The sequence below is a fragment of the Pecten maximus genome, chromosome 18 (genome assembly GCF_902652985.1).
Source record: "Pecten maximus chromosome 18, xPecMax1.1, whole genome shotgun sequence".
In the NCBI taxonomy this organism is placed as follows: Eukaryota; Metazoa; Mollusca; class Bivalvia; order Pectinida; family Pectinidae; genus Pecten; species Pecten maximus.
The window spans coordinates 24,786,185-24,849,259 of NC_047032.1; the positions used below are offsets into that span (position 1 = coordinate 24,786,185).

The 63,075-nt window shown below is 37.7% G+C and overlaps 2 protein-coding genes across 3 annotated transcripts; both read right to left on the minus strand.

Annotated features, from left to right (window-relative positions):
* Window positions 1–20,007: 20,007 nt before the first annotated feature.
* Window positions 20,008–60,653, minus strand: LOC117316861. Of its 2 annotated transcripts, none has more exons than XM_033871644.1 (5): window positions 60,553–60,653; window positions 36,353–36,490; window positions 24,245–24,442; window positions 23,575–23,811; window positions 20,008–21,125 (listed from the first exon to the last, which is right to left on the minus strand). In XM_033871644.1, the coding sequence occupies exons 2-5, from the start codon at window positions 36,402–36,404 to the stop codon at window positions 20,551–20,553; spliced, it is 1,062 nt and encodes a 353-aa protein (XP_033727535.1). In that variant the 5' UTR covers window positions 36,405–36,490; window positions 60,553–60,653; the 3' UTR covers window positions 20,008–20,550. The 2 variants fall into 2 exon arrangements, with proteins under 2 accessions (XP_033727535.1, XP_033727534.1); XM_033871643.1 differs by lacking the exon at window positions 60,553–60,653 and adding an exon at window positions 51,408–51,484.
* Window positions 36,795–37,193, minus strand: LOC117316322 (insoluble matrix shell protein 4-like). The gene has a single exon (XM_033870863.1). The coding sequence runs from the start codon at window positions 37,191–37,193 to the stop codon at window positions 36,795–36,797; it is 399 nt and encodes a 132-aa protein (XP_033726754.1).
* Window positions 60,654–63,075: the final 2,422 nt, after the last annotated feature.

The window sequence follows — 63,075 nt, forward strand, 5'->3', positions numbered from 1 at the left end:
TTTTACCGACATTATCTCGGACTGTCTGACTGACCACACTACAGTTAGTCCTTTTATCGACATTATCTCGGACTGTCTGACTGACCACACTACAGTCAGTCCTTTTATCGAGATTATCTCGGACTGTCTGACTGACCACACTACAGTCAGTCCTTTTATCGGGATTATCTCGGACTGTCTGACGGACCACACTACAGTCAGTCCTTTTATCGGGATTATCTCGGACTGTCGGACGGACCACACTACAGTCAGTCCTTTTATCGGGATTATCTCGGACTGTCTGACGGACCACACTACAGTCAGTCCTTTTATCGGGATTATCTCGGACTGTCTGACGGACCACACTACAGTCAGTCCTTTTATCGGGATTATCTCGGACTGTCTGACGGACCACACTACAGTCAGTCCTTTTATCGGGATTATGTCGGACTGTCTGACTGACCACACTACAGTCAGTCCTTTTATCGGGATTATGTCGGACTGTCTGACTGACCACACTACAGTCAGTCCTTTTATCGGGATTATCTCGGACTGTCTGACTGACCACACTACAGTCAGTCCTTTTATCGGGATTATCTCGGACTGTCTGACTGACCACACTACAGTCAGTCCTTTTATCGGGATTATCTCGGACTGTCTGACTGACCACACTACAGTCAGTCCTTTTATCGGGATTATCTCGGACTGTCTGACTGACCACACTACAGTCAGTCCTTTTATCGACATTATCTCGGACTGTCTGACTGACCACACTACAGTCAGTCCTTTTATCGGGATTATCTCGGACTGTCTGACGGACCACACTACAGTCAGTCCTTTTATCGAGATTATCTCGGACTGTCTGACTGACCACACTACAGTCAGTCCTTTTATCGATATTATCTCGGACTGTCTGACGGACCACACTACAGTCAGTCCTTTTACCGACATTATCTCGGACTGTCTGACTGACCACACTACAGTTAGTCCTTTTATCGACATTATCTCGGACTGTCTGACTGACCACACTACAGTCAGTCCTTTTATCGAGATTATCTCGGACTGTCTGACTGACCACACTACAGTCAGTCCTTTTATCTGGATTATCTCGGACTGTCGGACGGACCACACTACAGTCAGTCCTTTTATCGGGATTATCTCGGACTGTCTGACTGACCACACTACAGTCAGTCCTTTTATCGGGATTATCTCGGACTGTCTGACTGACCACACTACAGTCAGTCCTTTTATCGGGATTATCTCGGACTGTCTGACTGACCACACTACAGTCAGTCCTTTTATCGGGATTATCTCGGACTGTCTGACGGACCACACTACAGTCAGTCCTTTTATCGGGATTATCTCGGACTGTCTGACGGACCACACTACAGTCAGTCCTTTTATCGACATTATCTCGGACTGTCTGACTGACCACACTACAGTCAGTCCTTTTATCGGGATTATCTCGGACTGTCTGACTGACCACACTACAGTCAGTCCTTTTATCGGGATTATCTCGGGCTGTCTGACTGACCACATTACAGAAGATAAATCTCTATCAATGTGTCGTTACTGTAAAGATAAATCTCTGCCAATGTGTTGTTACTTTAAAGACACTTTTCTGTGAACGTGTTATAATTTTAAAGACAAATCCTTGTCAATGTGTTGCTACTTTAAAGGCACATCTCTGTAAATGTTTTGTTACTTTGATAGGCACATCAAAATATTAAGGTAAAAAGGGTATTTCATATATAAAATTCCAGAACAAAACTTTTTTTTTTTTTTTTTTGAGGGGGGGTTATTGGCAGTTTTACTTAATACTCAATCATGATGTATATGACCAAAAAGATTTACAACCATGCATCACCTCTTCGAGCTGGTCAACGATAGAAAGATACCCCCATTCCATATTATATGGCCATAGTATAGAATTATACAGTATTACGTATCTCTGCCGGTAACGCCCTTCCTCTATAACATCAATACATCCAAACCGCACACTGGGTCACATAAAATGTTCGTTGTATGTTGACCATAATTTGTTTTCATGTGTCATATGCTGGGTAAAGTATAGTGACAATCTATCCTATTTCTTTTCCTGTCATAATGGATTATTCCAAGGTAAAATTCTGTCTCCTCTCATGTTTTCTATGTATGTTAATGATTGCGAAAATAATTTCTTAACAGATGATTGCCCTTCCGTCGATCTGTAGAATTACATGCTATTAATATTGATGTACGCAGACGATATGGTGATATAGACAGAAACTGGTGATGTTTACAGACAATGTTAGATTCACTACCAAGATAAACTGATGATGTTTACAGACAATGTTAGATTCACCATCAACATAAACTGGTGATGTTTACAGACAATGCTAGATTCTCTATCAACATAAACTGGTGATGTTTACAGACAATGCTAGATTCACTATCAACATAAACTGATGATGTTTACAGACAATGTTAGATTCTCTATCAACATAAACTGGTGATGTTTACAGACAATGTTAGATTCACCATCAACATTAACTGATGATGTTTACAGACAATGTTAGATTCTCTATCAACATAAACTGGTGATGTTTACAGACAATGTTAGATTGACCATCAACATAAACTGGTGATGTTTACAGACAATGTTATATTCACTATCAACATAAACTAGTGATGTTTACAGACAATGTTAGATTCACCATCAACATAAACTGGTGATGTTTACAGACAATGTTAGATTCACTATCAACATAAACTGATGATGTTTACAGACAATGTTAGATTCACTATCAACATAAACTGGTGATGTTTACAGACAATGTTAGATTCACTATCAACATAAACTGGTGATGTTTACAGACAATGTTAGATTCTCTATCAACATAAACTGGTGATGTTTACAGACAATGTTAGATTCACTATCAACATAAACTGATGATGTTTACAGACAATGTTAGATTCACTATCAACATAAACTGATGATGTTTACAGACAATGTTAGATTCACTACCAACATAAACTGGTGATGTTTACAGACAATGTTAGATTCACTACCAATATAAACTGGTGATGTTTACAGACAATGTTAGATTCACTACCAATATAAACTGGTGATGTTTACAGACAATGTTAGATTCACCATCAACATAAACTGGTGATGTTTACAGACAATGTTAGATTAACTATCAACATAAACTGGTGATGTTTACAGACAATGTTAGATTCACTACCAACATAAACTGATAATGTTTACAGACAATGTTAGATTCACTACCAACATAAACTGATAATGTTTACAGACAATGTTAGATTCACCATCAACATAAACTGGTGATGTTTACAGACAATGTTAGATTAACTATCAACATAAACTGGTGATGTTTACAGACAATGTTAGATTGACTACCAACATTACTGATGATGTTTACAGACAATGTTAGATTCACTACCAACATAAACTGATGATGTTTACAGACAATGTTAGATTCTCTATCAACTATAAACTGGTGATGTTTACAGACAATGTTAGATTCTCTATCAACTATAAACTGATGATGTTTACAGACAATGTTAGATTCACCATCAACATAAACTGATGATGTTTACAGACAATGTTAGATTAACTACCAACATAAACTGGTGATGTTTACAGACAATGTTAGATTCTCTATCAACATAAACTGGTGATGTTTACAGACAATGTTAGATTGACTACCAACATTTACTGATGATGTTTACAGACAATGTTAGATTCACTACCAACATAAACTGATAATGTTTACAGACAATGTTAGATTCACTATCAACATAAACTGGTGATGTTTACAGACAATGTTAGATTCTCTATCAACATAAACTGGTGATGTTTACAGACAATGCTAGATTCACTATCAACATAAACTGGTGATGTTTACAGACAATGTTAGATTCACTATCAACATAAACTGATGATGTTTACAGACAATGTTAGATTAACTATCAACATAAACTGATGATGTTTACAGACAATGTTAGATTCACTACCAACATTAACTGATGATGTTTACAGACAATGTTAGATTCACCATCAACATAAACTGGTGATGTTTACAGACAATGTTAGATTCACCATCAACATAAACTGATGATGTTTACAGACAATGTTAGATTCACTACCAATATAAACTGATGATGTTTACAGACAATGTTAGATTAACTACCAACATAAACTGGTTATGTTTACAGACAATGATAGATTCACTATCAACATAAACTGATGATGTTTACAGACAATGTTAGATTCACTACCAACATAAACTGGTGATGTTTACAGACAATGTTAGATTCACTATCAACATAAACTGGTGATGTTTACAGACAATGTTAGATTCTCTATCAACATAAACTGATGATGTTTACAGACAATGTTAGATTCACCATCAACATAAACTGATGATGTTTACAGACAATGTTAGATTCTCTATCAACATAAACTGGTGATGTTTACAGACAATGTTAGATTCTCTATCAACATAAACTGATGATGTTTACAGACAATGTTAGATTAACTACCAACATAAACTGGTGATGTTTACAGACAATGTTAGATTCTCTATCAACATAAACTGATGATGTTTACAGACAATGTTAGATTCACTACCAATATAAACTGATGATGTTTACAGACAATGTTAGATTCTCTATCAACATAAACTGGTGATGTTTACAGACAATGTTAGATTCACCATCAACATAAACTGGTGATGTTTACAGACAATGTTAGATTCTCTATCAACATAAACTGATGATAGTTTACAGACAATGTTAGATTCTCTATCAACATAAACTGGTGATAGTTTACAGACAATGTTAGATTCACTATCAACATAAACTGATGATGTTTACAGACAATGTTAGATTCTCTATCAACATAAACTGATAACAGAATCGTACTGTAAACACATTTGAACAAAACTATTAGTAACCGAACTGACGATAAGTTACGTTATTAAGAGATGTTGTGTTTTATTGAGCGTTTATTGGAGGATGTTGATGAATTTACTAACTTGGAAGCATTGCTTAATGTTAACGGTTAATGGTTAATTCAATAAACTACAACAGAAACTAGCTACGCATTGGAGAAAAGCGTTGTTTTCGATATCAATCGTTTGTAAGTGTTTCCATAGAGCACCCGATACAGAGAGGTTACATTTGAGTTATTGTAGAAGATTGTCAGGCGTAATGCATATGGTGTGCCAGGAACTAGGAAGATACCACGGGTATATAACCAGCAATTTATTATATTTAGATTATATTTATATATTATATATATTATATTTTGACAAAACTGAAGCAATCAGATAAATGTTTATTACAGACTTGTTATCAAAATATATTGGGAAGTGGAAGTGAATGGTTAAATGGCGTAAGAAATGAACTTTTCAGAAAAGGTGTAGGTTACATACGACAAAAGGTGTAGGGTACACAACAGGTGTAGGGTACATACGACAAAAGGTGTAGGGTACACAATAGGTGTGGGGTACATACGACAAAAGGTGTAGGGTACACAATAGGTGTGGGGTACATACGACAAAAGGTGTAGGGTACACAATAGGTGTAGGGTACATACGACAAAAGGTGTAGGGTACACAACAGGTGTAGGGTACATACGACAAAAGGTGTAGGGTACACAATAGGTACAGGGTACATACGACAAAAGGTGTAGGGTACACAACAGGTGTAGGGTACATACGACAAAAGGTGTAGGGTACACAATAGGTGTAGGGTACATACGACAAAAGGTGTAGGGTACACAACAGGTGTAGGGTGCATACGACAAAAGGTGTAGGGTACACAACAGGTGTAGGGTACATACGACAAAAGGTGTAGGGTACACAATAGGTGTAGGGTACATACGACAAAAGGTGTAGGGTACACAACAGGTGTAGGGTACATACGACAAAAGGTGTAGGGTACACAACAGGTGTAGGGTACATACGACAAAAGGTGTAGGGTACACAATAGGTGTGGGGTACATACGACAAAAGGTGTAGGGTACACAATAGGTGTAGGGTACATACGACAAAAGGTGTAGGGTACACAATAGGTGTAGGGCACATACGACAAAAGGTGTAGGGTACACAATAGGTGTAGGGTACATACGACAAAAGGTGTAGGGTACACAATAGGTGTAGGGTACATACGACAAAAGGTGTAGGGTACACAATAGGTGTAGGGTACATACGACAAAAGGTGTAGGGTACACAATAGGTGTAGGGTACATATAACAATAGGTTTAGGGTACACAATAGGTGTAGGGTACATATAACAATAGGTGTAGGGTACATATAACAATAGGTGTAGGGTACATAAGACAATAGGTGTAGGGTACATATAACAATAGGTGTAGGGTACATAAGACAATAGGTGTAGGGTACATATAACAATATGTGTAGGGTACATATAACAATAGGTGTAGGGTACATAAGACAATAGGTGTAGGGTACATATAACAATATGTGTAGGGTACATATAACAATAGGTGTAGGGTACATATAACAATAGGTGTAGGGTACATATAACAATAGGTGTAGGGTACATATGACAATAGGTGGAGGGTACATATAACAATAGGTGTAGGGTACATATAACAATAGGTGTAGGGTACATATGACAATAAGGGTAGGGTACATATGACAATAGGTGTAGGGTACATATGACAATAGGTGTAGGGTACATATGACAATAGGTGTAGGGTACATATAACAATAGGTGTATGGTACATATAACAATAGGTGTAGGGTACATATAACAATAGGTGTATGGTACATATAACAATAGGTGTAGGGTACATATAACAATAGGTGTAAGGTACATATAACAATAGGTGTAGGGTACATATAACAATAGGTGAAGGGTACATATAACAATAGGTGTAGGGTACATACGACAAAAGGTGTAGGGTACACAACAGGTGTAGGGTACATACGACAAAAGGTGTAGGGTACACAATAGGTGTGGGGTACATACGACAAAAGGTGTAGGGTACACAATAGGTGTAGGGTACATACGACAAAAGGTGTAGGGTACACAATAGGTGTAGGGCACATACGACAAAAGGTGTAGGGTACACAATAGGTGTAGGGTACATACGACAAAAGGTGTAGGGTACACAATAGGTGTAGGGTACATATAACAATAGGTGTAGGGTACATATAACAATACGACAAAAGGTGTAGGGTACACAATAGGTGTAGGGTACATAAGACAATAGGTGTAGGGTACATATAACAATAGGTGTAGGGTACATAAGACAATAGGTGTAGGGTACATATAACAATATGTGTAGGGTACATATAACAATAGGTGTAGGGTACATAAGACAATAGGTGTAGGGTACATATAACAATATGTGTAGGGTACATATAACAATAGGTGTAGGGTACATATAACAATAGGTGTAGGGTACATATAACAATAGGTGTAGGGTACATATGACAATAGGTGGAGGGTACATATAACAATAGGTGTAGGGTACATATAACAATAGGTGTAGGGTACATATGACAATAAGGGTAGGGTACATATGACAATAGGTGTAGGGTACATATGACAATAGGTGTAGGGTACATATGACAATAGGTGTAGGGTACATATAACAATAGGTGTATGGTACATATAACAATAGGTGTAGGGTACATATAACAATAGGTGTAGGGTACATATAACAATAGGTGTAAGGTACATATAACAATAGGTGTAGGGTACATATAACAATAGGTGTAGGGTACATATAACAATAGGTGTAGGGTACATATAACAATAGGTGTAGGGTACATATGACAATAGGTGTAGGGTACATATAACAATAGGTGTATGGTACATAAGACAATAGGTGTAGGGTACATATCACAATAGGAAGATACATCTTATTGTGTTATGAATGTTATAAAAAAAAAGAAGGTGTGATTTTATGTTCACATGTTTATTTTGAACTCAATGTAATAAAGGACTAAAGCGATTCCCCGAAATGACATGAAAAGGTATGGGGTCACCTGCCCGACCACGTGGGTACTCCGGTTTCCTCCCACAGTAAGACCCCTCGGGCGCTTCCATCCGGGCCAACAATAGTGGTTTGTATACGTTATTATAACTTATTTCGCAATTGTTGCAAAAAATAACCTTAAAAGTTACGTCACTATGAATTCATATTTCTTACATGTACGTGGGGAACTGTTTCACACACTGTTTTACAAACACTGTTTAAAGGAAGCTTTTCAACATGTCAATCAATAATCTATTTCCTTATGTACCGAAAAACGTGTTACATACATGTACAATGTAAATATATACTGTAGGATTGCTTTCTTGAGCGTTAGAGAAATAACTTCAATACTAATAATTCCACTGCAATCATAATACTTTTATTTTTTCAACATTTAAAAATGATGGCTGGGTTAGGGTTTTTCTTTGTTAAATGATTACTCTGGTAGCTTATATCTACGTCGGATTACGTTTTTCGACGTTACACCTGAAACTAAAACAATGATTTTTTTATTTCATTGCTCATTATTTACCTTGCCTTTATTATTTCGCATGTTTAGAAAACATTCTATACATCAGACATATTTACCGCCCCGTATTCGCCCGTATTAACAAGACCGAACGCAAGCATCTGAAGCAAGATCTCTAATCAACAGTACAACCAGCATATTATCTATTGTAGTAGCTAAGCCAGTCATCAGGGTAGGACGTTAGAGTAGGTTGGTCAAGTGATTGATTGATTCACTGATGATGTTTAACAGCTCATTAACAGCAATGTTCATTTTGGGGCAAACTATATTGAGCTAAGGTATATGAAACTTCAAAACGGCTGTGATGTACGGAATTAAAATGTTGGTTAAAATAGTGTAGATAAGATATCAAAAAAACAGATGTTCAATTGGAAGTTGTTGAAGGATGATTAATGTGTGTGAAAAATCAGATACAGAGTTATATTTTCGTAAATAGATAGTCGGATAGTCGATCCAATGTCGTAGTATTTACTGTTTTCACAGCTGTAACTTGGAAGTTTTTGTTACAAATATATTTGAAACCGGAGCAATCCATCAAATGAGAAAACAGTGCTTCATATTTTAAATATCTTGCCAAAATACTTTTTTCAATATAATGTAAACGTTTTTATTTGTTTCTACATATTGGTGTTAGAATGGACATTAAAGTAAAAATATTACTTATTTTAACTAATGTAAAGAGAAAACGCTTACCTGTTACTGGTGAGGCACGTCGGTTGATGGAGGTAGTTAGGAGACACTAGTGGGGATAACAGAGAGGATGAGACTCATTCGACGGCGTGCTTGGTTTTATGTGACAGTCACTTGGAGCACTTGACTGCGGTACTGAAAACATGTGTAAGGGGACGAACTGTTAAACAGTGATAACTCGCGCATGCGTGGTTAAGATGATCAATATGTTCCACCTACACGACATTTTCGCCAAACAATGTAGAGTTTGGAAGCGTGGTTGTACAAGAGTTAGTTTCTAAAATTCCAAATGAAAACTAATGATATGATTTTATCGCTATTTATACGTACAATGACGGCGTCAGTCAACCTATTACAGTATCTAACCATCAATACCGATATCAAATGGCCAGGGGAATTTTGTTTCATCGCGTATTTTTAGACCTTGGCAGTGGCTGCCTATTGGCACCATAAGGGAATGTTCTACCTTGCAGGAAGGTGTCTTCTGTTGTCTTTTACTGGGCAATAAAGTAGAAATTCCTTAATTATTGGTTTAGTTTAAACTGTGTTTCATTTGTCAATTTCTATTTAACAATATGTAAATGATACAAAAAGGAATCAGAAACAAGTATCAAGACACTAATATAAATCTAACACCTATATATATATATAGATTGACGTTACATAACAGCATAGACATGATAAAAGACAACCTCGTATTATACTGACAATAGTCTAATGTGAAAGCATTAGTTGGCATTTCATCAAATAATAAAATATATTGTAGTAAATTAAACGGGAGAAATACGTGAAAATAGTTTGTTGTGTCGTGTAGTACTGGTATAGTCAGTAGACTGTCGTTATTTATTGATCTACCTGGTAGTCTGTTGTGTCAGGTGGTAGTCAGTAGACTGTCGTTATTTATTAATCTACGTGGGAGTTTGTTGTGTCACGTGGTATAGTCAGTAGACTGTCGTTATTTATTGATCTACGTGGTAGTTTGTTGTGTCACGTGGTATAGTAAGTAGACTGTCGTTATTTATTGATCTACGTGGTAGTTTGTTGTGTCACGTGGTATAGTCAGTAGACTGTCGTTATTTATTGATCTACGTGGTAGTTTGTTGTGTCACGTGGTCTAGTCAGTAGACTGTCGTTATTTATTGATCTATGTGGTAGTGTGTTGTGTCCTGTTGTACTGGTATAGTCAGTAGACTGTCGTTATTTATTGATCTACGTGGTAGTTTGTTGTGTCACGTGGTATAGTCAGTAGACTGTCGTTATTGATTGATCTACGTGGTAGTTTGTTATGTCACGTGGTATAGTCAGTAGACTGTCGTTATTTATTGATCTACGTGGTAGTTTGTTGTGTCACGTAGTATAGTCAGTAGACTGTCGTTATTTATTGATCTACGTGGTAGTTTGTTGTGTCACGTGGTATAGTCAGTAGACTGTCGTTATTTATTAATCTACGTGGTAGTTTGTTGTGTGGTGTAGTACTGGTATAGTCAGTAGACTGTCGTTATTTATTGATCTACGTGGTAGTTTGTTGTGTCACGTGGTATAGTCAGTAGACTGTCGTTATTTATTGATCTACGTGGTAGTTTGTTGTGTCACGTGGTATAGTCAGTAGACTGTCGTTATTTATTGATCTACGTGGTAGTTTGTTGTGTCACGTGGTATAGTCAGTAGACTGTCGTTATTTATTGATCTACGTGGTAGTTTGTTGTGTCACGTGGTATAGTCAGTAGACTGTCGTTATTTATTGATCTACGTGGTAGTTTGTTGTGTCACGTGGTATAGTCAGTAGACTGTCGTTATTTATTGATCTACGTGGTAGTTTGTTGTGTCACGTGGTATAGTCAGTAGACTGTCGTTATTTATTGATCTACGTGGTAGTTTGTTGTGTCGTGTTGTACTGGTATAGTCAGTAGACTGTCGTTATGTATTGATCTACGTGGTAGTTTGTTGTGTCACGTGGTATAGTCAGAAGACGGTCGTTATTTATTGATCTAAGTGTTAGTTTGTTGTGTCACGTGGTATAGTCAGTAGACTGTCGTTATTTATTGATCTACGTGGTAGTTTGTTGTGTCACGTGGTATAGTCAGTAGACTGTCGTTATTGATTGATCTACGTGGTAGTTTGTTGTGTCACGTGGTATAGTCAGTAGACTGTCGTTATTTATTGATCTACGTGGTAGTTTGTTGTGTCACGTGGTATAGTCAGTAGACTATCGTTATGTATTGATCTACGTGGTTGTTTGTTGTGTCACGTGGTATAGTCAGTAGACTGTCGTTATTTATTGATCTACGTGGGAGTTTGTTGTGTCACGTGGTATAGTCAGTAGCTATAGACTGTCGTTATTTATTGATCTATGTGGTAGTTTGTTTTGTCGTGTAGTACTGGTATAGTCAGTAGACTGTCGTTATTTATTGATCTACGTGTTAGTTTGTTGTGTCACGTGGTCTAGTCAGTAGACTGTCGTTATGTATTGATCTACGTGGTAGTTTGTTGTGTCACGTGGTATAGTCAGTAGACTGTCGTTATTTATTGATATACGTGGTAGTTTGTTGTGTCACGTGGTATAGTCAGTAGACTGTCGTTATGTATTGATCTACGTGGTAGTTTGTTGTGTCACGTGGTATAGACAGTAAACTGTCGTTATTTATTGATCTACGTTGTAGTTTGTTATGTCACGTGGTATAGTCAGTAGACTATCGTTATGTATTGATCTACGTGGTAGTTTGTTGTGTCACGTGGTGTAGTCAGTAGACTGTCGTTATGTATTGATCTACGTGGTAGTTTGTTGTGTCACGTGGTATAGTCAGTAGACTGTCGTTATTTATTGATCTATGTGGTAGTGTGTTGTGTCCTGTTGTACTGGTATAGTCAGTAGACTGTCGTTATTTATTGATCTACGTGGTAGTTTGTTGTGTCACGTGGTATAGTCAGTAGACTGTCGTTATTGATTGATCTACGTGGTAGTTTGTTATGTCACGTGGTATAGTCAGTAGACTGTCGTTATTTATTGATCTACGTGGTAGTTTGTTGTGTCACGTAGTATAGTCAGTAGACTGTCGTTATTTATTGATCTACGTGGTAGTTTGTTGTGTCACGTGGTATAGTCAGTAGACTGTCGTTATTTATTAATCTACGTGGTAGTTTGTTGTGTGGTGTAGTACTGGTATAGTCAGTAGACTGTCGTTATTTATTGATCTACGTGGTAGTTTGTTGTGTCACGTGGTATAGTCAGTAGACTGTCGTTATTTATTGATCTACGTGGTAGTTTGTTGTGTCACGTGGTATAGTCAGTAGACTGTCGTTATTTATTGATCTACGTGGTAGTTTGTTGTGTCACGTGGTATAGTCAGTAGACTGTCGTTATTTATTGATCTACGTGGTAGTTTGTTGTGTCACGTGGTATAGTCAGTAGACTGTCGTTATTTATTGATCTACGCGGTAGTTTGTTGTGTCGTGTTGTACTGGTATAGTCAGTAGACTGTCGTTATGTATTGATCTACGTGGTAGTTTGTTGTGTCACGTGGTATAGTCAGAAGACGGTCGTTATTTATTGATCTAAGTGTTAGTTTGTTGTGTCACGTGGTATAGTCAGTAGACTGTCGTTATTTATTGATCTACGTGGTAGTTTGTTGTGTCACGTGGTATAGTCAGTAGACTGTCGTTATTGATTGATCTACGTGGTAGTTTGTTGTGTCACGTGGTATAGTCAGTAGACTGTCGTTATTTATTGATCTACGTGGTAGTTTGTTGTGTCACGTGGTATAGTCAGTAGACTATCGTTATGTATTGATCTACGTGGTTGTTTGTTGTGTCACGTGGTATAGTCAGTAGACTGTCGTTATTTATTGATCTACGTGGGAGTTTGTTGTGTCACGTGGTATAGTCAGTAGCTATAGACTGTCGTTATTTTTTGATCTATGTGGTAGTTTGTTTTGTCGTGTAGTACTGGTATAGTCAGTAGACTGTCGTTATTTATTGATCTACGTGTTAGTTTGTTGTGTCACGTGGTCTAGTCAGTAGACTGTCGTTATGTATTGATCTACGTGGTAGTTTGTTGTGTCACGTGGTATAGTCAGTAGACTGTCGTTATTTATTGATATACGTGGTAGTTTGTTGTGTCACGTGGTATAGTCAGTAGACTGTCGTTATGTATTGATCTACGTGGTAGTTTGTTGTGTCACGTGGTATAGACAGTAAACTGTCGTTATTTATTGATCTACGTTGTAGTTTGTTATGTCACGTGGTATAGTCAGTAGACTATCGTTATGTATTGATCTACGTGGTAGTTTGTTGTGTCACGTGGTGTAGTCAGTAGACTGTCGTTATGTATTGATCTACGTGGTAGTTTGTTGTGTCACGTGGTATAGTCAGTAGGCTGTCGTTATTTATTGATCTACGTGGTAGTTTGTTGTGTCACGTGGTATAGTCAGTAGACTGTCGTTATTTATTGATCTACGTGGTAGTTTGTTGTGTCACGTGGTATAGTCAGTAGACTGTCGTTATTAATTTTTCTACGTGGTAGTTTGTTGTGTCACGTGGTATAGTCAGTAGACTGTCGTTATTTATTGATCTACGTGGTAGTTAGTTGTGTCACGTGGTATAGTCAGTAGACTGTCGTTATTTATTGATCTACGTGGTAGTTTGTTGTGTCACTTGGTATAGTCAGTAGACTGTCGTTATTTATTGATCTACGTGGTAGTTTGTTGTGTCACGTGGTATAGTCAGTAGACTGTCGTTATTTATTGATCTACGTGGTAGTTTGTTGTGTCACGTGGTATAGTCAGTAGACTGTCGTTATTTATTGATCTACGTGGTAGTTTGTTGTGTCACGTGGTATAGTCAGTAGACTGTCGTTATTGATTGATCTACGTGGTAGTTTGTTGTGTCACGTGGTATAGTCAGTAGACTGTCGTTATTTATTGATCTACGTGTTAGTTTGTTGTGTCACGTGGTATAGTCAGTAGACTGTCGTTATTTATTGATCTACGTGGTTAGTTGTTGTGTCACGTGGTATAGTCAGTAGACTGTCGTTATTTATTGATCTACGTGGGAGTTTGTTGTGTCACGTGGTATAGTCAGTAGCTATAGACTGTCGTTATTTATTGATCTATGTGGTAGTTTGTTTTGTCGTGTAGTACTGGTATAGTCAGTAGACTCGTTATTTATTGATCTACGTGTTAGTTTGTTGTGTCACGTGGTCTAGTCAGTAGACTGTCGTTATGTATTGATCTACGTGGTAGTTTGTTGTGTCACGTGGTATAGTCAGTAGACTGTCGTTATGTATTGATCTACGTGGTAGTTTGTTGTGTCATGTGGTATAGTCAGTAGACTGTCGTTATTTATTGATATACGTGGTAGTTTGTTGTGTCACGTGGTATAGTCAGTAGACTGTCGTTATGTATTGATCTACGTGGTAGTTTGTTGTGTCACGTGGTATAGTCAGTAGACTGTCGTTATTTATTGATCTACGTGGTAGTTTGTTGTGTCACATGGTATAGTCAGTAGACTATCGTTATGTATTGATCTACGTGGTAGTTTGTTGTGTCACGTGGTGTAGTCAGTAGACTGTCGTTATGTATTGATCTACGTGGTAGTTTGTTGTGTCACGTGGTATAGTCAGTAGACTGTCGTTATTTATTGATCTACGTGGTAGTTTGTTGTGTCACGTGGTATAGTCAGTAGACTGTCGTTATTTATTGATCTACGTGGTAGTTTGTTGTGTCACGTGGTATAGTCAGTAGACTGTCGTTAGTAATTGATCTACGTGGTAGTTTGTTGTGTCACGTGGTATAGTCAGTAGACTGTCGTTATTTATTGATCTACGTGGTAGTTAGTTGTGTCACGTGGTATAGTCAGTAGACTGTCGTTATTTATTGATCTACGTGGTAGTTTGTTGTGTCACTTGGTATAGTCAGTAGACTGTCGTTATTTATTGATCTACGTGGTAGTTTGTTGTGTCACGTGGTATAGTCAGTAGACTGTCGTTATTTATTGATCTACGTGGTAGTTTGTTGTGTCACGTGGTATAGTCAGTAGACTGTCGTTATTTATTGATCTACGTGGTAGTTTGTTGTGTCACGTGGTATAGTCAGTAGACTGTCGTTATTTATTGATCTATGTGGGAGTTAGTTGTGTCACGTAGTATAGTCAGTAGACTGTCGTTATTTATTGATCTACGTGGTAGTTTGTTGTGTCACGTGGTATAGTCAGTAGACTGTCGTTATGTATTGATCTACGTGGTAGTTTGTTGTGTCGTGTAGTACTGGTATTGTCAGTAGACTGTGTCGTCCAGCCTAACCGATGAGTAACATGTATATAGTCATAGATTAATCAAACACACCAATATTTGTCAAGTTTACTTCTTAAGTATGGTTCCATCGTTGGTGTTAAACTACTAAAATGTGTTTTGAATTGTCTTTTTGCGCATTCCTAATAGGCAAAATTAAATGTCGCGGAGAATTTTGATGGTCGAAGAAATGGAAAAACGCTTTTTGAGTGGTATACATTATAAGTGCTGATTAAATCAATAGTATATCATAGGTTATATTTTCAATACTAAATGATCTGTATTGAATCATTTAAAAGGCTCAGAATCCGTTTATCTAAATATTCGACATCGCTAACAATTCTTGTCATGCGAATACATAAAATGGAACCGATGCTATATATACTGTATATGTAATGACAAAGCAAGAAAGAGTTAAGTATGTAGCATGTAACAACACCACTCGTAGTAGGTCTGCCTGAAAGTAGGATAAATTTACATGAACGTTCCGGAAATTTACGATTTATATTGTGTTTTCTTTGTTTTTGTTGATATATTTATTTATTTCTAATCTATTCATTTTCATCTTATTTAACCCTTCTACTACATCCGCAGTTACGTACATTTGTAAGTTTCTCAGATTTGCTCACCCTTCACGTTTTTCTACACAAAAATGGGATGCGTTTATGCTTTATTTAAGGGGCATCTAAACAGCAAATCCAGCCAAAACAGTTGATATTTTACAAGGCTATACATCCCTACTAGGATGCAATTTAATAGAAGTAACTTGATAAAATTTTGATATGTATCTTGTCAAACTGTGGGCCTTGCTGTTGACATTCAATTTGTTCAGTAGTTCGTAAATTTCAACAAAACATGGGAAAAATGCACTTTCAGGGGGACATAATTAACTCATTCGTATCTCATTTATTGTGCAAAACAGTCATGTCGTTTTGCTCACAAGGGTCTAAAGCACAAACTAGGAGCATTGGTTTGACTAGATTGGACTTTATGATATGCATTAACACTGATTTTATTTAGACCTTGAAATGCAAATGGCGGTTGTGAATAAGATCAGACAATTATGGCATATAAGAAGGTATTTCAAACGCCAAAAATACTCATATTAGATACTATAGAGAACTCTAGACATGGCAGGAAGACTGTTTTTAGGAAAAAATGTTCATCCGTTGAGTTTGGGGTAAAAGACATATATTTCTGAAAAAGGCCCAAAACTCACCAGTTTGACAATTTGTCTTAAAATGGTCATTCTTACTATAATCAGGTGTCCTAAATGTATAATATCGGAGCATTCTTAATGGCTGAAATGCCTCCCTTTATGCCATATTTGTGTAATATCATCCACAGCCGCCATTTGCATTTCAAGGTCAAAACTAAATATGTGTTTATACCTATAGAAAGTCAAATCCGGTCAAACAAATGCTCCTACCCTGTGCTATAGACACCTGTGAGCATAACAGCTGGACTATTTTTCAGGTTTGGTTATTTTTGTGGCTTAGAATTATTCCATGCTACAACTTACCACAAAGTAACTCTATAGAAGAAATTGTTAGCATCTACATCAAATTAGTTGCGATTTTAAGACACTACATGTCCAAACAAACATTTTGGTATATTACATGACTATTTTTGTGCAAATTGTAAGCTATTTATTCGTGTTTGAAATTCAACATTATTCTGCTATATAGATGACCCTTAATTTGTGCCTGTTTTACTTGTGAACAGACAAGGAAGCCTGTCTTGTGTCTGTGGCCATTTATCGCAGGGAGTCTGGAGATGATGTAGGTCGCGTATATGGTGAAGCAGCACCAATCAGACGTTATACCGCCGTGGTTACAGTTCAAGCTCTTTATTAATCTCAGTCAGTGACATATATTCCGTGATTATTATGAAATATGTTTCGAAACATGAAATCTTGCTATAAAATTACATCGCGTAATTGTTAGAAGTAGAGCAGTATTAACAGTGACGTCATGAACGGCTTAGCAGGTGTTAGCCCGGTCATAGGCTGAATCAGGTCATACCATGGTTAAGGAATGACATCTTTGTGACCCCCTTCTATTCGGGGATCAGAAGGATGAATTAAATGACTAATCAATTACTATTTAATTGTAACTAGTTTTTGCCACTAGGATAATTCAATTCAAGTTACGCCATATTGGATGCACATTTTTGTATATAGACTTTCAGATTGTATTTTAAAGTTAAATATTTAAGATTCTACGTCACCGACAAGTTCACACTGTTCATCTGGAAAATAATAAAATGGCTCCTAACGTAAAGAGATATATCATAGAAGCAAGTTAATACTGCCCGTCTATAGGTAATTTTAATGTAATAAGGTAATAAGATATACCTAATCACTAATACTACATGACCTACGTTAGGATTTCCAAGGTTACTTGAGGTGATGACTGTTATACGTATAGATAGATACATGTACCTAAACTGTAGGATAATGTGTAGAATTAGCACGAGCTACAGTCGTCGATGGCGCCGTCGATACCATCAGAGTAAAGAGACCTCATATTATATATAATGCACGTGATTCAATAATGTGGCCGTCCTGTACATGGATTATTAAATTCCTGTTTTAATGTCCATACTTTCGCGGTGATCTGATTTCAGTACTTTTCATGTAGGAAGCATGACGCAAAAAATGATTATGCTAGACATATATAAATAACGTGGGTGTGTCAATTCAGCATTGTGTTGGTTCTATTAAAAAATATAAAGGGCTAAAATTAGAGTGCGCTATATACACTTTCTACGAGTGCGCTATATACACTTTCTACGAGTGCGCTATATACACTTTCTACGAGTGCGCTACATGTATATACACTTTCTACGAGTGCGCTATATACACTTTCTACGAGTGCGCTATATACACTTTCTACGAGTGCGCTATATACACTTTCTACGAGTGTTATATATACACTTTCTACGAGTGCGCTATATACACTTTCTACGAGTGTTATATACACTTTCTACGAGTGCGCTATATACACTTTCTACGAGTGCGCTATATACACTTTCTACGAGTGTTATATACACTTTCTACGAGTGTTATATACACTTTCTACGAGTGCGCTATATACACTTTCTACGAGTGTTATATACACTTTCTACGAGTGCGCTATATACACTTTCTACGAGTGTTATATATACACTTTCTACGAGTGCGCTATATACACTTTCTACGAGTGCGCTATATACACTTTCTACGAGTGTTATATACACTTTCTACGAGTGTGCTATATACACTTTCTACGAGTGCGCTATATACACTTTCTACGAGTGCGCTATATACACTTTCTACGAGTGCGCTATGTACACTTTCTACGAGTGTTATATATACACTTTCTACGAGTGCGCTATATACACTTTTTACGAGTGCGCTATATGCACTTTCTACGAGTGCGCTATATACACTTTCTACGAGTGCGCTATATACACTTTCTACGAGTGTTATATATACACTTTCTACGAGTGCGCTATATACACTTTCTACGATTGCGCTATATGCACTTTCTACGAGTGCGCTATATACACTTTCTAGGAGTGCGCTATATACACGTTCTACGAGTGTTATATATACACTTTCTACGAGTGCGCTATATACACTTTTTACGAGTGCGCTATATGCACTTTCTACGAGTGCGCTATATACACTTTCTAGGAGTGCGCTATATACACTTTCTACGAGTGTTATATATACGCTTTCTACGAGTGTGCTATATACACTTTCTACGAGTGTTATATACACTTTCTACGAGTGCGCTATATACACTTTCTACGAGTGCGCTATATGCACTTTCTACGAGTGCGCTATATACACTTTCAAGGAGTGCGCTATATACACTTTCTACGAGTGTTATATATACGCTTTCTACGAGTGCGCTATATACACTTTCTACGAGTGTTATATACACTTTCTACGAGTGCGCTATATACACTTTCTACGAGTGCGCTATATACACTTTCTACGAGTGTTATATACACTTTCTACGAGTGTTATATACACTTTCTACGAGTGCGCTATATACACTTTCTACGAGTGTTATATACACTTTCTACGAGTGCGCTATATACACTTTCTACGAGTGTTATATATACACTTTCTACGAGTGCGCTATATACACTTTCTACGAGTGCGCTATATACACTTTCTACGAGTGTTATATACACTTTCTACGAGTGTGCTATATACACTTTCTACGAGTGCGCTATATACACTTTCTACGAGTGCGCTATATACACTTTCTACGAGTGCGCTATGTACACTTTCTACGAGTGCGCTATAATTAATGCCCCTGTCTTTTAATTCAATGTTTACGAACGCAAGTAGTTATCTCGTAGTGCAGAGATCGAACGTGAACATAACCGTGAACTTTTCGAACCATCACAATTATCATATCGGATACGACTCGAACCAGGCGTCGAAAGAGAAGTGATCTATTGTCGTTTTGATTGATGTTTGATATTTAAAGATAAAATGTCCAGGTATGATGATCTTTTAATATTTATTATTGAAAATACACAAAGATAAATATTTATTATAAATATATAATATTCTATACAACAGACTAGAAAACAACATAGAAATATACTACAATATATATAAATATTGACTCAAGCTAATCATAACAGAATTGCATCTAATATAAAGAACATTAACACGAATCACCTAATTGATAGTTAATAGAGGTTATAAACAGGCAGAGTGGATAGTGTTCCATATGTGAATATGATATCGTAACATCCATTATGCAAAGTACGCTTCAGAATAGAATTTAGATACATAATGATAAGCCAGTCACAACTATGGTGAAAATTCGTGTGTGACATAAAAACGTATAACACGATACGTATTCAATTTAAAATAGCCGTTCTGTTTCTGGTACCGTATACCTAGCGCATTTTGTAAAACTCCTGTCGCTGGACTGCTGTGATATCGAATGCGCGTAGCTGTAGGTTCCTGTGATATCGAACGCGCGTCGCTGACTGATGTGGAGATATCTTAAGGACCTACATACATGGATATGGTATCTATTTGTAAATTTGGCTTGGATAATCCAACAGATATTCATCCAGCATGAAGCTACAGTCCATCACAGCTTCGCACGTGAGCGGAATGATACATATTAGTCCGCGATATAGTTCCTGCTCACGTTGTAATACTTTCTTCTGCCAATCCTTGTGCGATACTTGCGTAAGATCTACTTCCGGTTTGAGTAACGCCTGCGCGTCCCTGCATGTTTTACTTATTTTCTGTTTCAATTCCTGTTGTTTATCGTTCTCGCATCGTTTGTGTATCTGTAACAACGGATTACAAACACTAGCCTCGATTTCGCTAAATGTTGTCCTCAGTTGCTTGAGGGTATTTGCAAAGGCATCCACTGGACCAGTTTTCTTGTTAGCCCCCTTAGCATCTTTGTGGTAAGTTTCGAATTCCTTCAGTGTTTTGATTGATGCCACATCCTTAGGAAGTATTTGTTTCGTTGTTTGAAGGAATTCTCCTAGTTTGCGCTCGACGTTGCTCTCGCTGTCCCGGATGTCCTGGGCGTCTTTACTTAACTTTTCTTGGTATTTCTTCATGCACTTTAAGACTCCGACATCCGATGCTACAATGACAATTAAACAGTACATTTTAACATGCTTATTCAGTAAGAGTCTTTTTTTTTTAATGAAGAAAAAAATACACATCACAACTACTGAAATGAGCTAATTTTCTCAAATATCTAATAAATCTGGAAAATACCGTTATATATATGGGGAAATTGCCTGTATTTTTGTTCTTTTCCTCTACTTTTCCTCCATTCATTCGAATTCCTGTCTATTAATACAGAAAGATATATGTGTAAGATTTATTAGATAGATGGAAAAGGCACAAAGAGAGGCGGCTCGAGTCATAACTGGACTACCTTTGTATGCAAGTAATGATTCATTATATTTTGAAACGGGATTAGAACCTCTATCATAAAGAAGAAAAAAGCGAAAATTGAGTGTTTTATATAAAATGAAAAATGATTTAACCCCCAGCTATTTATCGGCCCTTTTGCCAAACTCTGTGGGTGTCAACAATCGGTATAACTTACGAAATCAAAATAATTATAATATTCCTTCTTTCAGACTTTCGTTAAGTAATTCATCTTTTCTGTTCCGTCATCGACTTTACGTCTTTGGAATTCATTAGATAATGCAATAAAAACACTATCTTCTTTAAGTACTTTCAAATCTGCTATATCCGACGGAGCAAATTCGCCTCCACCACCATATTTTAAATTTGGCGACAGAAATTTAAATATTTTACATACAAGACTCAGGCATCAATGTAGCTCCTTGAAATATGATTTGTTCCGTGTTAAGATTGTTGACAACCCTTCGTGTAACTGTGGACATTCCCGTGAGGATGTTACTCATTTTATCTCAGAATGTAAACTTTATAATGCAGCACGAATTACACTGTTTCAAAACACGAGGTGGTTAAATACAATGTATATATCCAGTTAATTTAGACTTGTTTTTATTTGGAAATGAAAATCTGTCCATAGACATAAATAAAGAAGATTTCAGACACGTACATATTTTCATCAAATCCAGCCACAGGTTTTAAGTAAAAGGTATTGATTGTATATAATGATTTGTATGTCTTGTTAAATGTCATCATGTAAATATCAATATATGAACTGTATTAGAGGAAAAGGCGTTGATAAGTTGGAAAAACTTGTGCCTAATCCTCTGCTCAATTTTGGGGCAATAAATATGTTTAAATCAATAAGAATTGTCTATTGTGTTTGTGTCTAGATATATTTTTATTTTATATGTGTTTGTCAGCGCGTGTTCATGCACGTACATCTACCCACCAAATGACAACAGGTGATTTAGAGATGAAGAGAGAGAGAGAATCGGATCTATAAAGCATCCATATAATTTTCGCCAAGCTACGCTACACGAAATTAAACTGCTCATATATACATGTACAATCATACCCTGCTATAATGGTCAATATCCATACACTGTTGTATCATAAAATAGTTATTGTATGGGTTTTTCTTGAAATAGCACTTTTATTGTACCCCTTGTCATAAACTATTTCCCTCGGCTTCGCCTCGGGAAATAGTTCATTTCTTGGGGGACAATAAAAGTCCTATTTCCCTCACACCCATACAATATCTGTATAATACAATATTACATTTTCGAACCCGCCATCCTTAGCTTACTGGTCCGCCGCTCTCCTGGCTGAGATTAAAGGGGAAATTCCCCAGCGCGAAGATATAGAAGGCGACCGTATCACTATGTACACCATTCTGTATGGCAAGCCAAGTTGTCATTTATTTTACCAAATTATATAAGATATCTTATATATTATATAAGATATCTCATAACAGATATAAAATATCTTATATAATGTGTAAGATATCTTATAAAGAAAAGTCTTTATGATAACTTATAAAGAACGAGACTCTCGTGAGACCGGCAAAACCTAAAAGTTCGAGAATGACTGCTCCCTCTGTTAGGTAACTTCCGTTTTGATAAATGGCACGCGGAACATACACAATCAACCCTCTGTCGCGACCACGATCGACTAGGCACGGAGCAGATGTCGTGTTCGAGGAAACATGAATGTATGGCAATTATAAATCTGTTTCAACCATTATACATGTATGTAGTTTCAGCTTATCTCGGCTCCTTCATCGAGTGCAGGAGAGTTCATTATTTCAAATTCAAATCTGGTTCTTTATCAGATATCTTATAATCGAATTATATAAGATTCTTATATAATTTCTTTTATAAGATATCTTATATAATATTTTTAGATATCTTATATCTTTTATTAGATATCTTCTAAAGAAAAGTATATAAGATATCTCATTTATTATATAAGATTTCTTATAAAGTATATAAGATATCTAATAAAATTTATAAGATATCTTATATATTTATATAAGATATCTTATATAATTTGGTAAAATCTTGGATCAACATTGCTCTGTAAATAAATGACAACTTGGCTAACTTGGCTTACCATAATTCTGCCACATAAAATGTTTAACACATGAATGTACATACGGAGTGAGGATATGCTGACTTTGCCCATCTTTCTACAGAGAAGTTCATTTCTACATTTCTTATACTCCTCCTCCGTCATCTTTATCCAAAGTGTGATGTTGCTGGCTCCTAGGGAGTTGAGTAGTGCTGGCGTCATCAATATGTCCTGGAGCGCCCTCTGAAGTTTATCATCCTTATGGAGTCTCCAAACATTCTCTAGTGCATCTACGTCATCAAACCCGACAGCAAGTATGATTCCTGATATGTAATATGAACATAAATGATGGATCATATACATCAGTAAATCATTTAACAACACATTTAGATATTTTATCTTGAATTACTGGTGCACGTCTTTTATACCCTCGGTGTCCATACTCGTTGCCAAGCAAGACGAAACTAAAATGTTTGCACTTCCTTACGCACAATGACCGAAAGGTATTGTTATGATAGGTGAATATGTCACAGCAGTTTGAAAACTGAATTGGAATCTATCTATTCATTAAATGTCACTGTCATGATCAGCAAAAAATACCCCGTTATATAACAAAATGTAAGAGTTATCTCCCCTGTAACGTATCTTGGTGTGTCTAGTTTAGGAGTAAACTCGGGATTGGATTTTTGTGGGGGGAAACACACGAAACAAATAGCAATGTTTGTCTTGATCTGATATTGTTTTATAATCACTGACCTTTTTCGAATCGTTCAAGATACGCTCCATGAAATATATTTTTCTTGTCCAAAGCAGCTTTCATGTTGACAATATCAGCAGCCTGGTATATTTCAAAGAGTCTGTCCATCAGATCCATGCGGTAGTATTGTTCCGAGCCTATGTCGTGAGCGTTCTCCGCCTTAGCGTCGTATATCTTCACATATATACCGACCTCACCTGAAACAAAACGATAACGGCGTCATATATCTTCACGTATATACCGACCTCACCTGAAACAAAACGATAACGACATTGGGATATACTTGGAATTACTCAGACGAAATAACAGTGATCATTCATATCCCATGTAGAAGGCTACTGATCTTACTGCATCTCGAGTTTAAATTTATGCATTCCGACAATATATACTGTAAATCACATATTTCGAGTGGGTTTTATTTTGGCGTTTTACGTGAGGAGAATCATTCGCGATTATTTGTGAAAAAAAATCTTGGGATGGCGCTCATATTGTCCGTTACCATAGAGGAATCTTCCAAACTCCATTATTCTATTAGCTCATCATTCGTGAATTTAAAGTCATTTCCAGCTCAACATTCGCGAAACCGTGTATTCGTGATCGGAAGAGTTAAATGAGGGAAATAAAGTATTCGCGAAATCTAAGTAACTCCCAGTAACAAAACAAATTAAACCCTGCAATAAGAATCAGACAACATTAAAATAGATAACAACAAACCTCGGGCGAACCATGATCATAGTAGCTCCATTAAGGATCTTACTAAACACACAAGTGAACAGGATTTATTGATAATACCTTCGTTACCTCACAGTCTGATAACAAATACAGGTGATTTACACTGGACGATATGTATGACAGTAACACGACTGATACTACGGTGGCTGGGAACAGACATAACATATAAATAGTGTTGCCTTCGATCGATATTTATTCTGTAGGAACGAAATATTATTGTGTTCGATAGAGATATTATTATGTAGGAACGAAATATTATTGTGTAGGAACGAAATATTATTGCGTTCGATCGAAATATTATTGTGTAGGAACGAAATACTATTGCGTTCGATCGAAATAGTATTGTGTAGGAACGAAATATTATTGCGTTCGGTCGAAATATTGTGTAGTAACGAAATATTATTGCGTTCGATCGAAATATTATTGTGTAGGAACGAAATATTATTGCGTTCGATCGAAATATTTTTGTGAAGGAATGAAATATTATTGCGTTCGATCGAAATTTATGGTGTAGGAACGAAATATTATTGCGTTCGATCGAAATATTATTGTGTTCTGTCGAAATATTATTGTGTAGGAACGAAATATTATTGCGTTCGATCGAAATATTTTTGTGTAGGATCGAAATATTATTGCGTTCGATCGAAATATTATTGCGTTTGATCTTCCTCATAGTAATTGGAGAACGTTTGACAGGATGGCTGTGCATGGTGCTATAAGATACTTATCTGAAATAGACTTGAAACAAAGGAAAATGGTGTCGTTATTAAAAGGTATGGGATTTATGATATCAGAAAGACACCTTAGTTGTATACTTGCTCAAAGTCGCCTTTGGAAAAGGAAAGACTATTCGGATAGTGTTTTAGGAACAGACTTTATTCGTATTCAATGAAACAGAAATATATTTATTATGACGATATTTTCCTACATTTAACATTGTACTTGTTCCTGCAGTAGTCACGTGATTTGTTTAGTCAAGGTTTACTACAGTAATAATATTACCACAGAAAACAGCGTTTAATTTGAAGGATATGTACAAAACCCGATATATACAACGTCCGTTTAATTTGAAGGATATGTACAAAACCCGATATATACAACGTCCGTTTATCAGTTCGCATTAACAGCTTACAATTTTTAAATGTACAATATGTTTGAAAGTTATATATTGTCTATATTATATCTAACTACCTTATGAACCAGCTCAGTCCCATTGATGTATAATTTGGAGGTCATGGACTATACATACAGTATGGATGACTCCATTTATAATCAGTACCTATATACATACAGTATGGGTGACTCCATTCATAATCAGTACCTATACATACAGTATGGGTGACTCCATTCATACTCAGTACCTATACATACAGTATGGGTGACTCCATTCATACTCAGTACCTATACATACAGTATGGATGACTCCTTTTATAATCAGTACCTATACATACAGTATGGAAGACTCCATTCATAATCAGTACCTATACATACAGTATGGAAGACTCCATTCATAATCAGTACACCCCAGTACCTATACATACAGTATGGACGACTCCATTCATAATCGGTACCTATACATACAGTATGGAAGACTCCATTCATAATCAGTACACCCCAGTACCTATACATACAGTATGGACGACTCCATTTATAATCAGTACCTATACATACAGTATGGACGACTCCATTCATAATCAGTACCTATACATACAGTATGGATGACTCCTTTTATAATCAGTACACTCCAGTACCTACATGTATACATACAGTATGGATGACTCCATTTATAATCAGTACCTATACATACAGTATGGATGACTCCATTTATAATCAGTACCTATACATACAGTATGGATGACTCCTTTTATAATCAGTACCTATACATACAGTATGGACGACTCCATTTATAATCAGTACACCCCAGTACCTATACATACAGTATGGACGACTCCATTCATAATCAGTACCTATACATACAGTATGGACGACTCCATTCATAATCAGTACCTATACATACAGTATGGATGACTCCATTTATAATCAGTACCTATACATACAGTATGGACGACTCCATTCATAATCAGTACCTATACATACAGTATGGAAGACTCCATTTATAATCAGTACCTATACATACAGTATGGAAGACTCCATTCATAATCAGTACCTATACATACAGTATGGATGACTCCATTCATAATCAGTACCTATATACATACAGTATGGATGACTCCTTTCATAATCAGTACCTATATACATACAGTATGGAAGACTCCATTCATAATCAGTACCTATATACATACAGTATGGATGACTCCTTTTATAATCAGTACCTATACATACAGTATGGATGACTCCTTTTATAATCAGTACCTATACATACAGTATGGGTGACTCCATTTATAATCAGTACCTATATACATACAGTATGGATGACTCCATTCATAATCAGTACCTATATACATACAGTATGGATGACTCCATTCATAATCAGTACCTATATACATACAGTATGGATGACTCCTTTTATAATCAGTACCTATACATACAGTATGGGTGACTCCATTTATAATCAGTACCTATACATACAGTATGGGTGACTCCATTCATAATCAGTACCTATATACATACAGTATGGATGACTCCATTCATAATCAGTACCTATATACATACAGTATGGATGACTCCATTCATAATCAGTACCTATACATACAGTATGGACGACTCCATTCATACTCAGTACCTATACATACAGTATGGATGACTCCATTCATAATCAGTACCTATATACATACAGTATGGGTGACTCCATTCATAATCAGTACACCCCTGTACCTATATACATACAGTATGGATGACTCCTTTTATAATCAGTACCTATACATACAGTATGGGTGACTCCATTCATAATCAGTACACCCCTGTACCTATATACATACAGTATGGATGACTCCTTTTATAATCAGTACCTATATACATACAGTATGGATGACTCCTTTTATAATCAGTACCTATACATACAGTATGGATGACTCCATTTATAATCAGTACCTATATACATACAGTTTGGATGACTCCTTTTATAATCAGTACCTATATACATACAGTATGGATGACTCCTTTTATAATCAGTACCTATATACATACAGTATGGATGACTCCATTTATAATCAGTACCTATATACATACAGTATGGATGACTCCTTTTATAATCAGTACCTATACATACAGTATGGATGACTCCATTCATAATCAGTACCTATACATACAGTATGGATGACTCCATTTATAATCAGTACCTATACATACAGTATGAGTGACTCCATTCATAATCAGTACCTATACATACAGTATGGATGACTCCATTTATAATCAGTACCTATACATACAGTATGGATGACTCCTTTTATAACCAGTACCTATACATACAGTATGGAAGACTCCATTCATAATCAGTACCTATATACATACAGTATGGATGCCTCCTTTTATAATCAGTACTTAAGACAAGTTCTATGAAAATAACATTCTCTGCTAAACATATACAAATGTACATTGATGTTTTCCCACGCGAGGATATTTCGTTCCCACGCAATAACACAGACACCAAACGTCACCGTGAAATATGTAGTATTTATATTTGTCGTTATTTGCGAGGATAGAATTCAGAAACCAAGAAAAAGTCCATGGAAATAAGTTTAAAAGACAATTATCGGTTTTTCAAATTTTCGCCTAAAATACCTACCTACACGTGTACATGTATTTTGCTTTATTTTAATAGTACCTTATATCCGCGATGACCCCTACCGAACGCCACGCCCCGCATAAATCAATGTACATGGGTGTATTTATCTAATTTGTCTTGAATACAAAAATACCGTTGTCCTTTATTTTGAAATCGAATAGAATATATAGGTATTGATCGAGATCCTGCTGGGCTTGTCTATATATACAGGGGTGTGACAGGATAATTATATAGCTACGGAATACTTAGCTTCAATAATGACTATGGAAAACTGAAGTAGGTTTGAAAAGAAGAGAAATATTTCCGATAACAGCCAGAATAATGCTTGTACGATTATGGTTTACTCTGTATAAACAACCCTGGTCTTTTTTTAAAGTCACAATATATACAAAATACTTTTACGTACTATGTGAATAATTCTTTTTGAGCGCGACGTGAAAATGAATGTTACTCGGTATGAATGTAATCAGTATTTTTGTAAGTAAACAGAGGTTTTAACAAATGAACGTTTCTAAGTCATATTGTTAACTGTAGGAGTATAAACATTTATTTTACCTTAGGACTGAAAGTCATCTTTAATTTTGATCTAATGAATTTTTATAAATATATAATTTGAAAGTCATTTATAAGGAAACTCGCACCAATAGGTATTGTAATGGAGACATGTGTATATACAGCTGACAGGTGTTGACGTTTAAAGTCTTTGTCTAACCAAACAATGCTTTACTTATTGTCGTATATCGAGTCTGAGTAAACACAAAGTCAAAAATATGATTACAGCAAACAATGGCTCTAACTTAACATGGGGAATTCTATGTTTCAGGTGTTCTATACGGATAGGTGGGGTTTTATTCCCTTCTTTGGTGAATGATAAATGATTTCTATGTACTCTATTTACACACATGCATATAGTAACAGTACACATTTCAATAAAACAAAAATTAAAATGATGGGTACGTGCACCTTCGGATTTCGTTCTATAGTCTAATATTGGTTCGGGCCAATTTTTATCTTTCCGACTTTCCAGCAGGGTTTCCATACTTTCGAGCCTTAGCATCACTGACGAGTCATAGAAGGACAAAACAGTCGTATGATGTCCCTAGCATCACTGACGAGTCATAAAAGGACAAAACAGCTGTATGTTGTCCCTAGCATCACTGACGAATCCTAAAAGGACAAAACAGTTGTATGGTGTCCCTAGCATCACTGGCGAGTCCTAGAAGGACAAAACAGTTGTATGGTGTCCCTAGCATCACTGACGAGTCATAGAAGGACAAAACAGTCGTATGATGTCCCTAGCATCACAGACGAGTCATAGAAGGACAAAACAGCTGTGTGATGTCCCTAACATCACTGACGAGTCATAGAAGGACAAAACAGCTGTATGATGTCCCTAGCATCACAGACGAGTCATAGAAGGACAAAACAGCTGTGTGATGTCCCTAACATCACTGACGAGTCATAGGAGGACAAAACAGTCGTATGATGTCCCTAGCATCACTGACGAGTCATAGAAGGACAAAACAGCTGTATGTTGTCCCTAGCATCACTGACGAATCCTAAAAGGACAAAACAGTTGTATGGTGTCCCTAGCATCACTGGCGAGTCCTAGAAGGACAAAACAGTTGTATGGTGTCCCTAACATCACTGACGAGTCATAGAAGGACAAAACAGTCGTATGATGTCCCTAGCATCACAGACGAGTCATAGAAGGACAAAACAGCTGTATGGTGTCCCTAACATCACTGACGAGTCATAGAAGGACAAAACAGCACTATGATGTCTCTAACATCACTGACGAGTCGTAGAAGGACAAGACAGCTGTATGATGTCCCTAGCATCACTGACGAACCCTAAAAGGACAAAACAGTTGTATGGTGTCCCTAACATCACTGACGAGTCTTTTGAGGACTAAACAACTGTTTGATGTCCCTAGCATCACTGGCGAGTCCTAGAAGTATGAAACAGCTGTAAGATGTATACTTAGCATCACTGACGAGTCCTAGAAGTATGAAACAGCTCTGTGACGTCCCTAACATCTCTGACTAGTCTTTTGAGGACTAAACAACTGTTTGATGTCCCTAGCATCACTGGCGAGTCCTAGAAGTATGAAACAGCTCTGTGACGTCCCTAACATCTCTGACTAGTCCTCGAAGAACGCAAAAGCTGTGTGATGTATAAAACATCACTGACGAATCCTAAAAGGACGAATTCGAAACAGCTGTATAATGTCCCTAACATTACTGACATGTCGTACAAAGACGAAACAGCTGTATGATGTCCCTAACATGACTGACAAGGCGTACAAAGACGAAACAGCTGCATGATGTCCCTAACTTCACTGACGAGTCCCAGAAAGACGAAACAGCTATATGATGTCCCTAACATCTCTGACGAGTCATTGAATGACGCAAATGCTGTATGATGTCTCTAACATCACTAAGGAGTCTTTGAAGGACAAAACTTCTGTATGATGTCCATAGAATTACTGATGCGCGCTAGTATGATGAAACAGATTATGTTGCTCGTCAGGGATGTTCCTAACATCACTGACGAGTCCTAGAAGGACGTAACAGCTGTATGGTGTCCCTAACGTGTCTGACGAGTCCTAGAAGGACGTAACAGCTGTATGGTGTCCCTAACGTGTCTGACGAGTCCTAGAAGGACGAAACAGTTGTATGATGTCTCTAACATCACTGACAAGTCTTTCAAGAACGAAACAGCTGCACGATGTCCCTAACTTCATTGATGAGTCATAGAAGGACCAAACAGCTCTATGATGTCCCTAACATTATTGGATGTCCTGGATGGACGATTCAGATGTATGCTGTCCTTAACATCATTGGCGAGACCTAGAAGGACGAAACAGCTGTATGGTGTCCCTAACATCACTGACGTGTCCTAGAAGGACGAAACAGCTGAATGATATCCCCAACATCACTGACGAGTCCACGAAGGACGAAACATTACGTTACTATTAATATCTCGTATTTTCATATTTAAAGATTTGATGCAATTGTCTCTGATGTTTATATCATATAATTAAACTGAAAAGGAAGTCTCCACAAAACTCTTGTCTCCAGAAGACCGGAATAGATGTTCGATTGCTTCTTGGTGATAGTTTACATTAAGACGTCCTCAAGATGTAAACACTAACAGCCCACGTTAACGTGTGATACAGGGGGGCCAGATTAAGGTGTTACTGTACATGTATATGAAAACGTGTCTGGCCAAACTTCAATTATCCAGATTAATAGTTTGTTTCTCCAAGGAATATGAAAAGTTGTAGAACACGACCGCGATAAAGATTTTCACAGGTGAGTATGTATCTCGACAGAGGACGATTCTCGTTCCATACAGGGTTCATTGTTGTGGTTTCTCGCCCTTTCAACATCATTCTGGACACTGGAAACATTTCCTTACATTTTTTCTTCTTGCTAAATTTTCTACTTTTATTCTACACGTTAAGGACTGGCGAGGAGTTACCGTTTTATAACTAAATGGTCTTACGTGAGTGGCTACAATGTAAGTCATATGCAATTTATTGAACGAGATCGATAAATTCCACGAGATTCCGGGAGATTGATCAATTCCAGGAGATTGATCAATTCTACGAGATTGATCAATTCCGGGAGATTGATCAGTTCCACGAGATTGATCAGTTCCACGAGATTGATCAGTTCCACGAGATTATTGATCAGTTCCACGAGATTGATCAGTTCCACGAGATTGATCAGTTCCACGAGATTGATCAGTTCCACGAGATTATTGATCAGTTCCACGAGATTGATCAGTTCCACGAGATTGATCAGTTCCACGAGATTTATCAATTCCGGGAGATTGATCAGTTCCACGAGATTGATCAGTTCCACGAGATTATTGATCAGTTCCACGAGATTGATCAGTTCCACGAGATTATTGATCAGTTCCACGAGATTGATCAGTTCCACGAGATTATTGATCAGTTCCGAGAGATTGATCAATTCCGGGAGATTGATCAGTTCCACGAGATTGATCAGTTCCACGAGATTATTGATCAGTTCCACGAGATTGATCAGTTCCACGAGATTGATCAGTTCCACGAGATTATTGATCAGTTCCACGAGATTGATCAGTTCCACGAGATTGATCAGTTCCACGAGATTGATCAGTTCCACGAGATTGATCAATTCCGGGAGATTGATCAGTTCCACGAGATTGATCAATTCCAGATGCCATATTTACCAGTGTAAACCTCTATGTATCACATAACTCATATCTATGAGAATGTAAGCGAAACTCTTTAATAATTTCTGTACAAAACAGGCGACTTTTGACTCGGACGTTATGTGCTTCTCTACAGAAATTATCACGCCACGTCATATATAATTCTGATGTCATGAATTATTCGTGACGTCACAATAGTGTTATTTGATATTATTTTTTTGGTACAGGATTCTGTATCCTCTACATCAGACTCAGCACGTGGTTATTGTTATAATAACAGTTTTTGAATGTAACGACACAAAGGATCATAAACTAGCCTTGAAATCGTAAAATAAATTAACGTTTTCCAGTGATTATCCAGTTCATTTCTGAAACAATTTAAATTATGAGCACACACTACATTTTCTAGTAAGTTATACCACACATTTACAGTGCGTAGTAAAAAAAATCCTCTAGATTTCTACATGAGTTCACAATGTTGCGGGTATATTTTCAGAGAATTTCCTATATTTCCTGACTGATTGGAAACATCTTTCCTTAACTTCAAAAAGCCAGTTACATCGCGATCGTATTTTCCATGGATGACTTTATATAGTTCGACCATATCTCCTCGCTGTCTTCTGAACGGGAATTAAAATGTTGTTGGTATTTAGGCCTTTCAGTCTATCCGGGTATGAAAGTTTTTCACTTCGCCGACCAGTTTTGTTGCTCTTCTTTGAACTCCTCCGATTTTTTCAATGTACTTTGTTTTATATTGAAACCAAATGGCGCTTGCGAAATCAAGATGCGTTCTTACTAGCAGAGACATATGTCTCTGTTACTAGAGAAATGTTTCTTTGTCCAAATTTATAAATTTTCTTCTTCCATTATAATATTTGCTCTTTTGACTTTTTCTAAAATATAGTTTTCAAATTCAAGATTGCTATCAATTACTACTAAGTCTTTGTCCGCTTCCGATTTCTTTAGAGTTGTACGTAAGTTGGTATGTCAAGTCATTTACAGTGATTCTTCCTATGTACATGTGAACACATTTCCCGGTACGTAGTTTTGACAGCCATGTATCACACCATTTTCCATTCGATAGAGATCTTCCTGAAGAAAGGGTTAGATATTTTGTGTTCGGGGGCGCGGTGGCCGAGTGGTTAAGGTGTCCCTTAAGGTATCACTAGCCCTCCACCTCTGGGTTGCGAGTTCGAAACCTACGTGGGGCAGTTGCCAGGTACTGACCGTAGGCCGGTGGTTTTTCTCCGGGTACTCCGGCTTTCCTCCACCTCCAAAACCTGGCACGTCCTTAAATGACCCTGGCTGTTAATAGGACGTTATACAAAAACAAAATTCCCGCGTGTTCATTGCGATATGTATGACATAGCCATATTACACAATACAACGAGCAAGTTTGTGATAATATGAAATATCAAGGTTATTTTATTGCCATTGAATTAAAAAAAATAGTGTGACGTTTTCAAATTTTAAAATGTGTGATACCTTGTTTAACATAATTACCAAACCAGTCCCACCATTCATGTTATGAAAATCGCGAGCCCACAACAAAATTCCCACATGTGCCCTGATGACATGTGTTTACTCGATTAGAAACCATGCACGGGATTTCTCCGTAAGCGGGATTCGTTTAAGGTCTCGTTTACGGACAGATCCGACAATTCCCGATTGTGCATTTGACAAACATGACATGTCACTGTCAGCATTTGGTTTACAAAAGCCGTATTGAGAAGTCAGGAAAACTCGTATAGAACACGTGCCTAGGTTCTACATACAACACACCTGTCCCGATACGCTATATAACATTACTGATAATTTCTGTAACAAAGGTCAATCGTGGAAGGTCAGATTTACGATAGTTTTGATAAATGAGATATTTCCCTTGTAACTGTTATTGAATGTGACAAAGAAAAAATATTGCACAATAAATATTGTAAAATGTTATTGTCCACTACTGTGAGGTTATACCCAATGTAAATACACCTTTGAAGTATTGCTAATCTGATTCTCGTGAATCATTTTTCATAACTAGGACATATTTGGGGTTGAAAGGACGCGTGGGTATTATCTAAGTGATCGAGGTGTCCTTACGATAACATTATACTACCGGTATGTTCTAGGTAGATCTGTTAACGGTCAATTCTAAAACATAAGCAGCATTTATTTAAATGTAAATGTTAACTTTATTTATTTCACAACAATTGCGAAACAATTCATGTCAACGTATATTAATAACGCTTCTTGGCCAAGACGGAAGCGCGCGAGGGGTCTTACTAATGGGAGGAAACCAGAGTACCCGGAGAAAACCCACGTGGTCGCATAAGTGACCCCATTCCTTTTCACGTCCGATCGGGGAATTGAACCCCGGTCGCCTAGGTGAAAGGCAATTGTGTTATCCTCCTTCTAATACTATGATAAAGTAAAATACTATTTTGTATGATACTTAGCAGCTCCTCGAATCCACAGGAGTTAGTTGTTTATGTCGGTATATTAATGGTGTACTGTTTCTTACAGAATTCAGTGCGGATACTTACCTCGATGCAAATATTCATATTTCTATTTTTCAAATTATGTATCAATAATAGACAATTCATCGAGGAAAATGTATCAATCTCTTAATTTACACTTCCGGTTTAATTCAATAAATCAACATTCCAATCAGTCGTGTTTGATAGAGAAACGTCCACATTAACAATACGGAATGCATGTACCTGACACCTACATCCACCCAATCTGATTACAATCCTCTGTTGATAGCGTGATAGTAATAGGGGCCGCGGTGGCCGAGTGGTTACGGTGTACCGACACTTTAACACTAGCCCTCCACCTCTTGGTTGCGAGTTCGAAACCTACGTGGGGCAGTTGCCAGGTACTGACCGTAGACTGGTGGTTTTTCTCCGGGTACTCTGGCTTTCCTCCATCTCTAAACCTGGCACGTCCTTAAATGACCCTGGCTGTTAATAGGACGTTAAACAAAAACAAACCAAACCAACCAAATCTATAGTATATTGTCCTGCCATCTAACATAACCCTGATCGCGCTACCTTCAGATGTTTGTAAGCCATGAACAGATAGTTTTGATCCGAATGGCACCCATTGTAAAGCAGGTTGTTGAAGTAGGACTAGATGTTCTTACTAATTAACCCTTGGACTATCTTTTACTTATCCCAAATATATCTTTCTCGTGTGGTCAGCAGTTTGGTTTCTTTCGTCAGTAACCTGGTGAATATATTTGTTAATACTAGATAAATGTGACAACTTAACATACATCAAGAATATCGGTTATTCTTAAGTTCTTATGTTAAGTTTTCACATTTATATAGCGAAATATCCCTAACCCATAATCATGTACATGCATGTAATTTTAATTTACGTATGCTAATTTAGACCAGTCCTTTGTGACAGGAGAATAACGTTTACGTACCGTCCTCTCGGCGGAAGAATGGTTGAGATGAGTCCCCTGTTTTCTGAGACATGGCTGGAAATGTAGATAATAAGTGGTGTGGATGTCCCTCTGTATCGGACAGTGTAATAGTCCTCAAATTTGCTTCTCACAACAGTTCTGAAAAACAGCACAATGACACAAACAATTAAACCATGAAACCGAAACAATGGATCTATTACAGTCGCACTACAGTAGCTGTATGTCATATCAAATTATAGATTAGTGTAAAAATAAAACCAGAAATGAAACGATTTATACCAATCACACTGGAATCGGTATTTATTACATATTTAATGCCTCTCGCACTTGACCCAGTATGATATATTACACATTAACTGGTTTCAGTGAAATCAGTATAATGTAAAACATTGTTATGTGATGATGTTGGCTTCAGAGAAATAGTTTGGACTTAATCCTCCTTTTATTTCGTGTTAGCCACTGTGCCATACGAGTTAGGATTAGCCACTGTGTCATACGAGTTAGGATTAGCCACTGTGCCATACGAGTTAGGATTAGCCACTGTGCCATACGAGTTAGGATTAGCCACTGTGCCATACGAGTTAGGATTAGCCACTGTGTCATACGAGTTAGGATTAGCCACTGTGCCATACGAGTTAGGATTAGCCACTGTGCCATACGAGTTAGGATTAGCCACTGTGTCATACGAGTTAGGATTAGCCACTGTGTCATACGAGTTAGGATTAGCCACTGTGCCATACGAGTTAGGATTAGCCACTGTGCCATACGAGTTAGGATTAGCCACTGTGTCATACGAGTTAGGATTAGCCACTGTGTCATACGAGTTAGGATTACTGTACATTACTACAAAAATACATTGTACGTGTATATAACGTCGATAGTGTCTTATGTTGCGTACTTCACGTTACTTTCTGTGTTTATGATATTACGTTATGTGGTTATAACATTACTTTATGTGGTTATAACATTACGTTATGTGGTTATGATATTACGTTATGTGGTTATGACATTACGTTATGTGGTTATGATATTACGTTATGTGGTTATGACATTACGTTATGTGGTTATAACATTACGTTATGTGGTTATGACATTACGTTATATGGTTATGACATTACGTTATGTGGTTATGACATTACGTTATGTGGTTATAACATTACGTTATGTGGTTATGACATTACGTTATGTTGTTATGACATTACGTTATGTGGTTATAACATTACGTTATGTGGTTATAACATTACGTTATGTTGATATAACATTACGTTATGTGGTTATGATATTACGTTATGTGGTTATAACATTACGTTATGTGGTTATGTGGTTATAACATTACGTTATGTGGTTATGACATTACGTTATGTGGTTATAACATTACGTTATGTGGTTATGACATTACGTTATGTTGATATGACATTACGTTATGTTGTTATGACATTAAGTTATGTGGTTATGACATTACGTTATGTGGTTATGACATTACGTTATGTGGTTATAACATTACGTTATGCTGTTATAACATTACGTTATGTGGTTATGATATTACGTTATGTGGTTATGATATTACGTTATGTGGTTATAACATTACGTTATGTGGTTATGACATTACGTTATGTGGTTATGACATTACGTTATGTGGTTATGACATTACGTTGTGGTTATGACGTTACGTTATGTGGTTATGATATTACGTTATGTGGTTATGACATTACGTTATGTTGTTATGACATTACGTTATGTGGTTATGACATTACGTTATGTGGTTATAACATTACGTTATGTGATTATAACATTACGTTATGTGGTTATTACATTACGTTATGTGGTTATGATATTACGTTATGAAGTTATAACATTACGTTATGTTGTTATGACATTACGTTATGTGGTTATGACATTACGTTATGTGGTTATGACATTACGTTATGTGGTTATGACATTACGTTATGTTGTTATGATATTACGTTATGTTGTTATGACATTACGTTATGTGGTTATGACATTACGTTATGTGGTTATGATATTACGTTATGTTGTTATGACATTACGTTATGTTGTTATGACATTACGTTATGTGGTTATAACATTACGTTATGTGGTTATGATATTACGTTATGTGGTTATAACATTACGTTATGTGGTTATGACATTACGTTATGTGGTTATAACATTACGTTATGTGGTTATGACATTACGTTATGTGGTTATAACATTACGTTATGTTGTTATGATATTACGTTATGTGGTTATGATATTACGTTATGTGGTTATGACATTACGTTATGTTGTTATAACATTACGTTATGTGGTTATGACATTACGTTATGTTGTTATAACATTACGTTATGTGGTTATGATATTACGTTATGTGGTTATAACATTACGTTATGTGGTTATGATATTACGTTATGTGGTTATAACATTACGTTATGTGGTTATGATATTACGTTATGTGGTTATATTACGTTATGTGGTTATGATATTACGTTATGTGGTTATATTACGTTATGTGGTTATAACATTACGTTATGTGATTATAACATTACGTTATGCGGTTATAACATTACGTTATGTGGTTATGACATTACGTTATGTGGTTATGACATTACGATATGTTGTTATGACATTACGTTATGTGGTTATAACATTACGTTATGTGGTTATAACATTACGTTATGTGGTTATGATATTACGTTATGTGGTTATAACATTACGTTATGTGGTTATGATATTACGTTATGTGGTTATGACATTACGTTATGTTATTATGACATTACGTTATGTGGTTATGATATTACGTTATGTGGTTATGATATTACGTTATGAGAGCTCATCATAAAGAATATAATCCACAGGTATACATTGTAGATATCATGTTGTAAATAAAAAAATCTATATCTACAGATCTCTAAATCAGAAAGGGTTTCCATTTCAATACGTATACACAGGAGACATTGACCACAAGTCTACATTATAAATATCATGTTGTAATAATATCTATATCTATAGATCTCTAAATCAGAAACGTCTCCATGGTAATACGTTTACATAGAGAACTATCAGAAATAACCCGTTACTATTTAGTTTCCCCGTCCTTTGTACAATAAAACCCTACCTGTCTCAAGCATTTGCACCATCTCACCCAACTTCGCTACATGTATCCCATAATAACCTGATGACCATGTGATTAGCTTTAATACAATGCTATACCAGGTTGACATTGTCCTGTGACGTTATCATCGACGTTATATATGGTTTACGGTCGATATTCTATATTGACAAGTGTTTAAAAACACTGTACACAAATTAACTATACAAAATGATGGGTTACACAATATCAAATATTCCCCACAATTACCGGCACGTGTATACTTAGCACGAGGTCCCAGTATCGACAAGCCGAAATTTTAAATATGCTTTTCATTATTTCCCGTGTTTTGTTTGATCAGCTTATAATAACTGTCCATATGGCAGGATCTCCTGTAGCGTATCAGTTTTAGTTACTCAAACAATCCAATTGTATTAAGAAATTGATTTTGTTATTTATCATGATTATACATGTGTGAGGCCTAATGGGTCCTGAAGAGAACCACTGGACCAATTTAAACATTTAATGCATTTAGAGAAGCGAATATATGTAGGCGTTCTCTTTCATCCATGCTAGACGTAGCAGGATAGTATGGAAACAAGAATTGATCTGTTGTTCTCCAATACAACGAGGTAGGTTGATGGAGACCATGGATAGTTTGATGACTAACTGTAACCCCCTCCCGACAGGTATACAATAGGGTACGTGTTGTACCCCAGCCGACTGTATCCTCCTCCCGACAGGTATACAGTAGGGTACGTGTTGTACCCCAGCCGACTGTATCCTCCTCCCGACAGGTATACAGTAGGGTACGTGTTGTACCCCAGTCGACTGTATCCTCCTCCCGACAGGTATACAGTAGGGTACGTGTTGTACCCCAGCCGACTGTATCCTCCTCCCGACAGGTATACAGTAGGGTACATGTTGTACCCCAGCCGACTGTATCCTCCTCCCGACAGGTATACAGTAGGGTACGTGTTGTACCCCAGCCGACTGTATCCTCCTCCCGACAGGTATACAGTAGGGTACGTGTTGTACCCCAGCCGACTGTATCCTCCTCCCGACAGGTATACAGTAGGGTACGTGTTGTACCCCAGCCGACTGTATCCTCCTCCCGACAGGTATACAGTAGGGTACGTGTTGTACCCCAGCCGACTGTACCCTCCTCCCGACAGGTATACAGTAGGGTACGTGTTGTACCCCAGCCGACTGTAACCCCCTCCCGACAGGTATACAGTAGGGTACGTGTTGTACCCCAGCCGACTGTATCCTCCTCCCGACAGGTATACAGTAGGGTACGTGTTGTACCCCAGCCGACTGTATCCTCCTCCCGACAGGTATACAGTAGGGTACGTGTTGTACCCCAGCCGACTGTTACCTCCTCCCGACAGGTATACAGTAGGGTACGTGTTGTACCCCAGCCGACTGTATCCTCCTCCCGACAGGTATACAGTAGGGTACGTGTTGTACCCCAGCCGACTGTAACCCCCTCCCGACAGGTATACAGTAGGGTACGTGTTGTACCCCAGCCGACTGTAACCCCCTCCCGACAGGTATACAGTAGGGTACATGTTGTACCCCAGCCGACTGTATCCTCCTCCCGACAGGTATACAGTAGGGTACATGTTGTACCCCAGCCGACTGTATCCTCCTCCCGACAGGTATACAGTAGGGTACGTGTTGTACCCCAGCCGACTGTATCCTCCTCCCGACAGGTATACAGTAGGGTACGTGTTGTACCCCAGCCGACTGTATCCTCCTCCCGACAGGTATACAGTAGGGTACGTGTTGTACCCCAGCCGACTGTATCCTCCTCCCGACAGGTATACAGTAGGGTACGTGTTGTACCCCAGCCGACTGTATCCTCCTCCCGACAGGTATACAGTAGGGTACGTGTTGTACCCCAGCCGACTGTATCCTCCTCCCGACAGGTATACAGTAGGGTACGTGTTGTACCCCAGCCGACTGTATCCTCCTCCCGACAGGTAAACAGTAGGGTACGTGTTGTACCCCAGCCGACTGTAACCCCCTCCCGACAGGTATACAGTAGGGTACGTGTTGTACCCCAGCCGACTGTAACCCCCTCCCGACAGGTATACAGTAGGGTACGTGTTGTACCCCAGCCGACTGTAACCCCCTCCCGACAGGTATACAGTAGGGTACGTGTTGTACCACAGCCGACTGTATCCTCCTCCCGACAGGTATACAGTAGGGTACGTGTTGTACCATAGCCGACTGTATCCTCCTCCCGACAGGTATACAGTAGGGTACACGTTGTACCCCAGCCGACTGTAACCCCCTCCCGACAGGTATACAGTAGGGTACGTGTTGTACCCCAGCCGACTGTATCCCCCTCCCGACAGGTATACAGTAGGGTACGTGTTGTACCCCAGCCGACTGTATCCTCCTCCCGACAGGTATACAGTAGGGTACGTGTTGTACCCCCAGCCGACTGTAACCCCCTCCCGACAGGTATACAGTAGGGTACATGTTGTACCCCAGCCGACTGTATCCTCCTCCCGACAGGTATACAGTAGGGTACGTGTTGTACCCCAGCCGACTGTATCCTCCTCCCGACAGGTATACAGTAGGGTACGTGTTGTACCCCAGCCGACTGTAACCTCCTCCCGACAGGTATACAGTAGGGTACGTGTTGTACCCCAGCCGACTGTATCCTCCTCCCGACAGGTAAACAGTAGGGTACGTGTTGTACCCCAGCCGACTGTAACCCCCTCCCGACAGGTATACAGTAGGGTACGTGTTGTACCCCAGCCGACTGTAACCCCCTCCCGACAGGTATACAGTAGGGTACGTGTTGTACCCCAGCCGACTGTAACCCCCTCCCGACAGGTATACAGTAGGGTACGTGTTGTACCACAGCCGACTGTATCCTCCTCCCGACAGGTATACAGTAGGGTACGTGTTGTACCACAGCCGACTGTATCCTCCTCCCGACAGGTATACAGTAGGGTACACGTTGTACCCCAGCCGACTGTAACCCCCTCCCGACAGGTATACAGTAGGGTACGTGTTGTACCCCAGCCGACTGTATCCCCCTCCCGACAGGTATACAGTAGGGTACGTGTTGTACCCCAGCCGACTGTATCCTCCTCCCGACAGGTATACAGTAGGGTACGTGTTGTACCCCCAGCCGACTGTAACCCCCTCCCGACAGGTATACAGTAGGGTACATGTTGTACCCCAGCCGACTGTATCCTCCTCCCGACAGGTATACAGTAGGGTACGTGTTGTACCCCAGCCGACTGTATCCTCCTCCCGACAGGTATACAGTAGGGTACGTGTTGTACCCCAGCCGACTGTAACCTCCTCCCGACAGGTATACAGTAGGGTACGTGTTGTACCCCAGCCGACTGTATCCTCCTCCCGACAGGTATACAGTAGGGTACGTGTTGTACCCCAGCCGACTCTAACCTCCTCCCGACAGGTATACAGTAGGGTACGTGTTGTACCCCAGCCGACTGTATCCTCCTCCCGACAGGTATACAATAGGGTACGTGTTGTACCCCAGCCGACTGTAACCCCCTCCCGACAGGTATACAGTAGGGTACGTGTTGTACCCCAGCTGACTGTATCCTCCTCCCGACAGGTATACAGTAGGGTACACGTTGTACCCCAGCCGACTGTATCCTCCTCCCGACAGGTATACAGTAGGGTACGTGTTGTACCCCAGCCGACTGTAACCCCCTCCCGACAGGTATACAGTAGGGTACGTGTTGTACCCCAGCCGACTGTATCCCCCTCCCGACAGGTATACAGTAGGGTACGTGTTGTACCCCAGCCGACTGTATCCCCCTCCCGACAGGTATACAGTAGGGTACGTGTTGTACCCCAGCCGACTGTAACCCCCTCCCGACAGGTATACAGTAGGGTACGTGTTGTACCCCAGCCGACTGTAACCTCCTCCCGACAGGTATACAGTAGGGTACGTGTTGTACCCCAGCCGACTGTATCCTCCTCCCGACAGGTATACAGTAGGGTACGTGTTGTACCCCAGCCGACTGTATCCTCCTCCCGACAGGTATACAGTAGGGTACGTGTTGTACCCCAGCCGACTGTATCCTCCTCCCGACAGGTATACAGTAGGGTACGTGTTGTACCCCAGCCGACTCTAACTTCCTCTGTACCTGTTGATAGCCTATATAGCGGGGCTCAGAAGAAATACGATATGTAGATATACTGGGATTTAAATGTACCGATACTTAGTTGTTTTCTATGTTTTTTTTTATTATATATTACGTAGTAGAGATTCTTATATATATTAACTAGTTTGTCGTGTGTGTATTGACAAAAGGAAACGTGTCAGTTATTTGAATATTGAAAGAGGACGATAAACATAAATTTAAACGTCCGACAAATCAGTTAAACATGTATACGTGTGTGTTTTAAATACAAGTAGGCACTACAAGGTATAACGGACAGGTGACGTTTGCATAGCTAGGCTGACCTGGAATTAACCCCTCTTCATATAAAAAGTTTAAGATAAATCAATTTAACATAAGGAATTACCACACAAATATTGTTTCATTTCGATTGAAATCATTATAAGACTGATCGATTGGTTAGTATATATGTATGATACGTATATAAAAACAGAAAACATGAAATGAGACACAATCAATCGATGTATGATTGATATTCAATTTCACTTCCAAGTCAGGCTTAGTGATCACTGTATGACTTAAGTAGACATTGCATGTAAGCGACCATCAACGAGTTATATTTACACCAAAATATCATTTCCTACATAATCCCCGATAATAATGAGGTCGACCGTCCCTCTGCCGAGACATTCTCTGGTACACAGGAAGTCGGCCATTATTACACCGAGATATTCCCTGGTAAACAGGAAGTCGATCATTCCTAAACAAAGAACAAAAATGGGGCCGCGGTGGCCGAGTGGTTAAAGTGTACCGACACTTTATCACTAGCCCTCCACCACTGGGTTGCGAGTTCGAAACCTACGTGGGGCAGTTGCCAGGTACTGACCGTAGGTTGGTGGTTTTTCTCCGGGTACTCCGGCTTTCCTCCACCTCCAAAACCTGACACGTCCTTAAATTACCCTGGCTGTTAATAGGACGTTAAACAAAAACAAACAAACAAACAAATCCTAAACAAAGACATCCCTTGGTAAAAAGGAAGTCGACCATTCCTACACCGAGACACCCCCTGGTAAAAAAGTCGACCATTCCCCTACACCGAGACTTCCCCTGATAAATAATAATTGCGATTTTTGGGTTAAGCAGTTATCGGTTGCCCCCATGAATAAAAAACATTTATCCTTTTTAAAAAATCCTTCTAGCAATGTTTCTACAAACGATAATATGACAAATTATTGTTTTGATAATTTGTCATGAAATTATTTTACTTACATATTTACCAAAAAGTACGTGTATAGCCAAAAAGAGTATTATATATGATGGGATGAACCTGCAGGTATACTGAAAGTCGACTATTATTACACCAAGACATTCCCTGGTAAACATGAAGTCGACCATTCCTACACCGAGACATCTCCTAGCCCCACTCGATGTGCACTCTTCTCAGAAGAGAAGCTTTCTAAGAAGACTGCATTCCGTTATATGTAAATCGAGTAAACCGGAAGGATATAACCCAAAACAAACAAGTTTTTAAGTTTTCTCAAACACTATGACACAAATATGTGCATGTATGTGTCATACATCCTTCTCTAGTGAAACTCATTACTCTACACTTAAAACATGATCGCTGCCATCTTGGAAGATAAATCTTCTAACTTTGAGACAGAAGAGGTAGAAGATCTTCCAGAAGCAGAAGAGCTACAAATCGAGTGACCGGAAGATCTATTCTAGAAGGAGAAGAGTGCAAATCGAGTGGGGCTCCTAATAAACTATTGACCATTCCTACACCGAGACACCCCCTGGTAAACAGGAAGTCGACCATTCCTACACCGAGACACCCCCTGGTAAAAAGTCGACCATTCCCCTACATCGAGACATTTTGAGTTAAGCAGTCATCGGTTGCCTCCATGAAAAAAACAAAACATTTATACTCAAAAACAAAATCTTTCTAGTAATGTTTCTACAAACGATAATATGACAAATTTTTGTTTTTAAAATTCTTCAGAAATTATTTTACTTACATATTTACCCAAAAGTACGTGTATAGCCAAAAAGAGTATTATAATATGAGGAGATGAACCTGCAGGTATACTGGAAGTGCAGGGGATATTTTTTACAGAAGTGTTGCTGGATGTGGTTTAAAAAGAAAGACACCATTTGTCCTATTGTACTTCATCCCTATGCCCACACACAAACATTTCAAAATCCAGCTATTCTTTTCAATTAGCTCAATTAATACAGTTAAAACGTGTTTGTGGTACCCTTAGTTGTTTGGTTAATTCTGCATTACATCGTTTACATTTTACCTTTGCTTCCCTCAGTGTTAATGGACTTTGTGTTTTTTTTTCCGGAGACACCAAACATATTAAAGGCTATTCTGACATAGCCAGATCCCAGTTTAATCAATATTACTTAACTTAGATTAATTTAGAATTTTCCATGGTCGAGCATTACAGAATTTAAGGAAATTTTCTTAACGACGAGTTGTCCCTTGAATCTGATAATGCTGTCCTAGGGAAGTCAGGGATTGGTCTACGTACCCTGATAAAACTGGGGCCTGACTGATTTGTTTTGTTTTATGTAACGTCCTATTAACAGCCAGGGTCATTTAAGGACGTGTCAGGTTTTGGAGGTGGAGGAAAGCCGGAGTACCCGGAGAAAAACCTGCGACCTACGGTCAGTACCTGGCAACTGCCCCACGTAGGTTTCGAACTCGCAACCCAGAGGTGGAGGGCTAGTGATAAAGTGTCGGGACACCTTAACCATCGCGGCCTCTGACTGACAAAGTAATTATACGTTGTATTGTTGTATAAATGCATACATGAAACTATATGCTTTTGTGATGTCATTTTCGGTATTTTCTACAGAGAGGTGTGAAACATTATATACCTGTAGGTGTCATGAATACGCTTTGTTAGCGATAAGATGTGTAATTAAAGGCTTTAGGATTGTAGATTATATACATATGTACTTGTTTGCTCCCATAATCTCTATCGGCTTATAAAACTATAGACACCCAAATGATATCAAGCTGTTTCTATTTGACAGCTACTTATGATATAAAAACTCATAAATCAGAGTCATTATTATCAAAACCCAAGGGAGGTAATCCGGGTGTTATTCTGAAAACCAGAAGTATTCAAAGGATAAAAGAAAACATAGCCATACCGCGTGGTATCTAACTATTGGGTTTGTTTACGTATACTTATAGGTGTAAGTAGTCCTCAAAATTTAAGCTTTTTTGAAACGTTTTCATTCAAGGAAACAAATATTTGTTTTAAATCCTTTATTGGGTATCATTTCAAATATCTAAATGTTTGTATATTAAATGACAACTCGTACAACTTGTGAAAAGTAGCACTTTCAAAATATCTGTCTTTATAATAAATAAATAATAAATCATTTTTTCATAAAGACTAAGCATACATGTCCATACCCATGACCTACTCGGGCCGTGACCTAGATTTGTACAGCGGGCACCGTCGATGAAGCACGTACAGGACGCTTGTCCTTACTGAACATCTGGACCTAATGCCCCTTGTACTTCATGGTCTCATTTTGAATCTATATTTTGTTCATATTTTGTTCTCGTTTTACCTATTTTATGGAGAACAATGATTTCGTTTACATATCGGTATTTTCTATTTGCTGTTGCTCTCAAATAATGCAGACGTTCCACAGAAATAAAAGATAAGTATATCATCATATGCTGGATAGTTGGTAAGAAGCGGCTACCTTATATGTATAAGCAAGTGATATAAAACTTAGTTTATAGTATCTTTCAACACTTTTCTTCATGTCATTATTTAGTAGAAACAACTTAATAGCTTACACTAGATTATGATTTATTTATGACGGCCGACGATCTACACAGTACATAAAGGCATTTTCAACGATATTTCGACACGCGGTCAACATCAAAGACATACGATCGAACCGCCATTGACGGGTAGGTATTAGGTTTGGTCAAATTACACTTAACCTGTAAACTATATCTCTAAATGTGACTGTCGTTAGGTATTTTACATTTTTATGACAATGTTTTATTTTTCTCTGAATACATTCTGAGCCAGTATACCCAAGGACGACATATGTATGTCAATAGTCCCGGCTCTCTCATGTCCAAAATGTCCCCTTTCTCGTCGTGCTACTTCCGAAGACAACACTTGTGACTGCAATTATTCAGGCAAACCAGTAATGCTATGGACAATTAGATGTTAAGGGTTTCCTGGCCCCAGTTTCTCCAATATCCTTAATTCAAGGAATCTCCTCAACTTTTAACTTACCATAGGAAAGCGTTATGAGGTTGAAGGGGAAATCTTAGCTAAGGATTTTACCTCTGTATTACTGTTATTCTATAGGAAATTTCAGTTCATGGATTTCCTTAAATTGATAAATAATAATGAAAGCTGGACCTGAAGGAACTATGACCAAGTAAAGGACTGTCACCCTATCAGTGTGATGACAATTCTTTTAGGGAGCCTCATCTGCCAATAGCATTGTATCCGAGTAGTGGTGTGGTGGAATCCTAACTAACAACAGTTCTACGCCTCATATCAGTAGATTAATAACCACATTATCGACTAATTACACGAGAATCGTAATTCATTAACGTCACATTTCAAATAGCAATTAATTCCAACAATTCTATCTCACACAAAAAAACAACTCACTGGTACATTTATTTAAGAAATAATTAACGATGATTCGTGTATTGTTGCAGGATATACAACGAGGACGAGGATATTTTGATAAAGGAGAAGAAAATTAATAATTTATGGATTTGATGAATCATCAGATTTTTTTTTTTTTTTTTTTAATTGATAGAAGAGTGGGTTAAAACATTCACTCGTTCACACTAGGATTCACCAAGTAGATTTGCCCAGTAGGAACCAAAATTAACGACATTCTAAAATAAGATGGACTTAAATGTAAATTCTATCCATGATACGCAATGCATAATTTCCGTTCAAATCTGTCAATCACAAATCGTCCAGTTTATATTGATAATCTTCAGTTAGATCTACATATTGTTTTTATCATTACAAATCATTTTTTGTTTTGAATTTAAAAATACAAGTACAATTTGTATCTTGTTATTTCTCTTTTTCTTCCGTTTTTTGATGAGAAAAGGGGGCACATGGTTATCAGAAACATTTAGGGAACAACTTAGTTTTTGGTACCAAGTACTTGAAATCTATCGACGTCACATTTCAATCATTAATACATATCACGTTATTTTGTACAAAAGCGAGTTGTCGGCGGTCACGGTACGCATAGAATGTGATGTGTTTGTCCTCTACTTCAAACGAGTAATAATTACCGTGTCGTTAATTACACCGATATCGTATAAATCGTACATCACATATAGTATACAAACAGATTAGCTCTATTAGCATTTGTAATTAATATTTTCTGCGTTAAAATTAGCCGTGACAAAAACTTTAATTGATAAAAACGATATCAATATTTAGGGTTAGAATTAAACCTTATTAAAAATCATCGACATAGATAATAAAATGTTAAAGTTTGACCTAAATGACTAATTATCACGCATTGTTAAACTATACTCGACAAATGTATAATGTTAATGAAATAAACAACCAACTATCGCAAAATGAACAGACACGAATTCTGTTTTGAGCTGTTAATCTGGCCAATCTGACGGTATATTTAATTCATTACTAATTTACAAATGTATCGTTAGATCTCAAAGTGACGCATCGAATCTGATGGTCGTCACTCTTAACACCGCATCAACTTTACATTTTAAATTACTGATGCCATTTAAAGCGGGTGTGGCCATTATATGCTATAATGCTGTATAAAATGGCCCCGTCGTGTCAGTTACAATAGATAATAAATTAGTTTAGATATTGTAGGGCGGTAAATGTATCAGTGTGGTTATAAACTGTATCGATTTAATTAAATGCAAATCGTAAACCTAGATATAGTCTGTTCGTAGTGGTATTCAATAAACTATTTCATTTTACATATAGTAAAAGCTTTGTATGTATAAAGTCATATGTCATCAGTTATAGACACATATGTCTGTCTTCTGTTACGGACACATGCGTCTGTCTTCTGTTACAGACACATATGTCTGTCTTCTGTTACAGACACATATGTCTGTCTTCTGTTACAGACACATATGTCTGTCTTCTGTTACAGACACATATGTCTGTCTTCTGTTACGGACACATACGTCTGTCTTCTGTTACAGACATACGTCTGTCTTCTGTTACAGACACATACGTCTGTCTTCTGTTACAGACACATATGTCTGTCTTCTGTTACAGACACATACGTTGTCTTCTGTTACAGACACATACATCTGTCTTCTGTTACAGACACATGTCTGTCTTCTGTTACAGACACATACGTTCTCTTCTGTTACAGACACATACATCTGTCTTTTGTTACGGACACATGCGTCTGTCTTCTGTTACAGACACATATTTATATCCTCTGTTACAGACATATACGTCTGTCTTCTGTTACGGACACATGCATCTGTCTTCTGTTACAGACACATACGTTGTCTTCTGTTACAGACACATACATCTGTCTTTTGTTACGGACACATGCGTCTGTCTTCTGTTACAGACACATACGTTCTCTTCTGTTACAGACACATACATCTGTCTTTTGTTACGGACACATGCGTCTGTCTTCTGTTACAGACACATATGTATATCCTCTGTTACAGACATATACGTCTGTCCTCTGTTACAGACATATACGTCTGTCCTCTGTTACAGACACATACGTCTGTCTTCTGTTACAGACACATATGTATATCCTCTGTTACAGACACATACGTTGTCTTCTGTTACGGACACATATGTCTGTCTTCTGTTACAGACACATATGTCTGCCTTTTGTTACGGACTCGTTTGGCTGTCTTCTGTTACGGACATATAAATTTGTCTTCTGTTACGGAAAAATACATTTGTCTTCTGGTACGGACACATTGGTTTGCCTTCAGTTACGGATACATACGTCTGTCTTCTGTTGCGGATACATACATATGGCTTCTGCTCCGTCTGTCTGCAGTTACAGATAAATTCGTATGTCCGCTGTTACGGATACATACGTCTGTCTTGTGTTACGGGTTCATTTGACTGTCTTTTATTTCAGACACATTCGTCTGTTGGCGGTTACAGATAAATTCGTATGTCCACTGCTGCGGACACGTTCGTCCGCCTTTGGCCAGGGATATATTGGGGATACTTAATTTGATTTACCCAGATTAATCTCTCGTCCATCGACCAAAATCGGCCGTCATAGGTTTACACGGCGTGACACTATAATATCAAGTTTCTAAAGTGCAATCATGGGTTAAGTTTTGTTTAAATCCCATCTCCCTCTTTATAGAAACAGGATATGCTTTAATTTGAAATAATTTAGCCTCGTTTTTATGTCTTTATTTAGGATTCTGTGTTTACTGCCATGAATATATAAGATACATTTTTTTTAATTTCTAGACTATTTCAAATAATATGTTTCTCCGAAAATTGTTAAGCAACTTATCCGATGTATCAGCGTGCGCACGTTTTATACAGAATTTAAATTCTTGTGGGAGAAATTAATATCAGATCTAAGTTTGTTTTTCAATATTTCCATTGAAAATACTTGAAATTATGTAGGTTGTGAAACTATTTAATAAGTCATTGCTTAAACTAAACTACTTAAAATTATACTTCATCGATTGTAAAACTCAGGTGCATGCAACTTTTCTTAGCATTGTCTGCAGCAAGACAATATATTGTATTAATTTGATATAAAGCTGGACACCTGCTTATAATTACATCATTAGAGCTCACCTGTAAAATGTATAATTTCTTACCTGTATGATCCAGGTGCGAGGCAATAGATCCAAGTAAAGGCAATGAGAGCCGCTCGTATGAATACAGGTGTAATAAGTGTATGTATGGTCTTACATGTACCTGTGGTCACGTGGCCTATCTGAGCAGGTAGAGGCTCGTCACGGTAAAAATTGTGATAACAAACAACTACCCGTACATCATTGATTGCTATTGGACATGGTGGTATGATAGTATATAGGAAATAATGATGTATCGCAGTATAGGACACAACGGCGGTTAGGTTAGCTTGAAGTTTTAGGGTCTGACCACAGAGTAATTTATTGGGCGAAAGATGTGCATGTCATCAAGTGTACTTTGTGCGGTGTTAGTTGTGACCAGGTGTACTTTGTTGGGTGTGAGGTTTAGTTGTGACCAGGTGTACTTTGTTAGGTGAGAGGTTTAGTTGTGACCAGGTGTACTTTGTTGGGTGTGAGGTTTAGTTGTGACTAGGTGTACTTTGTTAGGTGTGAGGTTTAGTTGTGACCAGGTGTACTTTGTTAGGTGTGAGGTTTAGTTGTGACCAGGTGTACTTTGTTAGGTGTGAGGTTTAGTTGTGACCAGGTGTACTTTGTTGGGTGTGAGGTTTAGTTGTGACCAGGTGTACTTTGTTTGGTGTGAGGTTTACATGTGACCACTGTAATATGTTTGACGAGTAATATACTTTCTAGAAAAGAGTTCCTACTTAGTTGTGAGTTTGACCTGCCTCGGACGGATGCCTGGTTAGGTGCCATCGTTACTAAGGTTGTTCAGAAGGCCATAGGACGAGAAAAGTTCAGATAGATCAATGTATCGTCCCGTCTACAATTTAACAAAACGTGGTAAAATCAATACAGGATGTACAGCCGGAGTAACTATTACGATTTGTTTAAAGTTCTATGCAGCACTGTGGTCCGTGTTTGTGTGTAGCTAATAGATACAAATTATCCTTTAGGTGAAATACCATCCTTGAACAGTAAAAGCCTCGATCTTATCAAGCTTTTGTACTGTAAATGTCAATGTATTGCCCATTTCTTACATATTTTTTACTGATTTCTTTTCAGTTGTATCCTTTTTGTCCTGGTATCTGCATATTTATGAATGTATGAATATTTATGCATTAGTTTAAACGTATTCAAGCACATCGTTAACGGCTCTTTTATAAGGCGAGGCTCGATGTCGTGTGTAAGGTCTAGAATTTAAGGATACACATGTATATGTCATCTCGCAGTTTTAATCATAGAGAGTTCCATTCGTTTACTGTCGGAGTTGCGAAAATTGCTGACTATGGTCACAATGGATACCTTGTTACACATGGAATATTCCTAATCATTTGAAAAAAAAAATGATTAGAAAACTTTCAAGGGAAATAACTCCAACACAAATCAACAGTATGGTATTAGTTGTAAACTTTATATATTTTACAACAATTGTGAAACAAGTTATATCAACTTATATTAATCACGCTTGTTGGCCCGGATGGAGGCGCGTGAGGGGTCTTACTGTGAGAGAAAACTGGAGTACCCGGGGAAAACCCACGTGGTCGGGCAGGTGACCCTATACCTTTTCACGTGCGATCAGGGAATCGCCTAGGTGAAAAGGAAGTTACCACTGTGCCACCCGACCACCCCAGTACAGTGTCAAATAATGTATACCCAAACATATAGATGGACTCAACAAATAATGTATACCCAAAACATATAGATGGACTCAACAAATAATAGATAGCATCTTTACACACATAATGTTGATGTATAGTAACTGTCAATACCGTATATGGTAAAGAATGACGTCACATATATTTATATTTGATTGAGGACGATACTGCTTTGTAATATATCAAAAAAAGATTGTTACAATGTAGAAAATAAGGTCATAACAATGAGAACGATTATAGATTACACGAGTTTTGTCTGACACGTGACATGTGAAGGTGGAGTGCGCTGTTCATTAAAGATTTAACCATTAATCACACTTATAAAACCTTGAGGATAACGACTTCTCCATGGGCGCCCGTCTATTGTATACAAATGTTTCTCCTTGATCCTTATCACCCTGATTTATTGTTCAGTATTAATTATCCTCACAACGGAACAATGAAAAGAAAATGCCATTGTTGTATATAATGATGCATAAATTTAAGAAATATAAAGAAACATTAGGCGTATGCTATGAAAGAAAAATGAATATCAAAAATATACATGTATATCAATGTGTTTTTTCTGGGATTCAGTTGATAGATGCCAATAGGTAAATTGCTACTGATCCATATTTCAGTTTTCGAGACTTTTTTAAATTCTCCAGGTTTACAGATTACAGTTTAATTATCATACTACATGTACATGTGTATGTCTTTCTATATTCCTCTGTGATATATGTATATATACTGTGTTCTAATTACATAAAGAGTTCAATAGACTAAATAATCACCTTAAGTGTAAATCTAACTTTTAATAGCCTGTGAACTCCAAAATGTGCATGTAATACATGTTTCAAAGTCAGTTTACTGTTATCACATATAAATTACCTTGATTTGTTTCTGATTGGCGAAGGCAAAACAATACATTTAAAATTATTCAATTTCCGACGATTACCATAATTTGAATAAACGCGATTTAACACGTGATATTCATGGTAATTCCATTTAAACGTATTACTACATATTCCTGGCATTGAAAGTTAAATCTACGACCACATTATCTCTGACATTGAAAGAGATGTATTATCATGACATTTGATGTATACCCGAGGACAGGTTTTCGTCTGAGCACATTTTCTAATTTTTCTGGTAGAAAATAATTCAACATAAGTTAATGTTCATGTAACTTGTGCCCAATCCTTTTGCTACGTATTGGCAATAAAATAAGTTTAAACTAATTTGTTGGAATAAATCTGAATGGACCAAGAGACTGAAAATGACAGCCACCTTTTCATTCTATGAGGATCGGTTACACGCTGAATAGATTGTAGAGTAACCAAATCATTTAGAGCCGAGATGTATTTCTCGCTTGTAGCCAGCTGTTCTGATGTTATTATGGCAAGATATCCTAAACATTTTTATCGAAGTTTCGTGAATGTAGTTCATAAAGTTGTAAACGCGGATAGTTAGCGGATCGACATCAACTAATGAATTGCATTAAAATTCTAACATGAATACGTATAACTTAACAGTCCGTACTGTAAATCATTCATATTTCGTGTGGGATTTATATTCGCGTGGGATTTATATTCGCGTGGGATTTATATTCGCGTTAATACGCTTAGAGATTCAATCGCTAATTCAAATCCGTCCCGGTTATTTGTACGAAAATAAACATTTGAATGGTGACCAAGCTAATGGTTACCGATATAGGAGTCCTTCGGAACCATAACTCTAAAAACTCATCATTTGCAAATTGAAAGTCATTTCTATAGGTCAGCGTTCATAAAATCATATTCGCGAACATGTCAAAGGAGTTAAATTCACGAAATATAGATTTACAATATACAAATATCGTCGTTATTTACTTACAAAATACATGTACGTATAAACACTCGGGGTCCCAAGCCTCTTCTTATGCCATTTATGGTAGATATGCCATCTTTTTCATCCACATTAGGAAGCAATATCTGCATGCATAAAATTCAATTTCAACTCATATGCTTAAAACCTAGGTGACTGCGATCAGTACGATGGCAGAAATGTATGAAGATAACTCATATGTTCGGTTGACTTATTTACACACATTATGATTTATTATGATTTTTTTTTAATTGAAATAATTAGTTGTCAGTGTTTGTACGCAAAATGCGGCTTTCTGATCGGTTGAGATTATTTTTCATACCTCTATGAAAAAAAATCCGAAAATGGCGCGAAATATGTGACGTCACAATATGGCCATTGACATTGCGTATTGATTTGTGATAAAAAAATCCCTTAAAGATCAGTTCAATTGTACATAAAACATGTTTTAATTTTGAAAATCAATTTCAAAAATTGATTATAAGCGTTGATGTCAATCATTTTTTAGTTTCATAGGGGTATGAACAAAAAAAATGTTTGCAAACTTTTGTACGCGGATTCATACGGTTTGCAAAAAAAAAATTTCAACAATCTATTAAGTGTCGGATCATTAAGTCCGGCTCCTAGTTTATTGTTATACTACACTTGATAAACATCAATATATTGACTTCGTTGTTAATCCACTAAGAGAAGGAGTAGGATGATTCCGGAACTCATATAACATTAGAGCAGGCAGCTGATGTTTGTTGAAATTAATTTTAAAAAATATTTACCAGAATTTGTTTACACAATGCGTCATGTCTTTGTGTGGTATTGGATTATCCGAATAATTTAATTACTTTATGTAATCATAAAAGTTAATTTAAAATGAAATCTATTATGACCACCGAGTGTTATTCAAACACTCGCAAGACGATTAACTGATGAAGATTGAGTTGTGTGTGTCAAATGACATCCGCCTGGGCAGCACGTACACAAACATCGCGCGCAGTTGGTCCCGACATACGGGCTATAGTTGTTATCCCCGTTTCGGCCATTCTAAGGTAGGGTATATTATGGTAACAACTGGTCCTGTCTCTGTGGCACGACTTACTAAATCGTAAATTTGACCCTATTTAAGTCGGGATGATTGTCCAAATGTCTAAATGTGACTGTGATATTTAACGGTTTTACTGGAAACAAGAAATATCTGGAAAAAAGATAAATTGGCATAGTTTTAATGTTGCTGGTTATAATGTAAAACTGCTGGTGAAACGAACTAATGCGTTTCAGAACGGATAACAAAATTATATAAGTTTGAATCATTTTGGTGATACTACGACTGCAATTGAATCAGGAATATAATTTGATTAATGTGTCATTTGAAAAGATACATCCGCTTATTCAGCTTGCAATCAATCTTAACTTTGTTTCGTTTTTAACTGCATATCTGCATTTTGCTTTTACCGCTACATTGACCAATCACATACTTCATCTTGACCAGTAACGCCACCTGTCGCGTCATATCCAGGGCCAAAAGAATATTATACGGCTATGCCGAAAAAATAACATCAATTTCAACAGTTTTATCTATTTGAATAGTAAACGATCACATACATGTAATAACGGACGGGTACCGTCTTAAAGACACATGTCCGATTGATCTCAGATCACGTGATATCAAGGTTCGACAACTCTGGACAATGATAATGAACCAATTTGTCAATCATGCCGTAAATAATTTCAAAGTCATGTTTGTGTGGAGTTTCCTTACAGCTGATTTCCTCACGTGAATAGGGGTCCATGTTGTCTACAGAGGTAGCGTTGAGTACCTACCATGTAGGCAGGTGTATACCTATTTCACAGGGAAAGATCGATTTAAAGGGACGTCTTGGATGAATCGACATCAGTCCCGCCCTAAATCAGGCCAGAACGCTTGAAGAGATATCTCAATACTTGTTCTGGTCGTATTTAACTGGCGTATTGGAAAATTGATTTTGCGATGTTTAAAAGGAAATTTAGAATTAAATGCATATGAACCGTGCGTTAATAGTATGAGTTAGACCCCATGTGCGCTAGCATCCAGGCCTCATAGTGATTACATAAGTTGTTAAAACTTGTTTCCTTCGAAAAAAAATTCTTAGATAAATAAGTTTATTGATTTTGTATTATTTATATGAGTCAGAAAAGATAAAATGAAAATAGAAATAAAAATTATACGGCTTAATTGTCATGTGAGTGTTTACTGGAACCGGACTTTACATGTGGATTCGTGAACCTACCTGTTTAATCTATGGATTAACGAAACCGAATCCGAAGACGGAACTTGTACGGAATCTGGATTAAAGGAACTGGAACAACGAAATGCGACAATATGTCTGGAATTGTGGATCTGACAGCTTAGCTGACAAAATCAAGCTGTCACATTATGTAAACAATTATGGGTCTTATCCCCTTTTATTTAGAGTTCTATTGATTCGTTTAAAAGCGCACATTATTTCAATCAGTACTGATAGTGTGTTGAAAACGCCCCTTTTATAAGTATTAAGTTAATATAGAGCCAAATATGGCTGGGTATTGATGTTTATTAATGTTTTAATGATGTATTTTATTATACTGTATAATGGATGTATCAATACGTGACACTTTGATAGACATACCTGAATCTGAATCAGTGTAATGTTAATACTTAGAAGTTGGATTTTCTTAAAAACTTATTGTTGCCGAGTATTTATTGACCTATATTATGTAGTCGTAGATTCTGATCTCCGATAACATATAAACCATTTTAGACTCCGAGAAGGTCGGTGTATAGCTACTTTGGCTACATTTCCATTTAATAGAGAGCGTCTATCTCTTTGTTTAACATTATGAGTGGCTTATAGAGCGATGTTGTGTAAACAACACGAGTGCCCGACAAATATAGTGGTCTGGAATACTAAAACTTCAGAAGGACCAACAGACCTATGCTATATAACTTGATGTAATTTACCGAAATATGTATACTGTAAAGTCAAACTTAAGTTTGAACAATACTCTATAACATTTCCCGGCCTTCTGCTTCTAATACTCTGTACTTACAGCTGTAGTAATTTCACCGTCTGACATGTCCTTACAGTTAGCTAAGGGTGTAATGGTTTCACATTTTACATTTAGTACCAGCAGAAAGATTCGAATAACGATCAGAATAACTTGTGACGTCTGTGTCGACCCTGCAGTCATTTAACTTTATATGTACCTACCCCCTCCTGCCCCCCCCCCCCCCCCCCTCTCTCTCTCTCTCTCCTATAAAAATACTATTTCTGATATGTCAATTATTATATTTTCGTTTCTTTATCACATTTTTGAATGTTTGTATATGCCACCATTTGACTATGTTATTGTTAATTATTGTGTTATTATTATGGGAGAAGTCGTTTATAAGTTGGTAAAACTTGATGACTAATCCCTTTGTCATTTTATGTCAATAAAATATGTTTAAACTAATTATTTCACCTTCTAACTTCTCCGATATTAATTTGACCGTCTAACTATAGATTTGCTCTTACAATTATCTAAGGTTGTAGTAATTTTACCGTCTAACTTCTCCAATTTTATTTGTCCGTCAAATTTCTCCAATATCTATTTTACCGTCTAACCTCTCCAATATTAATTTGTCCGTCTAACTTAATTGAACTAGACAAGACATAATGGCGAAATTCATCAACCTGAAATGAGTACAATCTTGTTTTTTGTTACAAACCTGTGAAAAGGTTAACTTAAATATCAGATCTCGAGGTGATATGACGCCCCAGATACCTACGTATATAAATATGTTTTTTTTTATATATATAACAGAGTACCACTGGCAAGTCACCCGGTAGTCAGGTGTATACCTTAATTGAAACATAACTTGGCAGGGTTTATATTTCAATGACTATAACATAAGAATGGACTTTATAATCATGTATGAGGAAGTAGGGTTTCATATCGTAATTCATTAATAACACGTCTTGAGAGTAGATACGGCGCCGGTAAGATATATCATCGGTAATATACGTCAAAAGTACGGTACGTCATCGGTAAGATACGTCACAGGTAAGAAATGTCAATTCTAAGATACATCATGGGTAAAATACTTAACCGGTAAGATACGTCATCGGTAAGATACGTCACAGGTAAGATACGTCACTGGTTAGATATGACACAGGTAAGATACATCATAGGTAAGTTATGTCAGTGGTAAAATATGCGTCACCGGTAATATATGTCATCGGTAAGATATGTCACCAGTAAGATATGTCACTGGTAAGATATGTCACCGATAAGATATGTCACAGGTAGGATATGTCACCGGTAAGATATGTCACAGGTAAGATATGTCACAGGTAGGATATGTCACAGGTAAGTTACGTCACTGGTAAGATTTGTCACCGGTAAGATTTGTCACCGGTAAGATATGTCACAGGTAAGATATAACATTGGTGAGATACAATATCGGTAAGTACGTCATCGTTAAGATACAATATCGGTAAGTACGTCATCGTTAAGATACAATATCGGTAAGTGCGTCATCGTTAAGATACAATATCGGTAAGTACGTCATCGTTAAGATACAATATCGGTAAGTACGTCATCGTTAAGATACAATATCGGTAAGTACGTCATCGTTAAGATACAATATCGGTAAGTACGTCATCGTTAAGATACAATATCGGTAAGTACGTCATCGTTAAGATACAATATCGGTAAGTACGTCATCGTTAAGATACAATATCGGTAAGTACGTCATCGTTAAGATACAATATCGGTAAGTACGTCATCGTTAAGATACAATATCGGTAAGTGCGTCATCGTTAAGATATAACATTTGTGAGATACAATATCGGTAAGTGCGCCATCGTTAAGATACAATATCGGTAAGTACGTCATCGTTAAGATACAATATCGGTAAGTACGTCATCGTTAAGATACAATATCGGTAAGTACGTCATCGTTAAGATACAATATCGGTAAGTACGTCATCGTTAAGATGTAACATTTGTGAGATACAATATCGGTAAGTGCGCCATCGTTAAGATACAATATCGGTAAGTACGTCATCGTTAAGATACAATATCGGTAAGTAAGTCATCGGATAAGATAATCATTAATAGCAATGATACGAGTATTGTTACTATATACAACCCATGACTGACATAGCCTGTCCATACTACGTTGTCGACAGTAACTTTGACATGTACCTGTAATTGAGGTTCGACAGTAACTTTGACATGTACCTGTAATTGAGGTTCGACAGTAACTTAGACATGTACCTGTAATTGAGGTTCGACAGTAACTTTGACATGTACCTGTAATTGAGGTTCGACAGTAACTTTGACATGTACCTGTAATTGAGGTTCGCCAGTAACTTAGACATGTACCTGTAATTGAGGTTCGACAGTAACTTTGACATGTACCTGTAATTGAGGTTCGACAGTAACTTTGACATGTACCTGTAATTGAGGCACACATATACAACTGGAACGCATCAGTTTGACGTGTAGCGCAAACCGAAATATTAAAGACTAAAATAGAATATCAGAAGAAAGAAAACGAATCAAAATGGTGTGTTCGTGTCCACGCGTCTAACTCAACTTTGTGTTAATTAACAGATCCACTTTTCACCTGAAAAACACACATAAACCTACCTTTAAGGTGTCGGTGCCCGTGTCTCCGCCGATTTGTTAGTTTTGAAATATGTCAGAAGGTGTGATCGAGTGACATTAGACTGGTCCGATCACTGCCAAGTTCCAGGTGGGCGCGTTTGGCTGGCTACAAATATCTAAAACACTTGATCATAGTCGATAAGATTGAGGTGATAACAGTTGCGTACAGTCGTACATATTCACCAGTTCTATAACGTAAAAATCACCAATAGACGTTTAAAAAACTCCCTTAGTCAGGAGTCTAGGGCTGTATGACGTCATACAGTTGACATTCTCACGATCTCAACAATAGAATAGACGACAGAGGGGATGATACGAATGGGGACGATGAAAACACGACAACGAAACATGAGGACATAACGCATGGAGTTCGGACGTATGGACGGATTACGGCAGATACAGATACGGACAAACCTTGATAATATATCCGGACGTCTGGACGGATTACGGTAGATACAGATACGGACAAACCCTGATAATATATCCGGACGTATGGACGGATTACGGTAGATACAGATACGGACAACCCCCTGATAATATATCCGGACGTATGGACGGATTACGGTAGATACAGATACTGACAAACCCTGATAATATATCCGGACGTATGGACGGATTACGGTAGATACAGATACGGACAAACCCTGATAATATATCCGGACGTATGGACGGATTACGGTAGATACAGATACGGACAAACCCTGATAATATATCCGGACGTATGGACGGATTACGGTAGATACAGATACGGACAACCCCCTGATAATATATCCGGACGTATGGACGGATTACGGTAGATACAGATACGGACAAACCCTGATAATATATCCGGACGTATGGACGGATTACGGTAGATACAGATACGGACAAACCCTGATAATATATCCGGACGTATGGACGGATTACGGTAGATACAGATACGGACAACCCCCTGATAATAATATCTGGACGTATGGACGGATTACGGCAGATACAGATACGGACAAACCCTGATAATATATCCGGACGTATGGACGGATTACGGTAGATACAGATACGGACAAACCCTGATAATATATCCGGACGTATGGACGGATTACGGTAGATACAGATACGGACAAACCCTGATAATATATCCGGACGTATGGACGGATTACGGTAGATACAGATACGGACAAACCCTCATAATAATATCTGGACGTATGGACGGATTACGGCAGATACAGATACGGACAAACCCTGATAATATATCCGGACGTATGGACGGATTACGGTAGATACAGATAGCTGGCACGATAAAGTGTCAAGATACGGACAAACCCTGATAATGTGTCCGTCCGTTTGGACAGATTATGGCAGATATAGATAGCGGACACGATAGTGATATAGTGTCAAGATACGGACAAACCCTGATAATGTGTCCATCCGTTTGGACAGATATAGATAGCGGACACGATATAGTGTCAAGATACGGACAAACCCAGCTTATTGACACGATCTAGATGACCAATATATGGACAGGTTTCCCGACACTTTGTACAATTGTAGACTGCCAAGATGCGGATAAACCCCGATATTGTGTCCGTCCGTATGGACAGATTATGACAGCTTGCTGACTGCTGTATAGGGGTATTGAAATGCCCGATGGATCCGTTATCAATCACCACAGCCCGAGGGTAGGATTTTTATATATGACATATCATGGACCAATATTTACTCGTAATAATTTGAAGAATATATTTTGTGATCAAATGTTTCCTTCGTTTGATTAATCTAGAGATGGAAGTAAATTAGGCAGAATTAGGACCGATAGCACCAGCAATGTCTTTATTTTACCCATGTCGTCTTTTGACCAGACATGGTTTTCAAACTACGTAGCATGCCATGAAGGCGACTATGTGATAGTTTCCCATTATGAATCACGACAAAGTGTTTCCACAGGAGTATGGACACGATTCATAACGAAACAACAAGTGCAAATATCTATATTACACGAAATAAAAAACAAGAGATCCCAGAGGGATCTTGGCGCCCACCATTGAATGATCTTTATAGGTTCCATGTCAGATTGATCTTTTCTCTACTTTCCCCTTCCTCTAAGTCTTACTAATCTGTGTAAATTCAGAAACAGCCCTCTAGTACTTTTCAAACAAGGGCAACCTATATATAAAATTTAAGATTTAGCGATAATGGCTGTCTGTCGGCCATGTTGTTTTCCGATTGGTCCCAAAATGCAATACCAGGGACCAAGGGGAACCTACATATGAAATTTGAGAAAAATCCATTCAGTACCTTCTGTACAATAGCGATAACAAACTTCAATTTTCAAAATACAAGATGGCTGCCTGTCAGCCAGGTTGTTTTCTGACTGGTCTCAAAATCCAATATGCATAACTAGACACAGAGGGCAACCTACAAATGAAATTCAGAAAGATCCTTTCAGCAATTTCTGATAAATAGCGATAACAATCTTCAATTGTCAAAATCCAAGATGGCTGCCTGTCGGCCATGTTGTTTTTCGATTGG

Excerpts from the sequence above, each read along its gene's own strand:
- LOC117316861 (XM_033871644.1), bottom strand. The coding sequence starts at position 36,404 with ATGTCTCAGAAAACAGGGGACTCATCTCAACCATTCTTCCGCCGAGAG. Across the intron at positions 24,443-36,352 it reads ATTCTTCCGCCGAGAGGACG|GTGAGGTCGGTATATATGTG; the intron begins GTACGTAAACGT and ends GTTTTGTTTCAG. Across the intron at positions 23,812-24,244 it reads TCTTGAACGATTCGAAAAAG|GAATCATACTTGCTGTCGGG; the intron begins GTCAGTGATTAT and ends ATTACATATCAG.
- LOC117316322 (XM_033870863.1), bottom strand. The coding sequence starts at position 37,193 with ATGTACAGTAATCCTAACTCGTATGACACAGTGGCTAATCCTAACTCG.